Source organism: Pteropus medius, unplaced genomic scaffold, assembly GCF_902729225.1.
Source record: "Pteropus medius unplaced genomic scaffold, Ma_sr-lr_union100, whole genome shotgun sequence".
In the NCBI taxonomy this organism is placed as follows: domain Eukaryota; kingdom Metazoa; phylum Chordata; class Mammalia; order Chiroptera; family Pteropodidae; genus Pteropus; species Pteropus medius.
In genome coordinates, this window is record NW_024354500.1 from 1,433,605 (window position 1) to 1,500,824 (window position 67,220).

The 67,220-nt window shown below is 32.3% G+C and overlaps 1 non-coding gene and 1 pseudogene across 1 annotated transcript; one reads left to right on the forward strand and one right to left on the reverse strand.

The window, feature by feature from the left end:
• Positions 1–8,238: 8,238 nt before the first annotated feature.
• Positions 8,239–8,357, reverse strand: LOC120595300 (5S ribosomal RNA). Its single transcript, XR_005650786.1, has one exon. It is a non-coding gene; the product is annotated as a 5S ribosomal RNA (ribosomal RNA).
• Positions 8,358–39,979: 31,622 nt separating this feature from the next.
• Positions 39,980–40,098, forward strand: LOC120595225 (uncharacterized; annotated as a pseudogene).
• The last annotated feature ends 27,122 nt before the right edge of the window (positions 40,099–67,220 follow it).

Below are 67,220 nucleotides of genomic sequence, written 5' to 3' on the forward strand. Positions count from 1 at the left end.
TGTGTGTGTGTGTGTGTGTGTGTGTGTATGAGAGATATTATTTTCATAAGTTCACACACACACACACATGCACGCATGCACTCACGAATGCTTTTCTTCTCCATTTTTACATAGCTTTGTGTAAGAAACTCTCTGCTAATGAGATTTGAAGGATAGATGTCTTTAATATCCAAGCACTGACCTATCAAAGGGTCCCGGATCAATCTGGGTTAAGCCATTGGCCCTTGTTAAAAACATGGCCATGTTTATAATGAAAGAGAAAATGTAAAAAGAGAATAACCTGTTGTTATACTGCTCGGTTTTGATTCCCCATTGAGTAGCACAAAACAAGAGATTTACATAGAGGTTTTGGAAAATTTATTACTACAAATACACACGTTCAATGATGTCACCCACATTTGAAAGAGTACATCGTTAAAAAATATGAGCTAAGTGTCTACTTTTAAAACATTGGTGAAAAATAATGGCTAAAACTGCTACAAGAGGATGCGACACTAAAGTATAAAATGACTTTTTATATATGCTCTTTGTATCAATAATGAAAGGCAAAATTGAGAGCTAATGCTTTACAGAGCTCTATATGACTCCCTTACTTAAGGTGGAAGAGGGAAATTACATCTAGAGGGAATAGGAAATGGAGGAAAACATAACAAATACTAAATTAATTCTGGAAAATATGCTGCGATACCAAGAACTTGAAAATACTTAATAACTTGAGAGAAAAATATAAGCAGAGTATTGCCTTAATTATTTACTTATTTATGAACATGAAAAAGAGCAGGAAAAAATGTCCCTCTGTAGTGTCTGGAAGAGGTAGGAAACCAGTGGGTTAGAAAAATTAATTTTTTTAAACAAGACATTCTTGCCACCATCCCCACTCCAATCGGCACAACTATATATAGGTTTTATAAGAAATGCTATAGAATGTTAAGTAAATTATATTTCACAAGACACTATGATGTTTTTACATTAAAATAGTTTTTCCTTATACATCCTAATACAGTGTCTATACCCAGTACAGTTATTGCCTAAGGGTGACAGTGGCTGGTAAAATAGCCCTACACGTATATTTCCACAGAAGCCACACTCACTGAATGATTTTTCTTGGACACAAGGAACTGCAGAGCTATTTGATCCAGCTCAGTGGAGCTCTCCACTCCAACACGCACATCATTTTCATTTCTCCACTTAACTCCCGTATCATTCTCAGTTCTTCACTCCAATTCCTGCTACCATCCCTGGTATCTTTAGCCCATGTTTAACTCATTAAGAATCCAAACTCGTGACTCTTCTTTCAATTTCACTATATCTATGATCACAACAACTTGAGCAAACTCATAAGCATCATCTCACCCAAGGTCTGGAAATAGCTCTGTCTGAAGTAATAAATTCCAAAATCCCACTCTCTGATTTCAATTCTGTACCCTTATTACTTTTCCTCTCAATCATTTCAGCTCCACCTCATTTCTGGTTCCACACTACCATCCTTTTCTCCCAGTATATTAGCTTCCTCTTGGATTCACTATTCTCTATAACTGGCTGAGACCTCAAGATGCTCAGGTCGAACTGCTCCCACCCCTCCACCCCAGACCCTGCATCCAATTCAATCCAACACTTTTGCTGTTTGCACACCAGGGCTGCTCATGGGTTACATTGCCTTTACAAACATATTCCCTAACTTCGCCCCAGCCGAGGTGGCTTTGGCCCTCCTTTATCAGTCAGTAATCAACTATTCCTGTTCCAGAGCGCTCATTCAAAATACTCACTGTTTTGCTCAATAGCTTCCCCTAATGATGTCCCAGCATATTTTCAATTTTCAACAGGTCTTTGAAAAACAAAACAAATCTAAAAAAAAAAATCTTTAGCATTTGCTGATTTTCAAACTGCAAATAATACCACCATGGCCCATATCAAGGTATCAATGTGACATTACCAAACACAAAGTGGGGAAGTAACGTGTAGTAAGTAGCGCACCTTTTATGGTATTTCTACTAGATATAATACTGTATCTTTTCTCAGGATAATGGATCAAAATAACCTCAAGACCATAGATTATAATAAAATGTAATAAAATAATTAGGGGGTGATGAATGTTGAGTATTACCTTTGTTTTAATATAATTTAACTGTAAATTTATGTAATTTACATTTTATAACAATTGACTTGCAAAATTCCTGAAAACTTAGCAATTAGCTCTTGCTAGCCTATGCTAGCCAGTGCCAGCACATCACTGCTTCACCCACTGCAAACCTTCATTTCTCTTTGTCAATGATCCTGCCTCATACTTTACTGAGAAAACAGACTGTACGTGATTTCCTCAATGTCTTGCCCCTCTATTTACAAATTTCTTTGCGGTTCTACTTACTCTGACCTCATTTACAGCTGTCTCAGAAGTGTTCTTCTGTTCAAGATGGATTTTTTCACCTTAGTTATTATGATTTCCTCCCACTAACCCCAGAACTATGTGTCCTTGGCACTCCCTCTCTCTCGTATTTCCAAATGCTCCCTCTCTCTTAGCTGTATCTTTATAAAATATATTCAAGATCCCCATCAATGAAATTAAAAATCCTTTCATTCTGACCCTGTGTACCTGTAGCCATCTGCATTTTTTATACTTGCAAATTATTTTTATCAGAAATTCCATAAGAAAAACAGTTCTTATTAGCAGTTTCTATAGCCTCATCCTACTTTTTAGCTTTTTCTCCCCTGATATCTGATGGCATTACTATAGGGGAAAATAACATGAATCTCTTCCAAAATGCCAAACTTCAAAGATATTTTCCCAGTTCTCAGACTTTTTAAAAAAATATTCTTTCAGCATTTGACCGTGTTGTACCTTCCTTCTTAAAGTGTCTTTCACCTGACTGTTAACTTGGCCTTTGGGAATCTGCAAACATGTGAGAGAATGGGCAGGGGATCCTCTATGAGCATCTCTACAAGGACCATCTAATCAACCCGGCCTCCACACAGTTGGAAGGATGCTGACCAGGAACCCTAAATATTTGCTGCAATTGAGGCTAGGAGAGCCCTAGCCTTTACAGATGTAGGTAATAGAGAAGCTTCTTCCTATTACCTTGGGAGGGATGACCATGTATTCAAAACAACTGGCCCCTGTGTTTATCCTCACTTATGGGATTATTTCTGCTTGTTGCATTCCAGCAGTTGGACCTGAGACCCAAAAACTAGACAAAAGAAAATAATACCATCTGAGGGGATGCAGAAGAATGGGGAAGATTGTCAAAATACCTACAATAGGTGACTCCTATTGAAATAGAACTTCAGTGGAGGCAAAAACACAGCTTGAATAAAAAACAAAATCACTCAAGAAGATTCAAGTTTAATGTTTGTGTACACACACACACACACACACACACACACACACACTGGATAGTGCATGCTTCCAAGCATTGGTAATAGCTCATTAGCTCAGTTTTCTTCTTCTAAACCCAGAAGATATCTCAGAAGGAACAGGGATGGCGGTAGATTCTGTAACCAAATACAGAAACTGTGAGAAGCCCTGGGGGAGATAAAAGGCATTTAGGTTGTAACATCAGAGAAAGTCAGTAATTTAAAATAAAAAAGGATCACATAGCACAGGCTTGCATAAATGGCAAACACCAGAAAGATAACATTAAATGCTGGCAGAAACTAGACAGATAGGTAGTCCTGAGTGTTAGTGGGAGGGCGAATGCTGGTCTAGAGAGTACACTAGCAGGTTTAATGAAATCAAGTATTTACATACTAATGACTCATCATTTCTACTTCTGAGTATACCAGGGCCACGAGATAGAGTTGTCCAGCTTGTGTACTGTGAAATTCCAGGGGGTATCTTTCATATGGGTAATGAAAATGTATGCTACATATGAAATTACCTGAGTCTTATTGATGTATACAGTTGAAACAAATGTTAAGTTGTTAAACTTATAACTAATTAAAAGACAGAATGAATGTGAAAAACCTTTTGATGGAAATACTTACATAATTATCTGAAATAGATGGTTACATGCATTCCTAATAAAAGAGTAAAATACTAAAAATTCTTTATATTTAATCTATATTTTCAATAAAAGTCATCTATTATGGTTACAAATTTTTTGCAATGCATGGAGGCAAAAAAATAGTTTTTTTTTCAGACAGATATATCATACATAAAATCATATCCTTTTTTATCTTGTTTCTTAAATTATTTTGTTCTGACCTATCAATGAGGATTTTTTCCCCTGACCTCTCATAATTCAATATCTGGAATCCAGAAAAAATGGCTGTTTCCATCTGTTCCACTGAGAGTGATCAATATTTAGTTAAGTTCATGCATAATAATGAATATATATCTCCTAGAATGTGCTTTGTCAAATTTTGGTATATAATTTTGTCCAGGAGCAGGACCTTGACAGAAGGGTATCTGCATTTTCATTTTGTTTTACAAGGGATGTGGGAATGCTGACTTTCTACTTTTTTACTTTTTTCCCCATATTATTGCTTCGTAAAAGGAAGCATTCTGCCACAGTAAAATAGACATGTGTTTCAGAAAATTCTCCCTTAGGCCCAAACTCGGGCTAACTTCAATAAATGAAAGTGGCGCAGTTTATAGAATTGGTTTCTTACTAAGTACTTGAGTTGAATCAGCTTTATAGATGCCTTCAGAATTTTAAGAGAAGCAAAAGGAAAAGCATTCTTCCAGTATCAAGAAAACACTTTACCACAGATAATTGCCCCCATTTAATTTGCATTCCAATGCACACAAAACTGAAAAATAGCAATATTCAGGAGGCCAACTGGATAAAAGACTTCCTATCAAAGTAATAAAGTGATAGGTGAACAAGAGGGAGAGGAAGAAGGGCTGGGAGGAATGACCTAGTGGAGTTGATGTGTTGGTTGCAAATTCCCAGCTCCAAGTTATCAACGTTTCTTCCTGCCTTACTACCAAAGTCTCTTCTGTCAGGAAAAAAAAAAATTCCAGACAGCCTAAGAAATCAGCAGACAAAACTCATTATTGATGGCGTCAGGTGGTAGATCAATGCTGGAGGAAAATCAATGGTAAAAATATTTTTCAGTAGTGCATACAGTTGAAGAGCCTCAGCAGCATTTCTTGATGAAAACCACAAAAATCTGCAGCCACCCCTGAGAGTCGTTGCTTCATAGAAAGCAAGAACTTATCTGGTGCTCTAGAGATACAATTTGCCCCATATTATTTCCTGTGTTGTAGAGTGAATAACTGTTTCCTATGAAAAGAAAACAAAATGTGGAGAGACTATCGAAAGTAAAATGTAATTCTCATATAGTGTTTTGCTTAAAAGATATTCACTACATATGTAGCTCTTTAATAAGTTTAAAGGTTGAAAAATTTAAGAATTGAAAAGCATTCCAAAATTGAAGAGCATGCCAGTTTTTCATTTGAAGAGAGTATGTAAAAATAATTTTTATTGCATGGAAAGATAAAGTTCTAGAGAAAATTCCATGTCAAAGTCTGCTTATTTAAGAATGGGAGAATAATAGTGAAGCAATTTTGAAGAATCATCTTGATTTATAGTCTCTAGTATAAAAATGCCCTTACACTGTCTGATAATTTTCTTTCTCAATCATAGAGCAAAACAGAACATAGCACTTGTCTGCCCCAAATCTTGTGGCTCTTATAAAGAAATTATCAGACTAAGATTATTCCTGAGTGAAATGGATAGTTGGTGAAAAGGTATCACTAGAGTGAGGTTTATTCTATGGCTAATGAAATGTAACTTTAGGTTCTCATTTATTCAGGTGTCTTCCTCTAAAAGTCTCATATCTACATAATTGTGAAGTCATTTTCCTAAAGAGGGTCTCCTAAAATTGTGTAAGCTTTAGGAGCCACCCAGTTAAAGTCCACAGAGATGAACATGTCCCTTTGTAAATAGATGAATACCTATTATTCTGCCAGGATTTCATCCTCATCAGGAGAAAAAAAAAAACTATCTTCTTGAGATACACTATATGATTTTCATCGAGGAAAGGGAAAGCAGAATCCCATTTCAAGGGAAAACAGTATAGAATTCTTAACAAGACTTCATTTACCTTCTCAGAGAAAATGAAGTACTCTTTACTAAGTATTACTAGTTTAAGTAATTCATAAACTTCATAACGTCTTTGTTTTTATTTGTACTATACAGAGCCTGTTTTTACATATTAATTTAGAGTAAAACACTCAAAGTTGTCTTTAAGGCTGTAAAGAGCCAGGAAGCCTATGTCCATCCCAGAAATAATCTTCGATGAATAGGACTAGAAAAGGCAGTGGTAGAGACTTGGAGGAGGAATAGACGCTGTTGACGTCCAGGTTTTTGTGAAAAGATGGTAGCAAGGGCAGGGGAAACAAGGGCAGAATGGCTGAGAACCTTTGAGCTGGCATGTATACTTTCTCTAACACCTCACATTCAAGTCACCCCATCAGGAAATCCCATTGGCTCTTACTCTAAAATATTTCCAGACATTTTCTCTTATCACCCTTTCTACCATTGCCATCCTGCTCCACGGTATTATCCTTTCTTGCCTTATTATTTCAGCAGTCTCTTAACTATCCTCCCTAATTCCACCCTTTTAGCTCCCCACACCTCTGTTTATTCTTACATAGCAGTCAGAGTGATCCTTTTAAAATAAAATTTTTATCATGTCATTATCTGCTCAGATTAAAATCTAATCCTACAATTGGCCCAGAAAATCCTTTGTGGTCTTCATTCCCCACTTTACTCCTCTCATCTTTCTACCATACTTTTTGCTTTTTTCTCCCTTGATTACTCTGTTCCAGCAATATCGGTCTCCTTGGTGCACCCCTACTTTATCAGGCACACTTCCACTGCAGTACCTTTCCACTAGCTGTTCTCTACAGATATCCACATGGGTCATCTCCTCCTTCCTTCAGGTTTGGCTCATGTGTTATCTTTCAACCAACATCCTGTTTGGCCATTATATCTAAAATTGCAGTTTTTCCTTCAACATTGCCTATCTCTTTTCCCTGATTTATTTTTCACATTAACATTTATTATCATCCATATCGGTCTATTTTATTTCATTTCATTTCATCTCATAATTTATTTTATTTTATTATTTTATTTTATTTTTATCTCATCTGCTACTCCACACTAGGTTGTAAAGTCTATAAGGGCAAGGCATTTTGTCTTTTGCTTACTGCTCAATGTCCAGTGCCTAGAATGGCACCAATACTAAGTAACTGTTCAATAAATACTTGCTGAAGAAATAAGTAAGTTAATGAATGACTGAGCATTAAAGCAATACATGCAAGCTCTCTCAATTAGCATCATATTGTCTTCAGTACAATTTTAAACTCCTTGGCAAGGTATAAAAGTCCTTCATAATGTGTCTTCAATTTTTCCAGATTCACTGCTTACCATTCCCCCTCTATACTCTGCCAACTAGTCAGGAAAAACTATCTATCCATCATTTCCTTAACATGCCAGGCACTTTCATGCCTAATTCTCTTGCTCACGCTGTGCAGTCTACCTAGAAAGTCTCTTATTATCTTATCTTCACTTTATTTTTTCCTTAGCTAACCCCTGCTTATCTCTAGAGACCGAACTCCAATGCTTTTTCCCTCAGTGAAGTCATCTGTGACTCTCTTAGACAGAATTAATTAATCCCTGCACAGTGTTCCCAGAGTAGATTGTACATGTCTCTTTTAAAACAATCAAATTATATCACAGTTATTTATAACCCCGGCATGGAATATAGTGTCTGACACATAATAAATATTTGCTGAATAAATCAATATCTAAGAGTACCATCTTTCTAGGCCCAAGACATCAAGTTAATCCACAGTGTTTGCTACTGATCTCTTACCAACCTGGCTATCACCATACTATTGTGGTTATTAATATTTATTAATATCTATTAAGTGCTCACTAAATGCCTTACACTGTTTCAAACATTTACAAATACAATTTTACATAATCATCATGAGTGCTTTCTTTATAAGTTCCAGTCTTATTTGATGTTAGAGTTGAGGAAATTGAGTCATAAAATAGTTACTGAAGGTCTGCTTTCTGAAAACTTGCTCTTGGTCATGGAGCTGTAGCATCTCTCAGAGGAATGGCTTAACCAAAAAGCCAGTGCAAAGTATGAAACTATCCAAATATACATCTTCCTTTATTTATTTATTTTATTTATTTTTTAGGTGAGGCAACCCTTGGTTGACCTCATAATTTGCGAGAACCTTGTCAACTTACAATCCCTTATTTTTTTTTTTTTAATTTTTTATGCCTACAGCACCTGGCCTTCCTAGGTGGTCTCCCATCCAAGTACTAACCAGGCCTGACCCTGCTTAGCTTCCAAGATCAGACGGGATTGGGCTTGTTCAGGGTAGCATGGCTGTAGACTTCCAAATATACACCTTTCACTTTCTGAATGTCAGTAGTAAGGCGTATAAACCTTATTGGATTAAAATATTAAATTAAATAGTAATTCATTAAAAATATTTGAGTGCCTTCCAAAACAAGTATAAATTCAGGAAGATTTATGGAATTAACCAATGAAATACTAGATACTTTAATATATGTTAAAAGAGTGGAAAAAAATGTTACCTCTGAGTAGAAATTTTCATTAAAAAATTCTCCTCCTAGATGTGACTCCATAGTGTAGCGGTTAGCACGTCTGCTTTACACACAGAAGGTCCTGAGTTCGTGCCCCAGGTGGAGCCATGGACCATACCCTGGGTGAACCAGGCCCTGGGTGTGTGCCACAAACACATGGGAGGAGACACCCCATCTTTAGAGATTCAGTTCTTAAGGGGAGAGGGCAACATCTGTAGGTCAGGGATGGATGTGTGTGTGGGGAGGGCATGGAATTAAAGAGGAGGGGAAAAAGTTCTCCTCCTTCAAAAAAAGAATAAGTTCCAAAGAAAGAGTGAGGATTTTATCATTATAACCATCAAGACCTCTTTCTAGCCAAAACCACCTTAGCAGCCCTCATGGATCTCAAATAACTTTTTAAAGGACAGGGTTAAGAAAAATACAAAATGAAACCAGCACGTGAAACAGGGTGACATATATGAAAGACTACTCTTTTAACAGAGTTGTAGAGTGAAAGGTGAACATTATAACTTATATTTAATAGTTCAAACACACCCTTAGATTTTAATTTCATTTTAAGGGGTAATAAAACTAGATTTTAAAAGTTAGCTGGAAATTCCAATTTCCAGTCCATAATGTAACTTGGAACTCAACACTTTGCCCTAACAACAAGTAAAAAGCTAACCAAACTTAAAACTCAACAGCCCTTCTTAGAAGTGTCAGAGAAGTAAGGTCATAGAGCAATTGCTATTCACCTTTTGGAGATAAAGGTGAATAATGAGAATCACAGCTTACTATAGCAGAAACCCATGAGCAGAAACCTCTGCAGGGCATAGTGTTAAGATAGGCAAACCTAAACTTTAATTTACAAATTGCTACAGGCTCAGTGTGAACAACTCTGAAAGTTAAAAACTCGAGGGGACCTGGTCAAAAGGGAGACCACACATTTTGCAAATTTTACCTCCAGAAACTCTATCAGGTCCTCACAGGGAATATATCAGAGGAAAACCCCTCATGTTCTGGCAGGGATGAGGGAAAAGAAACCATTTTGAAATATGTCAGAGCATTATGTTCTTCTTAACAATAGTTTCTGCCTAAAAAAAAAAAAAGAAAAAGAAAAGAAAACTATTTTATGAGGCTTTAAACTATTGAGTCTTAGAAACAAACCTAGGGGAAGGGAAATGCCCAACTCTAGCTCATTTCAGCCATCATGTCCTACCTAAGAGTGCAGAGAGATTAAGAAGCCCTTTAGAGACAAAGGGTCACTCAAAGACTGAGGCCTAATCATAGGATCACAGAACACTTCCTCTCTCTCAACTTTACCAACACATTACTAAAGACATATTTATTGTAGTTCCTTTATATGATGTCCAGCTCTCGAGAAAAAAATTATAAGGCATATTAGAAGGCAAAAACATGATTTGAAAAGACAGAACAAGCATCTGAACCAGACTGGTATGGTGAAGATTAGACTGAAAATTTAAAACAACTATGATTAATATGTTAAGCGATCTAATGAATAAAGTAGACAGCATGCACTAACAGATGGGTCTGTGAGCAGAAAGATAGAAATTCTAAAAAGAATTAAAACTGATGCTAGAAATAAAAAAAACCATTGTAACAAGTGACAAATAAATTTGATGTGTTCATTTGTAGACTGGACATGGAGGAGAAAAAAATCTTGAGGATATCTCAATAGAAAATTTTAAAACTGAAAAGTAAAGAGAACAAAGACTAAAAAAGGAAGAGAATACCAAGGACTCTGGGACAACTATGAAAGGTGAAACATACACATATTGGAAATAACAAAAAGAGAAGAGCAAAAGAACAGAAGCAATATTTGAGGCAATAATGACTGAGAATTTCCTCAAAATTAATGTCAGACACCAAACCACAGAACCAGAAATCTAAGAGAATACCAAGCAGGATAAATTCTTAAGAAACTACATCTGGACATATCATAGTCAAATTTCAGAAAATTAAAGATTTTGAAAGAAGCCAGAGTATTAAGACATCTTATTTATGGAGGAACAAAGATAAGAATTACATCCTTTCTCCCCTCAGACACCTTATAAGCGATGATAGCAGAGTAAAATATTTAAAGTGCTGAGAGAAAAAAAAAAAAACACTAATCTAGAATTCTGTACCCTGAGAAATGATATAGGTCAGAAACAGATTTACATAGAAATAAGTGAAAGTCAAATTCAAACATTTATTTCTTAAGTTTTTAATTGACCTAAAGATAACGGTTTGTTCAAAATAAAAAATAGCAACAATATATTCAATGAAATATGCTTATATATATGTGTGTGTAAATATATGTTTATATATACATATACATGTATATTTATGTATAAGTCAAATAAATGACAACTATGACACAAAGGACAGCAGGAGAATTAGGAATAGTTTGTCATTATAAGGAACTCACACTATCCATGAAGTGACATAGTATAATTTAAAGTGGTTTGGGGTTAGTTGTAAATGTATATTTCAAACTCTAGGTGAACCACCACAAATAGTAAAAAAAAAAAGTATGATTGATTGGCTAAAAACAAGAGAAAATAGATTCGTATAAAAAGCTCAAAGCCAACAAAGGAAGACAAAGAAGGGAAGAAAAATAGAAGCAAAACGATAGGGCAACAAACAAAAACAGTAAAAAATAAGGTGGATATTAATCCAACTATATCAATAAACACTTTAAAGGTTAATTGTCTAAATATGCCCATTAAAAAATAAAGATTTTCAGAGTAGACCAAAATAATTAGATTCAACTATATGCTGTCTATAAAAAACCCATTTTAAATATAGGGGTAAATAGATGATAGATGAGATAGATAAATGATAGATGATGATAGATGATAGATAGATGATAGATAGATAGATAGATAGATAGATAGATGATAGAGGCAGACAGACAGAGAGAAAATGAATGGAGAAAGACACCAATTTTAACACTAATCAGAAGAAATGGGTGTAGTTGAATTAATTTCAGACAGAGCAGATTTCAGAGGAAGGAAAGTTCTGGAATAAAGAAGAACATTAAATAATGATAAAGGGGTCAATACTACAAGAAGTCATAATGATTTTAAACATGTACACGCCTAAGAAAAGAGCATTAAACATGTGAGGCAAAACATTTTGAACTAAATGAACAGGAAAATACAACCTATCAAAATTTGTAGGTTGTAGTGAAAATAGTGCTTAGAAATTCATAGGATTGAATGTATACATTAGAAAAAATATCTAAAATCAATAATCTAAGCTTCCAAGTTAGGTAACTAAAAAAAGGCAAATTAATTCCAAAATAAGCAGAATAAAAAATAATAATAATAATTAGAACAGAAATCAATGAAATTGAAAATAATAAATCAATAGAGAAAATCAACAAAACCAAAAGCAGTTTTTTTTGAAAAAATCAGTAAATTAAAAAGCCTCTAGCCAGGCTAACTAGGAAGAAAGAGATAAGACAAATTACTAATATCAGAAAGAAAATGGGCCATCACTACTTATCCTATGTACTTTAAAGGGATAATAAAAAATATTATGAACAACTCTATGTCCTCAAATTGGATAACCTAGATGAAATGGATCGATTCCCTGAAAAACGCAATCTGCCAAAATTTACACAAAATACCCCTCACAAATATTAGAATATTAAATCCAACAATGTAAAAAAAATATTATACATCAACCAAGTTGGATTTATCCCAGGCATGCAACCTTGAATCAGCATTTGAAAATAAATTAATGCAATCCATATCAACAGGCTAAAGAAGAAAAATCATATGATTATATAAACTTGCAGAAGCATTTGACAAAATGCAACATGTATTCACAATAAAAACTCTCAGAAAACTAGGTATCAGGGGATCTTCCTCAATGTGATAGAGTACATCTGTAAGAAACTTGCAACTAACAAAATACTTACTGGTGAAAAATTCTAAGCTTGTGCACAAGGATCAAGAACAAAACAAGGATATTCCCTCTCATCAACCCTTTTAAACATTATACTAGACTTCTTAGTTAAGGCAAGAAAAGGAAACAAAAGGTGTACATACTGGGAAGGCCAAAATAAAATCTTTGTTAGTAGATAACATAATCATTTACATAGAAAAATCTAAATCAATAATAAAAAAAAGAAATCCTCTTGAATCTAAAAAGTGATTATAGCAACATTGTAGGATACAAGATTAATATACAAAAATAATTTGTTTTCTTATATACCAACAGTGAACAAGTGGGATTTGAAATTGAAAACACAATACCATTTACATTAGCACCACCGAAAATGAAATGTTTAGGTATAAATCTAACTAAATACATACAAGTTTTTTGAAAACTACAAAACTGATTAAAGAAATCAAAATAACAAAATAATGGAGCAATATTCCCTGTTCATGGATAGGAAGACTCAATATTAGCATGATGTTTGTTCCTTCCAACTTGATTTATACATTCAAAATAATTCCAATCAAAATCCCTGCAAGTTATTTGGGAGATATTAACTGATTCTCAAATTTTTGGATTGGCAAAAATCCAAAATGGCCAAAACAATATTGAAAGAAAAGAACAAAGTCAGAAGACTGACACTAGCCACTTTTAAGACTTATTATAAACCATTTATCTTAGCACAGTAATTATGATAGTGTCTTATCAGTGAAAGACTAGACAAATAGGTTAATGGCACTCTATAGAGAACCTAGAAATAGACCCACATTAATACAGTCAACTTTACAAAGAAGCCAAGGCAATATAATTATGCAAAATAGTCTTTTCAACAGTGATGCTGGAATAACTAGAAATCTACAAGTAAATAAATGAATCAGGATATAGACCTTATATTCTTTACAAAAATTAACTCACATTGCACCATAGACCTAGATAATGCAAAACAATAAAACTCCCAGAAAATAACATAAGAAAAATGCTAAATGGCCTCAGGTATTGTGATGACTTTTTAGATGCAATACCAAAAGAATGATCTATGAAAGTAGCCATTGATAAGCTAGACTTCATTAAAATTAAAACTTCTACTTTTTAATAGACATTATCAAGGGAATGAGAAAACAAGCCATAGACTGGGAGAAAATGTTTGCACAAAAACATTTTTAATAAAGGTCTTTTATGGAAAATGTACAAAAGACTCTTAAAATTCAACAATAAGAAACAAACAACTTGATTAAAAACGGACCAAACACCAGAGCAGACATCGCAACAAAGAAGATATACAGATTGGAAATAGGTATATTAAAGGATATTCCACATCACATGTAGTTAAAACAACAATGACATACTACTACATACCTTTTAGAATGGCCAAAATCCAAAACACCAACAACAACAAATGCTGGCGAGTTTGTGAAGTAGCAGGAACTCTCATTCATTGCTGATGGGAATGCAAAATCATATTGTAACTGTGGAAGGCAATTTAGAAATTTCTTACAAAATGAAACATACTTTTATCATGAAATTCAGCAATTCTGCTCCTTTGTCTTTGTCCAAAGGAGTCCAAAACTTCTGTCCACACAACCTGCACATGTATATTTATAGCAGTTTTATTCATTATTGCCAAAACTTGGAGGCAACCAAGATGTCCTTCAGTAGGTGAATGTATAAATAAACTGTGGACCATCCAGACAGTAGAATATTGTTCAGTGCTAAAAAATAAATGAGCTATAGAGCCATGAAAAGAAATGGAGGAAACTTGAATACATATTAATGAGTAAAAGAAATCAATCTAAAAAGGCTACATACTTTATGAGTCCAACTATAGAACATTCTGGAAAAGATAAAACTTAGAGACAGTAAAAAGGTCAGTAGTTTCCAGTGGTTAGGGGTCAGGGAGGGATATAAATAGGTAGAGCAGAGAGGAATTTTATAGTGAAACTACTATATATTATTTTATAATGGTAAATACATGTCATTATACATTTTCCAAAACTTGTAGAAACATACAACATCAAGAGTAAATGCTGATGTAAACTATGGACTTGGGTAATAATGATGTGTCAATGTAGGTCCATTGATGATAACAAATGTACCACTCTGGTAGGAGATTTTGATAGCGAGGTAAGCTGTGCATATGTTGGGGGGAAGAGGTTATATGGAAAACCTCTGTACCTTCCCCTTCATTTTTCTCTGAAATTTACACTACTCTATATAAAGTCTATTTTTTTAAGTTACCTCTTCAGCACCAATTTCTATCTATAAAACTTACAGTTTTTACTTTATAATTAACTATCTGTTTTAAAAATTTTTTTAAATGGCAAGACTTTTTAAAGGTTGTCTTCCTATATCAATTAATTTATACTTCATTAAATGTTTTGATTAGGAATAAATCTCTTTTACAATAATTGTTTTTAGGTGTCACCCTCTTTGAACCAGAAATCTTTTTCTGTCTCCCTCTTTGAGTTTGACAAAAAACATTTAAAATAATTGGATTCTATAAGTAAAGAGAATAAGCTTTGCTTTTCTTCAATCTCTGCTAAAGTGCATTTTAAACAAATACTATTTATAGGATGATGAAAAACTTGTCTATCTTTCAAATTCTTAACTGTTAAAAAGATGAAGTTTCAGATCCCTTTAAACAGCACAAAAATGATGGGCAGCACCTCTCTAGGGTGTATGGATTTTGGATTATGTCATAAAAGATGACTTTTCTTTGATTGAGGTGAAAGGTGGAACTAACCTAGGAGATGAACTCATGGGTAATTCCATAGATAAACACTTTCAGAAGAACTGTAAATGTAATTTTCTGATGAAAACCTCAGCTTTTTTTTTTTAATCCTTCCAATCAAAAGTCATCTGAAAACTTCTGGAAATGAATCTGGAAGATTGAGAAGAATTGCAGGAGATTTAAGAGGAACATGGGTATTGGAAAAGATTTAGAATTAGTCTCTTGCCTGTCCTTATCAATTGGGTTTACAGAGTGCCTCAGAGAATATTTCCAATCCATAATAATGATCAGAAAGCTACTATTTAACAAGACTCATATCAGAGTATATGACTAAGCACGAAATGCTGTTTACATTCCTTTGTGGTAAAATTTGGATTCAAACACTCTTCTTTTTAAATATATACTTTTTGTTCTTCGATTACAGTTGGTAGACAATATATTCGTTTCAGGTGTAAAACATAGTAATTATACATTTATATAACTTACGAAGTGATCGCCATGATAAATTTAGGACCCATGTGATACTATACATAGTTATTACAATATTATGTTCCTTCTGCAGTACCTTACATCTCCATGACTATTTCATAACTACTTATTTGTACCTCTTAATCCTTTCCCATTTTTTATCCATCCCCATTCCATCTAGCAACAATCAAAATGTTCTCTGTACCTATTAGTTTGTTTCTGTTTTGTTTTTTGTTTGTTTGTTTTTCGGTTTTTTGTTTGTTTGTTTTTGTTTTGCTTATTTGGTTCTTTAGATTCCATATGTAAGTGAAATCCTATGGCATTTGTCTTCATCTGTCTGACTTAATCCACTCAGCACAATACCCTCTAGGTCCATCCATGTTTTTGCAGACGGCAAGATTTTATTCATTGTTATGGCTGAGTAATATTCCATTGTATATATTTACTACCCTTCTTTATCTATTCATCTATTGATGGATTCCTAGGTTGCCTCCATATCTTGGTTATTGTAAATAATACTGCAATGAACATATGGATTCATGTGTCCCTTCAAAGTAGTATTTTGGGTTTCTTCAAATAAATACTCAGAAGTAAGATACTGAGTCTTTCTTTGTCTCTTGTTATAGTCTTTGTTTTAAGTTCTATTTTGTCTAGTATAAGTATTGCTCTCCTAGCATTTTGATTATTTGTTTTCATTTTCATCAAATATCTTTTCCAATCTACCTACTTTCTGTCTGTGTTTGTCTTTAGATCTAAAGTCTCTTGTAGGCAGCATATGTAAGGGTCTTGTTTTCTTATCTATTCAGCTATCTTATAGTCTTTCTATTGCATTTAATCCATTTACATTTAAAGTAATTGTTGATAGGTATGTAGTTATTGTCACTTTATTATTCATATTTTCAATCTTCTTCTAAAGAAGTCCCCTTAATATTTATTGTAATACTGATTTGGTGGTGATGAACTGCTTTAGTTTTTTCTTCTCTGGGAATTTATCTGTTCCTTGATTCTAAATGATACCTTTGCTTGGTAGAGTAATTTTGGTTGTAGGTCCTTACTTTTCATCACTTTGAATATTTCATGCCAACCTCTTCTGGCCTGATAAGTTTCTGTTGAGAAATCAGCTGACACTCTTATGGGAGCTCCCTGTAGGTAACTAATTGTTTTCCTCTTGCTGCTTTTGAGATTTTCTCTTTGTCTTTAACCTTTGGCATTTTAATTATAATGTTTCTTGATGTGGTCCTCTTTGAGTTCATTTTATTTGATACTCTGCACTTCCTGAGCCTATATGTCTATTTCCTTCACCAGGTTAGGGAAGTTTTCTGTCATTATTTCTTCAAATAGGTTTTGCAATTCCTACCTCTCTGTCTTCTCCTTCTGGTATCCCTATAATGTGAATGTTGGAATGCTTGAATTTGTCCCAGAGGCCCCTTAAACTATCCTCATTTTTTTGGATTCTTTTTTGTTGTTGTTGCTGTTCTGACTGGGTGTTTTCTGCTGCCTTATCTTTTAAATCACTGATTTGATCCTCTGCTTCATCTAAGCTACTGTTGATTCTCTCTATTGTATTCTTTATTTCAGTAATTATATTTCAAACATTCTTCTTTAGTAAAAGTTGTGGTTACTATGTTTTAAAATTTCTATTGTGTGACAGATATATTTGTAGTAAATGATATATGATTTATTAATGTCGTAGGCATCTCCTCTCCCCAACTACTTCTACCACCACTAGCACCTAATTTTTTTCTTAAGTTAGATAAAATCATAAGTGAGTCACAGTCATTTGTGAAGGGAGTCCCTAGTGGCACAAATGTAGAAGTTATATTTCTTTCACTGTTTCTCATTCTATGTGCAGAAGGTAACTCCATATAACATAAGTTAACAAAATAAGTGAGAAGAGTTTCTCTGCAAATAATTATTCATTTTAAATACACATACACAATACAGCAAAACAACATCAAAATCAGTGTTTCATTACAGCACTTTTCTAGAGACCCTGAGTAATCCAATCCACTGCATTTTGAAGAAATCTTTGCTCTCAAACTAGAGAACTACTTATATAGGAGCACAAGAATTATACAGGATTAAAATTGGTCACCATGAGAATAAATAGATATCTACAAGAATTTCCTTTGACTCTAGGGCATCCCTAATGATCCCAAAGGCAGTTGATCAGATCACAAGATATCTAGTTCATTCTAAACATGTGCTGTTGTCTTTATGTAACATAATATCTTGCTTTTCAACAATATTTTTTAAATATTATGGTTTTCCACCCCAAAATGATTGTTTTCCCAGGTATGGCACACTTGGTTCACTTTTATTTACATTTACTAAAAGAGGTACTGCTAGAGTGGGCTTTCTTTTAGAAAGTCTTATCATTTCTGGTAACAATGAACTCATTGACATTTCTAATCTAATTATGATCTGAAATTATCTTTATGGCTGTGTCCTATGGCTGGTATTTCTCTCTTCTGATGATTTCTACAACTGCTAAATGTACTAATTAAAGTGGTTAGGAGATATATAAGGAATCATATAAATTAAACATCAAAATGTAAAATATTATGCTCTTAATAAATGAATACTTTAGGAAGAAATGCAATGTATATTTTGATAGTAACTTCACTAAGAAAACACATTTCAATATTATTTTTGTTTACATTAAGTGTCAGTCATTGAAATTCATTAATGATTATAAAATCATTTACCAGTCCAACCTGACTCCCAAGATTTTCACTGGGGAAAAGAAAAATTACCATCTGCAAGCTCCTATGATAGGGAAATTTCATTTGCAAAGCAACATGAGAAATGTTTATTTGGTGGGACTGATTAAAAGCATTATTAAATATTCATCAACTCCACTATTTCATTTTTTCTTCTTTTATTCTGTTAGCAACACTGACAGATAAGTTCCTATAGTCTAACACTTACATAACCAAATGTAAGCAGAAATATACCTAACCTCATAATCATCGAGAAAGTCATTCAAAAAGCTACAATGGAGACTAATAGCTTAAATTTCTTTGAAAATTCTTTATGTATAAGGTACTACAACAAAATGAACCTTATGTTTCATGGTCGAGTATTTTCTTTTTGTCTAAATATGAAATATTTATCACCTCACATATTAAATTTTGGATTATTTTATTTTTGTTGAAATTTTTCTATCAACTCCACAGCAGACGCTGAGATCATAGAGGTGTGACTAAGGAATTACATCTTCAGTTTCCTTCCAACAAGGTGACCACTCTGCAGAAAAACTCTAATTCTCAGAAACAGTGACTCATACCCTGATCAAGTGCATTAAAGGTCACCTAAGTAATGCCAGGAAAGGATGTGGCTCCTTGCCAAGGCTTCTCTTCCCAGCTTATAAGTGGAAATAATGTTCATGTTTCAAATGAATACATGCAGTTTTATTTACAAATTTTAATGTTTTAGCCACCAATAAGATTGATATCGCAAATAAAGTATTATGAACTAGTTCAGCAGCACTTGTATCACCAAGAGATTGAGACTGAAGACAAACAGTCACAGTACTGAAGTTAGATGGGCATCTGGTTTGACATAAGGCTAGAAGCCACAGGTTATTATATTACACAATAATCATATTCTAATACTTAGTATAACATTTCCCAAAGTGAATGACAAGAGTAAAAGATCATTATGAAGGCTCTACAATTTAACATGGCAACACTCTTGAAAAAAAAGAACATTGGTTTTTGTCATAATTCCATTAAACATACCCAATTTGAATGATTGATAAATGGCATTTTACTACTTTCTTGTCTTTAAATTTTAGCATCATGGTGGGATTGAACTTTTGAACCTGTGTCCATGTGCAGTTTTTTACTGATGAGTCCTGTTCCACATTTAAATGAGTGCCTATAATAGTGCTATAGAAGAGACAGAAATGTTGTTGACTTGGTGACTATTTCAACTGAAAGTACATCCTTGTTGGCAGCTGAATTCACCACCTGAGAACATGGTATTCAAGTTACAGGAAGGTTGCAAAGTAGAAAAAGACGAGCAGGAAAAATTGAAGGATGGTTGCCTTTAGAAGATCATAGATGTAACTGAAACTATCTAGATTCAGCTATTGTATAATGCCAGTATTCCTTGTCTCTTTCCTTTTATCACTGCTTCCTACATTTATATTGTTTCCACTTCTGTATTTTCTTCTAGCAAAATCCTTCTGTATGTCACAATTTGTTGTGGATCTGCAAAGAAACTAAAGTCATTGCCCCTTTGTATTTTGCTGTGAATGAAATCATTGGCCTAAATGCCTCTGTTCATTTCCTTTTCCACACACCACTGATTTCTTTGCCCTTTTCTTCTTTCAGCATATTTTTTTTAGAAAATTCTAATTCTCAAGTCTATTTCTATACCTGCAGCCAAGCTACACGTAGCAGGAGAAAGGTTCCACAACTACATAGACTACGTGTTTAAATTCAGTTTAAGTTCATAACAATGAACTTTAAGGGCTCCCATACAGCAGCCCTATATTTCACTTGTCCATTCACTAATCTACTTTCCTAGGTGACTCTTCTCAAACTTCCAACACTTCTTCCCCCATTTCTACTCTTAGGCAAAAACCATGCTTTCTGTTTCTCTGATAACATAGAAGCAGACAGAAGATAAATTTCTTGAGCTCCAGCTATCAACCTATCCAGCCACCATGATTAGTACTCATGTATTTACCTTTCTTCCTGTTAGAATAGGTAAACTCTTAGAGCTTCTAAGACTATCATCTCCACTTTTGCCTTAGACCTAAGGATTTATTTTCTGCTTGGGCACATTGCTCCAGGAATTTCCTCCTTTGATCTGTTCTCTCAATTTTTATTTTTCCCTTCAGCCATATAAACATGCTACTTATTTCTTTCATTAAAAAAAATAATTTAAAAAACCTTTCTTAGCTATGTACTCCCCTCCAATTCCTTTCTCCAAGTCATAGCAAAAATTCTCAAAAAAAAAAAAAGTCTATAATATTTTTCTAACTTTCCTTCTCCCATTTTTCTCGTAAGCTCATTCTAGTCATGCTTTTTCTGCCACCACTGTATCAATATGGTCTTGTAGATCATGGATGATGTCCACAGTAATAAATTTCAATTTCTAATTAGTTTAGCCATCAGAAGCATTTAACTTAGCAAGATTCTCCGTCATATTTAGGACACTGTTTAGACTTAGTTTCCTCCAGCCTCAATCCACTTTGCTAGTTCCTTTACCAACATCTAGATTTTGAAGTATACCTAAGCTAAATCCTTTATTCTTGCCTCTAGCCACATTAATTTCTTGGAAGTTTCATTCAGTCTCTTTGAAAATCTCATCCAGGCTTGAAATAACATCTACATGCAGGTAACTGCCATACTATATCTTTTGTTCAGACTTCTTTCATGAACTCCAGACTTTTATATCCAACTGTCTACAGAGCATCTCTATTTGGATGTCTATTAGGCATCTCTAATGAAAAATATCATAAACCAATTCCTAGTATTTCCCCTCAAATCTACTCTACTCACAACCTTCCCATATCAGTTTATGACAAATCCATTCTTCTCATTACTCAAGTCAGATACTGGAAGCCATTCTTAACTCTCTTCTTTCTTGCACACACCAAATCCAATCATCAGAAAATTCTGATTTTGCTTTCCCAGACCAGCATCATAACTGATTTAATTCTTTCCTGCTCCCTTACAGCCTGTTTCTGATACAGTATCCAAAGTGATTTTTTAAAAAACTGGTGTTAAATCTGTCACCGCCCTGCTCAAACTCTAATGATTTTACATCTGTTCCCTAGTAAGAGCCAGAAGCCTACAAGGTCCTATACGATCTAGTTCCTGTACCCTGATGACATCTCGTCCTCTTATGTTCTTTTTGCTCACTCTGTTCTAGCCCCACCATCACCCTGCTGTTCCTTGCATGGTAGTAATAACTCAGCCTTAGAATCTTGGTTCTGCTGTTCTTACCACCTGCAATGATCAGCCCCTTGGGTATTGCATGTCTGTTTTCTTACAAACTTCAAGTGTTTGTTCAAATGACTCTCACTCAACGAGCCCTACCCTGACTACCTTATTTAAAATCATCACTTGCCTTCCACCTTGCTCACCTATGCCCTCATTCCATGGCCCTGTTTTACTTATGCTCTTATTTCATAGAATATATTAACTAATATACTATTTTTAATTTAATTTTTATTTCTTATTACATGGTTAGTATTATTAGTATGTTAGAATATAATCTTCACAAAAGCAGTCATATCTTGTCTGTAGTAAGGCACCACTTAACAATGGGGATATGTTCTGAGAAATGTGTCATTAGGCAATTTCATCATTGTGTGAACATCATAGAGTGCACTACACAAACTTAGATGGTATAGCCTACTACACATCTAGGCCAAATGGTACATCACTGTTGTATATGTGGTCTGTCATTGACCAAAACATTGTTAGGCAGTGTATGACTGTCCTTTGTACTCTGTACCAAACTACTGTTTGGTAGTAGATACTTGATATATATTTGTTTAATGATGCATATTTATAACCTGAGAAAAATTATTTCCACATGAAATTCAGGAAAATAAAAGGAAAGAACTGGGGACAGAGAAAGACTAAAAATCTGTAAAATATTTTTCATAAGAGTTCAGAAAGGAATGGAAAAGAAAATAAGAGAAAGTAAAAAGGAAGGATAAAGTTGAAGTTGGGAAATAATTATAGGAGTGTTTAAAAGGATAAGTTGTTTTGCAATTTAGTACAGTAATTTTTAAATTGGATAAAATAATTTTAGGGTTTGAATGATTTTCTTGAAAATACTTTTTCCATATTAATATATATTAAAACAGTATACATTAATATAAAGTATATGTTAATATATGATAATTAGTACATAAGCATTGATTACAAATACTAATAGTAATCAATATGTTAATGTTACTTTGTACATAATACATTAAAATAGTACATATAGTATATATATTATATGCAAAACTGTCCTGTATTTTTCTCCACTAATGTTGTAGCTTGGATACAAATGATGCTGGCCAAGAAATTGGCTTGCAGTATTACCAACTCTATTTTAATTATCTCATAAAATATATATCAAATTTCCCATTTCCCCAATTTCTAGAAAATGACACTTCTTAAAGATCAAATTCCGTGATTTTTTTTCACTCATAATACATACAGAGATGCCTGCTTCCCTGGATGAGTTTGATTACTTTTTTGTGTGGGTGCCTACTTGACATTTTTATGGAAAAGAAGTACTTTCATTTCTGACTACAGACTGGACAGTCTACTGCTAGAGCTTTCCAAGACTTGGTAGCCATTATTAGTAATTTGTAGAAATTCACTGTCTATGACCCTAATGTATCTTCCCCACAATATTTAGAATTGCTCTACTCCCACTTGCTCAGATTCATTTCTGTGATCCCTATTTCCATTTTCTATTCAATTCATCAGTACTTTTGCTTCCCAACTCTTCCTGCTCCTTGCCAAGCTGATGACTTGCTTGGTTGTATTTTACACTAGTAAGTATTCAAGTTAATCAATAGTATCATTATTCTCCTGATTTCTTAGAGCCATTCATGACATTTTTTCTTTCTCTTGAGCCTTTTCCTTAATTAAACTTGTTACAAATTGAGTTGCATTGAGTTTCATTTTTTACTAAATCTTACTCGTACCACTCCTATTTATTCTGTTAATCCTCTGGTTCAAGTCATCTTGCCTCATATCTCAATTTTGAACATAATCTTCTAAGTAAGCCCATCCTTGATCATAGGTTCTTCCTTCTCTATAAAGTCATCAAAGCTAAAACCAGATTGTTCTTCCCACATGACTACAGTCATCAAGTCATATAATGTCAACATTTCAATGCCTTTACATAGCATGATACATTAACCTCAAATTCTCCAAACTAGCACAGATGGCTGTTCATAGTCAAAGCTTTTCTCCCTCTCTCTCAAATATACATGCATACGCCACAAGACACACACACACACACACACACACACACACTATATTATCCTTTATATTTGTACTATATATCCTTCACACATGTATTATACATATATATCACTGTATATGCATATATACATATATGTATTACATATATACATATATACATATGTATTACCATATATGAGTCTATGTATATGTAATACATATATGTATACACATATATACATATATGTATTACCATATATGTGAGTCTATGTGTGTGTGTATATATGAGAAATTGCATTAGATACTAAATGCATTGTATACATATATGTATATGTATATAATATGTATATGTATATAATGCAATAGAAATTGCATTAGATACTAAATGCATTGTATACATATATGTATACGTATACATATATGTATACAATGCATTTAGTATCTAATGCAATTTAGTATCATTTAGTAATGCATTTAGTATCTAATGCATTTAGTATCTAATGCATTGTATACATATATGTATACACATATATACATATATGTATTACCATATATGTGAGTCTATGTGTGTGTGTGTATATGAGAAATTGCATTAGATACTAAATGCATTGTGTACCAAATTATATATCAGATATGTTATGACCATTGAGGTTTATCTCAGGCACTAGGATTGTGAGTTTGTTTCAGCATTCAAAATTCAGACAATGTATTTCAATGACAATCAACGTCATTGAAAAAGAAAAAAAAGGAAAGAATCATCTCATTAGATGCAGAAATTAATTTAAAAAAATTTAACATCTATGATAAAAACTTAGCATTTTTAAAATAGAGAAGAATTTCTTAAATCTGATAAAATGTTTTTTATTAGAAACCTATAGCTAACCTACAGCAAATCATATTTGTAAGTTAAAGATGGAATTTTTTCCCCAAAGATCAGGAATAAGACAATGATGTCCATTAATACCACTTTTATTCAAAACTGTACTGGAATTCCTAGTTAATGCAATAAAAAAAGAAAGAAAAGTATTTAGATTCAAAAGGAACACACAAACTTTTTTTTTAACTCATAGGCACAATGATCATCCACATAGAAAAGCCTGTAGAATCTAGAAAAGAGCTGCTAGAACTAATAGGTGAGTTTATTATGAGTATAGTTTACAAGACAATTTATAAAAATTAGTAGAATTTCTATTTAATAGCAATGAATAACTGAAAATTGAAATAAGGAATACCATTTTACATAGTATCAGAAAACATTAAATACTTAGGGTTATATCTACAAAAATATGTTTAAGATTGATATTAAATTTTTCTAAACTTTTTTGAGAGATATCAAAGAAAGATTTTCATGAATTAGAAGATGTGATACTGAGATATAAATTATTCCAAAATTTATGAAGTTTTGATGCAATTCTGAATAAAATCCCCATTAGTTCTTTGTAGAAATTGACAAGTTGGTTCTAAAATGTTTATGAAAAATAAAAGATCTGGAATAATGAAAACAATTATGGGAGAAAATGTTAGCAGATGAACTTTACCTAAATTCAAGATTTACTGTAAATCTACGGTACTCAAGATCGTGTGGTACTGGAATGAAGACAGACTTGTGAATCCACAGACCAAAGAGAGAGTCCGAAAATAAATCTGTATGTAGTAGGCATCCTTGAACATGGCTTGATTTATTTTCCAGATGATTTATTTTCCAGATATTCACACCCTTAGTGAATCCTTTCCCTTTGAGTTGAGTTATACTTATTGCTTCACTTCTAATTAATAGAATACAACAGAAGTGATGAGATATCACTTCCAAGATTAGATTGTAAAAAGACTGTAGCTTCCATTCTAGGTGCTCTCTTGTAACTAGATTTTTACTCTGGAGGAAGAAAACTCTCTCAATGGAGTGGCCTACATAGCAAGACAATGATAATCTGGCCAATATTCAGTGAAGACCTAAGGTCTATAGCTATGTGAGCAAGCTTGGAAGCTCACTTGTTTGAGTCTTAACCAAAGCCTTGGCCAAGAGTTTGATTGCAGTCTTGTGAGAGATCTGAGGCACACTATTTTGCAAAGTTGCTCCTGGATCCCCAACCTACAGAAAATCTGAAATAATAAATGTTTAATGTTCGCAACCACTAAGTTCTGTGGTAATATGTTGCCTAACAATAGATAATAATAGAACGTGGTTAGTCAACTGATATTTGACAAAGGTGTCAAGATATTTTAATGGGGAAAAGTACATAATTTTTCTATAAGTCATGCTAGGGCAATTGTACACTTAAAAAAAAAAGCTTAGATCCCAACATCACACCATATGAAACAAAACTATAAAATGTATCCTGGACCTAAAACTCTAAAACATCTAATCTAAAAGAAAATATACCAAAAAAATTATCATTGCAACTTTGGGTTACAAGAATATTTCTTAAATAGAAGATAAAAGGCAAACGTGAAAACTGGATAAATTGGATATCATCAAAGTCAAAAATTTTGCTCTTTGAAAACTAGTTAAAAATAAAAAAGAAAGACACAGACTATGAGAAAATATTAGCAAAACACATCTGATAAAGGATTTATGTCCAGAAAATCTTCACAAACTCAATACTAAGGAGACCAATAATCAAATACTTCAAAAGAGTGAAAGATTTGAAAAGAAATTTCTATTCAGAGGTACAGATGGCAAATAGGTATATGGACAGATTCTCATCATTAGTCATTAAGGAAATATAAATTAAAATCACAATAAAATATGACTACACACATATAAGTGGCTAAACAAAAAACAACTTTGGCAACATCAAGTGCCGCCAAAGATAAGGAACAGTTACAACTCTCATACATTGTTGGTAGAAATGCGAATTATATAACCACCTGCAAAATAGTGGCTAACTATAAAATTTATCAATGCCATCTGGTTATTTATCCAAGAAAACGTGAAAACATATGTCCACAAAAAGACCTATATGTGATTGTTTATAGTTTATAATTATCAAAATATGGAAATAATGAAATGTCCTACAACAGGTGAATGGACAAAAAAAATTTGTGGTTCATCTTTAAAACAGAATACTACTCAACAACAAAAAGAAATGAATTATTGATACATGAACAACATGGATGAATTTCACAATTATGCTAAATGAAAACAGCTAGACATCATGGTATGAATAGGGCACAATCTTATTTATATAACATTTTAGAAAAAATAAAGAAATAAGAAGAGAAACTAGGTAAGTGGTTTCCTGGGGGCATTGACAATCATCTACAGAGAAGAATAGTTCTGCTTTTTTGTGGTGACAAAACATTCTATGTCTTCATTGTGGTAGTGGTTATGCAGCTATTTGTATTTATTCAAACTAATCTATCTAAACTAAAAATGACGAATCTTTATATAAAGTAACATTACAAACTTGACATAAAGCAAAAAAAAAAAAGAGTAAAATAAATAGATTGAAATAAACAATACAAAGATAAAATCAGAAAAAAATATCAAATTTGGATATTCCATTTAAATATGTGAATAGATAATGTTTTCAAGGATTACACATCAAACTTCTAAAAACGATTACTTAAATGCATAGAAGTGAGATTTGAAGAGGGTAGTTACAATAGAAATTTTTTTCCTGTATATTTCTATATCATATAATTTAGGTTTAAAGCTATCATGCATTTCTTATTAATCAAAAAAAGTAACATACATAACACAGTCCAGAAATTTAAGGAGATTATACCCCAAGGTGTGACAATAGACATTTCAACAAACAATTGGAATGCAATGTGATATATTCCTTGAAAGGAATGGATACAGAACTGCTGTGGAATCATAAAGGAAAGAAGAAATTACATTGCCTTGAATAACTGGAAAATATTACAGAGAAAGAAATACATTTTATGATTGAGTGTGAACTCATCAGTAGGTAAAGAAGTAGAAGATTATTCTAAAAAGAGATAATCACATACAACAAATGAACACAGACTTTCAACTTAGATAACATGTGCTCAAATCTTGGCTACTAACTAGCAGAATCATTTTGACAGATAATGAAACTTTCAAAGCAATATCTGTAAAATAGATATAATATGACCATCTTAGCCAACTTGAGGAATGATGGTATCATTAATATGATAGTGATTAAAGCAGAAAGATTGGGTTTGAGGGTGACAATAGTGAGCTTAGTTTCTATCATGTGGAATTGAAGATTTTGAAGATTAGAAGAGTTGAGGCTGGGAGATTGTGAACATAGAGGATATATTTAAATTCATTGCAGTGGATTTACTGGTCGGGAGACTATATCTACTGAGAAGAGGCCTAGTCCCATAGGTCTTGATGTTCAAGGATAGTTCATGGACAAGAACTACCGACATCTCCTGGGAGCTAGTTTGAAATGCAAATTCTTGGACCCCATCCCAGATCTTTTGAATCATAATTTGCATATTAACATATTCCCCAGGTGATCTGTATGAACAGTAAAATGATAAGCACTACTCTAGAGATCACCAAGTCCTGAGGGTTGATTTGAGAAAAAGGGGTCCGCATACAAGAGAGAAATATAAACTAAGCAAGAGACTTCTATTCCATGATATTTATAGGAAACATGGCACGAGGAACCATAAAAAATCCACTGAGGACATACTTTTCTATTTTAAAAGAAAAATAATGATGGTGCTAAATATTGTTCTTTTCTCCTAGTCCACTCTAATCATGTTTATTGTACTTCTGACATCTTCCATTATCCTTTCCACAGCTCATTATTTTAGGAGATATTGTGCTGCTCACTTCATATAGAACATGATATTGTTTCTGTAGCACTGGCAGCAACTTTGTGTTCATTCATAGACACATATTAAGAAGTGTATTATCATTAATTATGCACTAAAATGTTCTTGGCAACAGACTAAGTGACAAAACATTTGCTTTTGTCAGAGTTCTATTAGGTGAACCCAAGTTGAACCACGGAGAAATATGACACTTTTCTTTATTTTAATTTGTTTCACAAGGTCAGGATCATGACAGTGACTCTATTTTGCACATTATTTTCTCTCTCATTGTAATGATGTTAATGGAACTCTTTTAACTAAACTGTTTTTATCAGGTCTACAACCTATTTATTGCATATTAAGAAAAAAATTTCATGTTAATATTGCTTAATCTACTGAAGGTTCCATTGAATAATAAAAATATGCTTTTCTGAAGAACATTATTATTTATAAAAGTTCAAATGATGCTATATTTTTACTGTATGGCTAATTCAAGAAGAAATTGGAATAAAGAAAAGTATAATAATATGTCTATATAAGTTCCAATTACAGATCAAAGAAACACTTCTTTATTAACAAACAGCATACATCACAAGTTGTATTTGACTATATACCTGATTGGAAACTTAGAGATTACTTTTAAAGTCTGCATAAAAAGAACCTTATAAGGAAAATATTTTCAAAGGTAAATCCACTGCTACTTTTCATGCTAATGTAAATTACATTATAATTTTCTCGTTGATGATTAGCTCCAGATCATAAGTAATTTCAAACATCTTAGCATAGTTTCTCCTGGTAACATGGTAGACTCTCAGTAAATGGTACACTACACCTACCACATAGTTCCCTGGACAAAAATTCCTTGAATTAAGAAATGAATGAATAAAAAAAATGATATTGTTTGCTACCAACATTTTCGTAATTAAATTAAAATTCAGTTGCAGAAGGGTAGCATGAAAAGGTAGCATGATTGATTTTTAGCTCATTTTTTAGGGATAGGCTATATTAAAATTGGATAGAAAAGGCATTATCTATTCACTCTACATTTATTCAGTCTCTATAATGTGCCATTCTATGTTCCAAAGAAAAATATTTTGTGAGATTGGTATTCATTAATGATTTTGTTTGTTTTTTTTTGTTCTTTTGTTTTATTTTTAAGGTGTGTTGATTAAGTTTTAAAAAAGTGAAAATTAAGCAGAGTTCTTAGAGGCTATAATGGGGACAGAAACAATACTAAAATGATATTTCCTGATTCTGAGTATAGGATTTCTTTAAAACTTACAAAATACTACTTAATAAAATCTTGCTTTTGATTGGGTTGATATATAGCTCTATTCACTGGCATCTTACACGGCAATAATAAAATACTTTTTTCCTCACTTTTGCTCAACTACAGTGAATTTCTTGATCTTTGTTGTAGAGCCAGAATAGAAGACATTAGGTAAAGTACCTCTGGTATCATACAGGCTGAACAAACAACTATCCAAAATGCCAGGTATCATACACGCTCACACACGTGTGTGGGCATGCACACACACATGACATACACACATGTATAACCTACATTAGGTAGATATAGGGTAGGTTATAATGAATCTTCTCATGTTGTTTAACTTGATTTATTTATCTGATAGAACATTTCTTTTGCATAGTTATATGAGAGAAGCTGCCAGACTTTCCTTTAGAATAATTTCAACATGTTAACATGGAAACAATCACTAATAACTAAGCAATGCTGGAGGGATGAATTCTATTCGAGTAACAAATGGCTTAGATTTTCATACGTGTCAAATCTATCAACAAGTAAAGAAGGCTTCTATTATCAACATGGGTTTTGACTGCTGATTTATAAACGACTAAATAAAATGATAGGAAATTGAATTTGTTTGTGCCGATACCAGACTGGTCAAAGTCAAAACAGTGAGCTGTAAATTAGTTATAATTTGTGATACTACTTTCTTTATCTTGGATATATACCTCTATCTTCCAGTAGTCCCAGGGCATCTTATCTCCTATTTTAATATCTCCTATTTTGCAAGATTCTGTCTGGTGTGGTTCAGTGGAGGATTCCCTTCCTCAGCAGTACAAGGTACTACTAATCCTTTTCCCCTGCTCAATTTTGCCACCCACATCCCATCAACGAGTACTGTACCTAAATTTTACACTCATAGAATTAAACATTATTCTTATATGAATGTAAATATTAGTGTTATGCAAATATGCATTGTATAAATGCTTATTACAGCATTTATATTTTACAACATTTCCTTTATTATTTCCTTTGGATATTAGAACAGTATTTTTTCAGACTTTTCTGAATGCCCTTACCAAAATGCAGAGACTTTCAACATTTCCCAAACGATATTATGAGATTAGCATCTACAATAGCTATATAGGAATGTATTCACCATGTGTGAGTGGCGCACATAGAAAATAACCTATTATTTTAGCAATAATCTCATTATAATTTTACACTTGATGATCTTGATTGCCTATCAACAGCAAAAATATATTAGAATTTTTACATTTTTTTCTATATTCAGGCAAGTACAAGTCAAATACACACACAAAAAGGAGAGTTTTTTACAACTTTCTCAATTTTTCTACAGATTACATATCTATTTTGGCTGTTTAATTTAGTTACTTATAGCATTGAGTTGAGATTACAGATTCTAACTCATGTTAACCAGGTTGCCAGTTTTAGGGTTCTGGGCTAAGCTTTCCTTTTTTCTCCCTAGTTTAACGAAAATATAGTTGACAAATAAAATTATAATATGCTAAAAATATACAACATGATGATTTAATGTATATATTTATTGTGAAATGATTACCATGTTAATTAACACATTTATTACTTCTCATAGTTAATTTTGATTTTCATTTTTTGGTGAGAACACTTATAATGTATTCTCTGAGCAAATTTCAAGTATACAACACAAAATCGTTAACTATAGTCACCATGCTGTACATTAGTTTCTCTGAACCTCTTCATCTCATAACTTGAGCCAAGTTTTCCAGACCTATCATCACAAGCAATATATCACAATGAAGACACAGAATCTCATATGATGATCTTATAAATAAACCACAGCCTAGATCTGAATGTCTGAATGTCAACTACATCAAGTCTTTCTTCTTCATTAAAGATATGGACAAATGAAAGTATATTTTCTACACTGCAGATTAAGGATCACAGAAGAATTTCCTCTAATTACAGATGTTTTCAAGTTATAAGGCCATCATTACAAAATTGATTCTGAAAATAAAAGCATAATTATTGCAACATATCTTCTATGCTCCCACAATCCCTCTAAGCAGCATTTAGGTTCTGGTTCTAACACCTGTATGTAGAGAGCATGCATTCCTAAAGTTTTAACTCTGGTGTGTGTGTACGTCTGTGTGTGTGTGTGTGTACACACACACACACATCCACAGAGTATGAAGAACTGAAGAACTGCAGTGCATATTACTCCAAAGGACAACCTAGAAAGTGTGATTCACATATATTTAAAAGAATACATAGAGGATGAATATTATCTTTCTGTATTTCATATGTAACATCAGGAACATTGCTATTCACTCTCTAGTCTATACCATTTTTTCCAAGGAGTGTACTTTATCGAAAGAAAGCTAAGTGAAAGCAAAAGTTACAGAAATTATATTCTCAGAGGAGAATAAGCACTCCAGATTACTTGCCTTTCACAAAGTCTCTTTCCAAAGCACTAACGGTATATTTTAGGAAAATTTTGACTGCCATTATAGTCCATCTGCTCTTTAATAACTCTGTGAAATAGAAACTTTTTAACCTTCACTTGCATGTTTTACAAATAATTTCTGCATAATTTTTAATCTTTATTATATGTTTCTATTTGGAATTTTTACTTTGGCCTGATCATTTAAGGCACAATGCACAAGGCAAGAAATAGAAACTATATCCTTTTTTTTCTTTATGTAAGATGTAAAGCTTTCATAAAATGGTATCTCCTTGATGGTCTTTGGCCACATATCTCCCCTCGCTCCCAACAAGGCTAAGAAATTCTTTCAGAATTCTGTATACAGATAGGTAAATGATGCATTTTTTTATTTCCAGCAGTAGTAATTTTATTTTGATCTCATAGCTATCAAATCATTATCCATAAGGAAGCTCATAAGCAAGGTACAAGGAAGGCAATGTCTGTGATTTCAAGAAGGTCATAACCCAGAATTAAAAATAAATAAATAAATAACTATTACAATGAAGAACAGGGTATAGCCACAAAAGGAATAGTTATAATTTATGCCTGACTTACTTCAGCTGAATATAGTTTATTTATAAACTGCTTATGGCAAATTCTGTATGCCCCTGTTCTATGCATGTGCTGAACTGTCTTCTGGTAAATTATTTAAATTACACCTAGCGGTAATTCCTGAGGACTTTCATACTTCATTTTCTCTATTAATGTAACAGAGAAAAGCTGCTTTGCAAGGATTGCTCTAAATTCCCAGAGTGTGAGTTCCAGACTCTGTATGTGTTGCATTATGCCTGTCAAAAAACTTGTCTTCTCCTGAAATTTATTACTGAAGTTTCTCCACCCGAGCTACTCATTGAAGCCTTACAGAAAGCTCATACATGATTTAAGCAGCTAACAGTACTGAAAGAAATAGGTCAGGTTAAAAAAAAAATACGGAATTTAAGCTACCTTCACTTATTACTTATACAAGATTATGCATAATTTAGCACACTGCTGAATATGCAAGGATGGAATAATTGTTTACCAAAATATTTACTCTGAGTTGGTACCTGTGTTTTAGTGAGATAAGGTAACTTCTCAGCATTTGCTAATCACTTTTGAATTAAAAAACAATGAGTGAGTTTTTGATTGGGTTGATAACCGCACAACAGTATATGTAAACAGAGATCTTGTTTAACAACTTCATTCAAGTAAAATACATGCCACTGTTGTACAGACTAAGCAGTTTCATTAAAGTCATCCCACTTTAGAAAACATTTCATCTTTTTTTCCTTGACTACAGTCCTATTACATACACATACAATTGTTACAGAACACCTCTCTATAAAATGAGCTGGTTTCCCCTCCCCCACTAATTTAAGCGAATGTTGTGTAACATTTTTCTAAAGTTTGGAAGCAGACTAAAGGGATGAAGAACCACTATAATGAAGGAAAACCATCTTACTAAAATGCTTTAAAGTTCAAAATATGTTTCAGGGATGATATAAATTTACTAATTTGCATAGTTTGAATAAATTTTGTAGATAATATAATTTTTCATAATTTTGAAGAAATTGTTATATTTATCTCTTATATTGAACAAATGAAGGTAATGAATTATAAATTCTTTTAAATAATGAAAACTCATGAAAGAAAACATAAGTATATTAGTGTTAACACATGTAATTTAATCTTTAAAAAGAGCACCAAAGTAAACAGACTTAAAACTGGTATCCAAAAATATAGAAATAAATAGAATAAAAACTTAAAAGTAGATTCTATCGTACACTTATAATATCTTAGAATGAGAGTCACAATATAATGGAAAAATGAGGAATCGTTTAACTGAAAATGGGGATTCCATTTATAGACAGAAACCCAAATAAATTTTAATTTCATCACAAGTTAATATTTAAAATAAATACATTTAAATCGGAAAATGTAGAAATATATTGACTATATAAGCTCTCCCGAGGGATTGCAATTTTAAGCTTTGAACTGACAGAAGAATTAGAAAGCAAAAAATAGGTAGGTTTTACTATACAGAGGTTGAAACCCTGTTTTCAGAATATAAAGGAATATGGCTTATATAAAAAATATTTATAGCAACTATGGCCACAGGTTTTATGTTATATAAATCATTTATAAAAATGATAAGAAATATATTAGGATGCATTATAGATAAATATAGAAGTAAATTCAAAGGATGAATAACATGACAAGCAATTCACATAATAGAAATATAATTATACAAATAGAATATGTTTAACATTAAATGTTATCAGATAGATTACAATTTTAACAACAATTAAGTGACATTGATTTTCTGAAATGATTTTAAAATCATGAGTCACTCTAATAATGGTGAGGTGAAAGGAAAAGTTAATGGCAGAATTATCTATGGTGCTAAAAAATGTTAAAATATCCAAAGAGCAAATATAAATCATTACATTTGATATAGTGACATTAAATATGATAATTATGAAGTCTAATAGCAACATGGACTTTTTCACATAAAATACATTTTTTAAGCTTAATACAAAATTGTAACTATAAGATGGTACGTCTACATATGCATACAGATCAGTACTAGGGTTAGAGAGAGAAAACTAATGCAATTTTGGAAGGAATTATATCTTTATGATAACAATTTATCTTTTATTTCGTTTTAACTGATTGTATCACAATATTAATTATAACAATTATTTCCATATAATTCTACTATGACCCTGTGAGTAAAGAACTAAGAATGCCTTTTTGAGTGGTTTGAAGAAAACTACTTGCAATGGATTGGTGAGGCATTAGCCCATTTAACAAAATTATATTGCCCAATATATTTTCAATGGCAACAAAAAATAAGACAATTGCCCTAGAACAAATGTTTGGCAAGGGATATACATTATCAACACATTTCTATCATGTCCTATAAAATTAATATGGCTATACCCAATTAAATTTTTTCACATATGTTTAATAGGGCAATGCATAACCCTTCTGGTAGACAAATCACTAAATATTCTAAAGTATATCATTGTAAAAAATAAAAAAATAATTGATATTTAAATCCACTGGTATCTATTTTTCCAATAATTGTATTGACGTGAAAGAAAATAATCGTGAGTGTCTTAGTTCAAACAATACTGTACATTAGTTCCACTGATTAAATCAAACACCACAAAGTAAAAGATTCATTTTGGAGAATTGTAATAATAGGAACTGCCAAAATATGAACAAACAATTGTGTGTGAGTGTTAGTCTTGTAATTTTCAAGTAACAATAATTTCAAATGCTTGTTTCTGACCATAATTTAAGTAATAACTCTACACAAGGCCAAATGGTCATGAACTATATGAATCTCAATAAAATATTTCATTTTATTTTGTGCTCATCAAAAATATAGCTCAAAAATAAGTCTTATATTAATAAAAATTGAGTTATATTAAATAAGCATATGTATCTTATTGATTAAATTTATTATAAGCTATGTGTCATAATCAAGAATTTCCCTATTAATTTTAATATTTCTACACAAATACATAATATATTTCTGTGATAATTTTACTATACTAAATTACTATAAATTTTGTCCAATTCCTCAACTCCTTTTTTTATTTTCTTATTTAAATTATTCTCTCATAATTGCTTTTGCTCTTTATTCATACTTATACAAAATGGAACAGGGTAGAAATGAGAAGTATTAGCTACAGATATTAATTTAATGATAATATCTTATGTAGTGTTAGTAAATTAATGCACTTTTTTATAAATTCAATATTTAAAGAACACTTCACAAAAGTTTTTATTTATTTATTTATTTATTTATTTATTTATTTAATGGACATTATTAGAAACTAGTTTTGATGTCAGATTTTCCACCATGAACAAGTTACCTTACTGCAATGAATGCCCATTGTTATTTATGGGTTGTCATTAAAAAATTTTTTTTTTGCAAAATTTCTTTGAAGAGTTCCCTGTCTTTCTATTCCTTTCAGTCATTTGAAAACCAAAGTAAAATTGAAAAATTTACTGAAAAATTTTGAATTATATGAAATATCCTAAAACATTCCTAATTTTCATCAATTCATATTTCATTTCAACTTTACTGCCTCAGAGTTGCAGGTTTCCAAATTCGTGTCATCTTCATGGTCTAATTTATATTGTATATTAACATGATATTAAAAATCACAGTCCTACTCCCTGATTGGAAGGGTTCTCTGTTATTTAAAAGCCCCATAAATCAGGCAGAATAATCCTTTCATTCAGTAGCCTTTTCTGAATCAAAAGAATTTATTCTGAAAAAGAAATTAACAGAGGGTTCACTGTTCATTAAGACATTATTAACAATAATTTTGATAAAATGTCATTTTTTTTTACCAAACAAATTAGAGAAGTTCATAGTTACCCATGATATGAGTACTAGCAGAAGCAAGAACATCAGACTTAACGCTTAGGTTACTGGTGTCAAATATCTTGCCCCAAATCATGACTTCCATATTGGTATTTTATATAACCTAGGAAGCATGGTGTAATTTATTTTAGGTTTACAATCTCTCCAATGAATATTATACCACGTCTCACAATTGCTTACCACTTGAGAAGTAAGTAATTTAAATAATAAGGTCCCTCCCTACCAATTCATTTATCCTATGGTTCCATATTATAACCATATCTTTAGCTTCTATTTTCAATATCAGAAAAGAAACTTCAATTTTCACTTTGAGAAAACAAATTTGGATTTTTTTCAGACTTTATTTTTCCATCTTCTTTTTTATAAAGCACCTATTTGATAATTTTTACATAAAATCCCTGGATGCATTTGTTCATTGTTGTTTTATTTATTATTGAGAAACTATATGCTCTGCACTGTGCTAATCTCTAATGATACTATGTTCAAAATGAACACAATCTCTATCTACTCTACAGGAATTCACTATCTATTGAGGAGAGAACAAACAGGGCTCATCAGTGAGAATGCCCCAGCATGAGGGTAGGAATCGACTGTCCTTTAGAGAGGAATCTAAACTCTCAGTTTTAGGAAGCTAACAGCAGACTTGCTGAAGGAGGGTCCATCAGCTGGGATATGAAGAATAAGTAAGAGTTAGATAAATCAAGAGTTAAGGGTAGGGTAGGATGAGAAAAGGTGTTCCAGGCAGAGAGGCCCAGCCTGGTCAGGAAAAAGGATTTCTGAGATTAATTCTTTAGGTTAATACCCCATTGGAACAGTAACTAAATCCACATATATAGTTACATAAAATGCATAATGGACCCTCAATGTATGTCTTTCTCTTCATTCAAAATGATACAAAAACTATTAATCCCACTCCATATTTTCAGTTTTTCATTGAAGACTTAGATGCTTTAAAGATGCTAATACACAGTTGTTTGATGAACTGTATTATTTTTTACATCTATTGAAGGATGTCCAACTATCCTATAATTCTTCTTAGAGGTTATGTAGTTCATATTTATCTCATCCTCAACATCTAGAAGAGTGCTTTGGAAAGAGTGCACATTTAGCAAGTACACTGACTGATAATAAGTAAAAACAAATACCCTACTTAGAAGTGTCATTAAAAAATATTGGCAATAGTAGTTCTTTAGTATTTTATTGGTAATTAGATATTATCTCACTAATTCGATGTTTTCGATTATGAGATTTAAAAAACAATATGTCATTGAATATTAATATTCATATATAGGAGTATAGAGGTCTTTCTCAGGTAAAAATATTAAGGTATGAATGATAAGTTTTTAAATGAAATCATATGGTTTTTGTACTAATTGTTAATCACTAAGGCCCTTAAATGAATAAAGAAAACGCTGTATAACTTACAATATATTTTTCTTTCTAATACGTGTTTACTTTTTTATTAACTAAGTTTCTTTGAATTTTATCTGGCTAAAAAATAAATTTTCTTGTATTATTAAAATTTGTGTTGCAATTAATGGAAACTAAACTTTCATTAGCTTCACACACACAAAAAATGTGTGTGTCAGGGGAGGGTGGAGAGTATTGTCCTGTCTAAAAATTTCACACTCAGTATGAAAACTGAAACTGCTACAGAAAGCTCAGGGATTTAGACCTCAGAGGCCACTGGAATCAGGACTTTTAATACTTCTGAAACACTCTGTCTTCATTTATTTTGATTCTTTCTGCATGCTATTAATGTATCCTATCTTTGTAGGCCTCCACTTTCCATGTGGCCACTGACAGCTCCCAAGTTATACATTATGTACCTTTAGCCATCAGAGAGAGAAAGAGACTCTTTCTCAAGTCCCAAATTTCCAGAAAATGTACTATGATAAACCAGGCTTAGGTAAAGTGTTTACCTCTGGAACAACAATGCACATGGTAAGAGGTTACTATGATTGGATCAGCTTGAATCAGGGAGAGGGGTTTGGAGAGGGTACCTGGTATATAATTTAGGTGGTGCAATCTCTAGCTGAAGGTGAGCAAGCTGAGTAGCTAGTTATGAGCATAAATGATAATTTCATTTATCTTCCACTTACAGTAATAATAAAGATTATTCCTTTGTTGACCAATAAATTTCAACAAATGATTTCCATATTCCTTTTTTAACATATGAGGGAATTGTCTTATGTTGAATATATATTCTCTGTGTCACATTAATGCACCTGTAGTGAAACAGACATAGTTCAACATTTATTAGGATCCCTAATGTCTGCTCATTTTATATGTTAATGATTTTTTAAAAAATATATTTGAAGATGGTGTCCAGTAAAAGATAAAGTTGAAAACAATCTTAGACATCATTGGTGCTATATAAGGATAACCATACAAAAACACGTCGAGGTTGTCTTTAAACTAGTAAAACCTGTCATGATAGATGTCATTAGTCATCTGTGGGAGGGAATCGAGAGACTAATAATTCAGCCTCCCATGTAGGGGCTTTGTTAAAATGAGAAAAAGCTTTGGTTAGGCCAACCTGAGAATCCTGGACTGATCAACGTTTGTATTTTTCACTGTAAATTAATAAATCATCATTTGATGTTTAATGTAGCATTTTCTATGAATGTGATAAATGGGTATCCAGCTGTGTGAGACCCATGAACTCTTGGTGTGCTGTCCAAATCAAATTCCTGATCTTGAAAGGCTGAGGACCAGACCTTGGAATATGGCAAGTTTGCTGATGGATAGATAGTATGTTGGCAACTTCTGAGTAGTCAGTCTGCAGAACTCCCCTGCTATTATACACGGCCTTCAGAATACAAAAGATGCACTTAATTTTTTTTGGTAGCATTTCTATAAATATGAACATTAAGTGATTATTAAACATACATTTCCAGAGAAAATATCAGAGCTTCCCCCAACACATACACTTTTTCTTTGTAATTGATTTCTAAGGGAAAACATTTTCATCACTTTTTTTTAGGAGACCACAGTCTTCTTACCATGTCAGCATCAGACCCTTGATTATATTTCATTCTGGGCTTACTGTGCACAGTCTGTTGGCTGCAAACATATATTTCTGCCAAGTTAAGTTTGTATACGTGTCTGCTTTTCTATATAATGGAATGTTTATAGCACTGAAGGGTTTAAAATAGCATAACTTTGGAATAAAACTTGCAGATCTCCAAAGTGACTCTAAACAGGATCAAGCAAAGCTTATATAACCAAATAATCTTAATTTCATTTTGTCTTTTTTCTCCCTCTTTTAAACAAAGATATTCAGTACTAAGTTACAGAGAGCAGTACTGGCAGCAATTTCATTGTTATGTTATCAGCAATGAAAAAAGAAATAGGAATCAGTCACTGATCATTAAATCTTTTTATAATCCGCTAAAACATCACATAGCTGATTTCTTCAACCCCATTAAGCTCTTATATTTAGGTTAAGTTTCTGTTAATAAAACATATCTCTTGTCTACGGCCATGCCAATCTGAACAGGCCCAGTCCCGTCTGATCTCAGAAGTTAAGCAGGGTCAGGGCTGGTTAGTACTTGGATGGGAGACTACCTAGGAAGATCAGGTGCTGTAGACATAAAAAATAAAAAATAAGGGATCGTAAACTGATAAGGTCCTTGCAATCTGTGAGATCAACTAAGGATTGCCTTGCCTAAAAAAAATTTAAAAAACAACAACAAAAAAATGCATCTCTCAATCACAGAACAATTTAAAATAGTACCTCAACACTATACTAGATATTAAAATAATGTTTAGATTTTATATAAATATTATGGTAAGCTTTACCTTTAGTTATTTATTTCTTTGCATGGGACTGAATGCACTGGCAGGGCTCTCCAAGCAATGTAATTTGTTTTCAAATGAAAGCAAATAAGGTAACTACATACATTGAAAAGATAATAGTATTTATTTTCTATTATATCATTTAGATTACATATGCACCCTTAAAGGCTATAGTAATTGCCTACACACAATTGAAGTCTACAAGCTGCTGTTATCATGCCCCCTATTCCATTATTTTTCCATCTGAAATTATCTCTCAGTCTTTCTCTACCAACCAATAGTCATCCTTTTTTATCCTCAAAGGACCAGCTGAAACTTTACATGTTGTGGAAACCAAAATGACCGAGACCATATCTTTACCACAGTGTCTATATTGTTTATGAAACAGCTCTTTCTCACTCGTCTCATGCTTCTGTATACTGCTTTGCATTGTTCTCAGGTTTCTTCATGTATGTCATTTCTTTCCAAATAGGTTTCAAGTTTATTGTCCAAAGGTGCATCTGTATATTCTACTTCTCCCTTCCCCTGTGGCCCAACTGTATAATCCACAGCAACTTAGTAATTTGTCATTGTCATATGTAATAGTCCTTTACTAGAACTTTAACAAGTGAACTGAAGTTTTTTTAAGTGTTTTTTTTTTCTCAATCAATTTATAATTTTTCCTAGGATTATTTGCATTCCATTCTTTCTCAATCATAAAAGGAAGATAATATAAAGAATCAGATTATATGACATAAATTCTTTTTGAAACAAGATGGTATCATACGTAATACATAAATAAGTAATAAATAAAATGGAGGACCAATGTTTATTTGTATCCTGATCTTTGTTCCCCAGTTACAATATAAACATGTCACAGGTTATGAATAAATGTTTATTAATTAGATGAATAAAGTCAAATAGGTGTAAAGCTAAATAGGTGATTGGTAAGCTACAATGTATACTTAGGGAATATAAACTATAGTTGCTTAATTCAAAATGATGTTGTTTCCAGTTCTGCTTGCATTATATTTGTGGAGTCCTTAATTTTTATTTAAAAATATAAATCTTACATCATATACATAAATGGTAGAATCCTACTTTTATGTTTCTACCAAACTACTGAGTTTGTACACTTGGTTATGTTGATATTTTGCTGAAATGTAGGTTGTAGAAAGTTGTTTTAATGTTGTATTTAAATATGCTGCCAAAAAATAATTTTTAAAAAGATGCAAAGTGAGTAGTTATCAAGATTAATTTGACACTTGAGAAAGTTTTTATTTTTTAATGTAGAAAAAAATGTTAAATATATGACTATTACTAGTTTTGAATTCTATGAAAATTTTCAATTATTCCTGTTATTTCTGGTCCTATTTAATAAAAGAGCCAGAACTTACCAACTATCCTTCAGTAAAAACAAATGACATTTGAGGAAAGAGAGTTAGGGAAAAAAAAATGTATTTTAGGAAATATAAACAGTGTAAAGCAAGCCACGGGCATTGTGCTGTAGGTCCCAATATTCTAGGCAGTAAGACTTTTCTCAGAAATTTACTTTCCACACTATCTATTAAAATATATTTGCAAATTGTCCTATTGTAATGATCTAATGATCCCTATGCGTTTCTGCATTCATTTACACACAACCTGCACAGTGATATACCTAGAACCAGTGGGGAACGGACATCTGCTCTTCTTGGATATGCAGTTCACCTCATCCAATCAATCCTTAAGCACCTTGGGAAAATAAGATGTCATCTCTTCAAGCTACTTGATGATAAAGTAGATCCTCGCTTAATGTCATTGGTAGGTTCTTGGAAACTGCGACTTTCAGCAAAAAAACCTTATAAGGAAACCAATTTTACCACAGGCTAATTGATACAAACAAGAGTTAAGTTCCTGCAGCATATTTCTAGTCATGAAAACATCATCAAACTTCTAAATAAAGACTCCAAACTCTTCTAATATCCAACATTGAAATAAATCTGAGTTATCATACATTTAAGAAAGATGAGTGAAAACAAGTAAGATAATTATTTTCCAACCTGCTTATTCCAGTTCAGGGTCCAGGGTGGCTGGAGCCTCTCCCATCAGCTCAGGGCACCAGGCTAAAACCCACCCTGGACAGGTCACATTTCCATTGTAGGGTCCCTCATACACACCCCCACGCTCACTAAGATGGGGCAGTGTAAACACACCAACTCACCTAACATATACATCTTTGAGATGTGGAAAGAAACCAGATTACCTGGAGAAAACCCACACAGACAGTGGCCCCTCCAAGACCTGATTTTTTTTTTTCTCATCAACATTATAATGAAACAATGTTGAAAAAAATGTTGAACGACATTTTTTAAAACAACATTATTTAAAGATTTGCTGTATATAGCTCTCCTTTGTAACTTTTTCATATTTGTTTTTTCTTTGTTACCATTTCTTCTGTTCCAAGCAACTTTTCATTATTATATAACCTAAGAAGGACCAATTGAATTATGAATATTAAGTGAGAAAACTGACAAAGATCAGTATTGTGCTTACCAACACAAGCTCCCACCAGTAGCCTACTCTAGGTGAAATTAATGATTAGCTTTCCAGCCATTACGAGAGGGCAGGAGAGTGATTGGGAGGGAGCCCAAGAGGGTTCTAGGTAGGGAGGAACAGTGAGATTGGAATCAAGTAGCATGTCTGTGTGAGCATTTCTAACAAATTGTCTCAATTAACTAGAACAAGACCTATATCTTCAAGCCTCTAATTTGTAGTGATTTGTTTTCTCATTCTAAATGAATATTTACTTTTCGTGTAATTTTGTAAGCATAATTTTGTAAACTTTTTTGTTTAAAAGGGTGAGGATGCCCCCTCTCAGAAGCTGTATATACATCAGATCCACAGTACCTGAATCTGTACCTTTCTTCTGTGTTGGCTGATGTTTCTTGTGATGATCCACTGTCATGCAGTGGTCTTCTTTAGTATTTGAATGAAAAGCTTATTCATACTAGCAGCAATAACAAATACAAATATTTAATTTTAAAGTGTTCAATGCATTTCACATATATTACGTGATGGGTCCTCACAATAAAATGTAGATAAGGGGGATATTGATATCACCTTTCTATTATAGATGAAAAAACTTAAATTTACACATATTAATTGATTCATACAGACGCCTTCTACTGAGCTCAAGTTGAGAACAGGTAAAGAGGTGCCTAGTGCTATTTTGACATAACATTCTATTTCTAAAAATGCATGATTTATTCTGAGAGAAACAAGTGAGAATTAATTTCAAGGAAACCCAGGTTCTGCATCATATTTACCAACAAACTACATTAAATTCATGCCAAAAGAAGACTAGTGGACTAAATAACAAGAAAACTGAAAAAGCGAACATTAAACATATCTGGCTTATTTGGAATTTTTAAAAAATGTAGCCTGGATTTAATTTTTAAGATTTGAGGTTACTTTTAAAAATTTAACTAAATGACAATCATTTGGGTATATATTATTTTTAAATAATTTAAAAATATTTTATAGGATGATTGCTTTTATTTTTGAAATAAGCTACATAGCTGCATAGTCCCATAGAGAAACAGCAGCAATACCACACAAGGTGGTTAAACAGCTTATGAATTAAGCTCCATATAAGCAAATTTCTTTGTAAGTAATTTATATTGTATGGTAAACTTGTATCCAACTAGAACAGCAAATTAAAACATTAATCACATCTGTAAAATTTAGGGCCTTGTGCGTACAGAAAAAATATTAGGGGAATATATTTTCTTGTATTGCTGAAATAAATATCCCACATATGGAAGCCAGTCTAATCCTTCTCATTATAGTGTGGATGAAGATGAACATTAAGTCTATACAACATTTCTTCCTGAATTAGTCGATAGCTCATTTTAGTAGGTAGCACATATTTCCGAACCTGAAATGCCCATGTTCAGTCAGATTTGCAGTTCCCTTTTCCCTTGCTGCTCAGGCTTTCCATCACTGTTAGGTAACCACTGTGATTATTCTGTATCACATACTGATGAGATGGCAAAACAGTTACAAGCTTTCTTCCCTGCATTAAGCAGGTTGTAAGCCATGGAAAACGAACTTGCCCTGAAATTATCAAGCATTCCAGTACTCTGTAGCTGCACCAGTGCAGGCAGCCTGCCAAAAGGCATCCAAGACACCAGGCCCTATTCTCAAACACATTTTAATCCAGCTGTTCCTCACAAAACATCCAGCATGCTTTGATTTACTGCTCTACTTAATTAGAATGTAGAGTAAGGGAGACCATCTTATGCACAAGATAAGCATTCTGAACGATATTTTAAAGTTATAAAATATGGTGGGTTTTTTGTTTGTGTGCTTTTTATTCTCATAACCAGATATTGAAATATGTGTGCTGCATTTCTGGCATTAGCCAACTGAAACTAAAAATGAAGGGTATGTAAAGAAAGCAAAAACAGACATATTTCTAATTGGCATTGTACATTAGATCAAGGCTGTGCCCACTTTAAGCTCAATACTCAATGAAAATACCAGTAGGGGATCTCTGTTGAGCCTACTGTAGAAAAAAAGAAAATAAAATGTTTTAAAATTCTGGATTTCAAATAAGAATTTTAGGGATCTAAATGGGATTCTGAGGAAGTTTTATGTTAAGAAAGTGACTATGCTATGATTTAGCCTTTACTCTGAAGATACAGCATTACTGAGACACTAGTCCAGAAAGGATCAAACAGAGCCTCTACCTGCCCTTGCACCCAGGATACATGAAGTTTTTCTAATATGAGAAATTTTGAAACCCAGATTTAATTGTGTGGAAGACAGTTTTAAGCATAAGCACAATAATTCCTCACATCTCTTATAGGTAGAAAAAAATGAGGATAAGCATGGTGAAATACTGAAAAATTTGGTAATACTGCATGCTTTGGGCTCTATGATAAATTAATCCCATTACTTTGCAAATTTAAGTTAGAACTTTTTCATGTTATTCTGTATCTAGTTATTGAGAAGAGACATTATTTCCTTAAAAGTTCCAATATTGTTCTCCTAGAATAGATAATATATTATGTAGAACTTATACTTTATCAAAACATATTATATAATCATGTTCAAATGATCAATTGAATTTAAGGTTTTGTTGAATCAACAGAAAACATTAGGTATTCAATGAGTTTCTAATCCATATGCTTTCTCCAATTTCACAATTTTTTAAAATGTAAACCATACCAAGAGCTATGAGAAAAAAAATTTTCCCGAAAAGAGATACCATCTTTAGAATTCTAATATATTGGGCTTTTAAAATATTATAAAGCTAATTTTTATAATACAAGAATTAAACAGTATACAGAATGTAGCTAATTTATATTGTATATTAACATGATATTAAATTCATTTATTACTTTTTCATGGACATATTTCATGACCAAGACAGAAATGTTATCTTTTAAGTAGCAACAATTTGAAGATCTGTTTTCACCAGAAGGTACACAGTCACTTCAGCTTATGTTTTAGCATTTTATATTTATACATTTATAGAAAATCACATGGAATGTTTTTCTTCCAAATTTTCCTATTCCAAAATCTATTTCTATTATTCCTGGATTTCTTAATCAATGTTACCACATAGGTTCCCTATTATATTATGTAATCTAAAAGTTTTGCTTATAAAGCAAAGCAATACGTGTTATGGGTAACACTGCGCCATAAATTAAGGCATATTGGCAAAAATGGAAATTAAGGATGAGGAGGAAGAAGAAAAAAAGAAGGAAAAAATAATTTAGAAACTGAAAAAATTAGCTTCAAACTAGGAAAGTGGTTAGAAGAGTAGAATCTACAGAACACTAATTCTGTGAGATGCTTAATGAGGAAAAAAAAAAAATTAGGTTCTGAGGTCATATACTTTGGATAACACTACATATCACAACCTCTTTTGAAGTTTCACAAGGATAAATATTCCAATACATATTAAAGACTCTGCCAATTTCCACAAGAAAAAAAAAAAAAGTGTAATTTTGTTAACTACTATGTTTGGCGTGAAGATGCGCCACTCAGTTCCCGCATAAGAAAGCCATGCTCCCAGCTGCAGGACTTGCATCCAGCAGACAGCCCCAACCTTCTGCTAAGGGGTAACACCCATCTGTTGTTGGGGCCAGAAGTCCCACCATTCCCATCCAATTCACAACATCTTGAGACGCAATCCTCGCTTACCAGCATCGTTCCAGATTTGTTGATGATGCTTTATCCCAACATGCATGGCCATTCCACTTCCTCTTCTACCCAGTCTTACTTGCTCCTCTTCCCTTCACAAGTTTTGATCTCTCAAACTCTGTCATGGTGTCTGATTCTACCTAACCTTAAACAACTACCATCTAAGAACTTAATTGGACCACATGATACATTCCTCTGCACCTGCTTTTAGGGAAAGTTGAAATAAGGATTTGGAGGAAAAGCCCCTTTACCAAGTCTAATGGACAAGCTGAACTGAATCCAATTTGAAAATAATTTGACCTTTTGCCTCTGAATCTCTGAGTCCTCCAACAAAGGAATCAATTAACTTTTCTGGATTTCTCCCTCAGTCTTTATAATTTTACTGCAAGGGTCACCTGGAATTTTTTCTCTTGAATTAAATTAGAATTGTCACTTTGTGGCATGTTTAAGTCCTAACATGATAACGCAAATTGATTTCAATAATTTAAATGTTTGCAGTTACTTTTAGGATCAGATAGTTTACTCTTTCAGTGAAGGAATGAGCTCTTACACACAGCACATACATTTTCAAAGTGTACACATAACATATATATCCTTGGTACCCAGGAAAGAATTTGAACATTGACCAAAAATACTATTAAAATATAAAATGTTCATCTCCGCTAAAACCACTTTGTATCCTTGCATCCCTAACTGATCAGTAATTAGAATCAGATTTTAGGGCTCTTAAGTTCACTACAGTACAAAGCAATTTCCTGCTTTGATGATTAATTCTTGCTTCTAACTTCATATTTCAGTTTAAAATGTTTTTTATTTCAATTCTTACATATATATAACATCCAAGCATTCGTACTTCACAGAGATAAATTATTATCATCAAATGTGAATCATCAAACATTGACCTAAAGTTGAAACATTTTAATAGATGTGAAAAGAGTCCAAAAGATAAATCCTCGTTAGAACAAATTAAAACTCTTACATTCTGCCACTTTTCTATACGAACATATGAAGATAAGAAATTCTTCATTTTCCTTATTTTGAAATTTAGATAGGCCATGTTATGACAAGACAAAGACAACAAGTCATAAATACACATTAAGTACATATTTAGAGGATTTAAGATGTGATTGCACTTAGGGTTTGCAATCAGGTTAGTTTTAATGGTCATTGTTTTAAGAATATGTTTTGGAATTTTCATTTCTGAGGTTTATTTGTAGTTATACATGAGATGATTTTCTGAAATGTCTACTGAAATACTTTATTAATCTATTTTGGCAAATAAAATGAACACTGTTATCATTGCTAGGTAATAATAGACATGTTCTATCTCCAAGCTGTATACACATTAATTTAGCATGAACATATTATGCAGAACATGTATTTAGAGCCTGAAGCCAAAAAGTAAACAAAGAAATTAAAATAATGAACAAGAAAGACTATAAAAAAAAAAAAAAAAACCCAAAAGAACAAAAAACATTAGCTTCAACCATGGTACCAGGGTAGAGGGGTAAGGAGGTGAAAAATTGCCCTTTTCTCCAATATCAGTAGAACTTCAATTTCATTTCATTTTTGGAGAAGGGTGGAGTCTCAAAATTTCTAACACATTTGTCATGAGGGCAAAATGGATGTTAAATGGTTTTCCTCAAGCTTACAGAATACAGTTCTCTGCTGTTAGGTGTACCAGTAATTCAATTGCAAGTAAGCTAATGAAGAAATTAAATCACTTGCCTTTTTCTTGTCTCTTTCTTAAAGAGGTTGCATTTTGTGCTGACAGTGCATAGCTGATAAAATAGCAATTTTTGAAAAGCTTGCTCATTTAGCTACTCTCAGAACCCCTGCTGACATCACTGACATTTTCTCCAAATATGCAAATATTATAAGTCACTTTCTAAGATGCATGCATATATTTCCAAAAATGTTATTATTTTATGATCAACTAGGCATAAATGCAGAGGCAGACTAGTTTGCTGGCTTTGTAATGCCACACTCATGAAATGACTTTTTTTTTTAAATGAGATTTCATAGGAATCTGTCACAGCCTTGTAGATCTTTAAAGGTGAGTTATTCCTTTTATATAGAGTGGGGGTTATTTTAAGGCCTTCCCATTATATAAACATAAAAATAGGAGTAAAAGCCCATAAGCTCAGTAACTTAAATATTTGGGTGACAATGGCAATATTATTGTTAAACTCAACACACAACTTTTGAAATACAGTGCACATGCAATAGGCACGAATACTATCTTATTTAAATGTCTGTATTAAGCACAACCACTCTCTGCTAAAAATGGGGAAAAAACAAACAAGTCATATTCATCAAAGTAATTGTGTAGGTACTTTCAGTACCAAAATGCCTAGAATGAAGGATTGAACTGCTAACGGCAGCAGTGACAGCCATGAATCATGGTAGGCTACTCCGGGGCCTTTACCACCATAAAACAAAAGATGTAGATGAAAAATGCTGCAATTAAGTGATTTGATTTCTGCCCCCTTTTTCCTACTGCATTCGTGCATGGCTGCACAGCAAAGATTGATGGGAAAAATTACTCTACGTGATCTCTGACAGAGCCTTGGAACAATTCTATAAGGGGGAAACATACAAATCAAACCAGCTTTCTTGTATTCAAACAAAATAATACATATAAAGCAAATACTTTAGCCTATATCCAAAGCACCAAAATTTGCATGCACACATAAATTGTTGAGAAATGCTCTGCTATCAAAACCAAACTCATGGATTTTCCAGCTAGTTGGGTTATACTGATATTTGTTTAAATAAATATTCAATCAGTACTGCCGAGTAGCATCCTCAATATGTCTGTGCACAGAGAAAAAAATTACAGATACAAATTTGTGGAGGTAAAACATTCTTATTTTTTATATCGATAAATTATTAATGAAAATGCACACAAGATAAAATAATAGAAAATTTCACTGACTATTCAACTCCCCTGTCATTATAATCATTTAGAAGGACATTTTAAATGGGTATTCACAACTCAGTTGGGGTCTTATATACAAAAGAATCACACTTGAATGCAAGAGAATACTTTATTGTTGTTAGTATGTATGTTTAAAAGATGCTAAATTTGCAACATCCACTGAATAAAATAAACAATACTGCTAATATGAAGAAAGGATAATTTCTATTATCAGAGGCTAAAGTGAAATCATGGGGATTTCATTTCCTGAAGAGAGGTCACTCAATCTCAGTCTGCTGTAAGAAATGTACAGTTAATTTAACTTAAATTTCTACAACAGAATTGTCCCCTGTATTGAAGGGGAGGAAACTGGTGTATGCTTCATTTTGTTATATGTATCGAGGCTGTATTTAAAGGCTGCTAGTATAATGATGTCAAAATGAGTAAATTCTTACATTCTATCTCTAAATCTTTACATATCTTCTTTCAAATATTGCAATGATTTAAATAAGGAGTTACATGCAAAATTAGCAAGACAGTAAATATCAGTGCTGCTATCAGTTTCTGCCTAGTCAGGATCCTTTACAAATATATTTTACTGAAACTAGTATTTAACTATAGCTATTCAAAAGTTACCATAAAAAATGTGTAGCCATTTCTTATGCACCTAATGGTTGTGGTTCTTTTATTATCTATCAAAACAGTAAGTCTAAGGGTCCCAGGGCCAGTATTCATTGGTGGATTCTCTTTTTTTTAATAATGAGAAATCTGTGAAATATTACCCTGGTTTGACGAAATATCACAGGCTTGGAGATCAGGAGACCTGGGTTCACTACTAATTAATATTAGGTCAAATCATATTTAATCCCTGTTTTTATAGGTTGAAAACAGTTGACTATCACAATTACAAATGGTTCAACCTATATTAGCTTGGTATAGGATAAACACTCAGCTTCTATATCCTCATGTATAAAGTAGGCAAAATGATCATTTCTAATTTTTAAAGTAGGTACTTAATATGCTTTAGTCAAATTTACATTTTATCTTCATCTGATTGGTAAATAATTCTTATACTTTACCAATAATCACTAAATGTCAACAAGTATCAATTCACCAACAGTCTTAAGATATAGTTAAGATATACATTAAGTATCTTAAATATTTATTTTGTAATTAATTAAGGTAAATCAAACTCTAGAATAAATTCATTCGGTGGAAGTTCCTCAAGGATTCTTTTAATACTTCTTTTTGTATACGAGCTTTTTAGTGTTATTTATTGGGGCACTTGAAAATTTTTTTATTTTATTTTTAGTAGATTATCTCTTTCAGTATAAAAACAAGGAATATAAGTAGGAAAATATCATTCCTGAAGACCAAATGGAAATTTAAACATAATAATAGTAAATGTTCTGAATCTGAACTCAAAATTTGGTTCTGAGCTTCTTGGAAGAGTGAATAAAAAAGAAAAATGTTAATGTCTTCTTTATGTTTCAACTTTTATATTTAGATTCTTTAGGTCGGAGGTATATCCTCTAATTCTTTGGATATTTTGAAGTAGTCACTTCCTCTTAATCACCATTTTTCTTCTACACTGAGACTTTTTCAAGCAACTAAATAAGTCAGTGTACAAAGCTATATTCTACAAAGAACTTCTTCTATCACATTGCTCAATATTTTATATTTTGGGATGTATGTGAAACTCTTGCAATATAACCATAGATTGAAGAGAGGGTCAATATAATTTTTAATACTTAACTCCCCAATAGCAGTACGATTAAGTTATTTTGCAGAAGTGAGAAAACCATGGTGCTATCCTAAGAATTTTACGCTGGTTCAGTGTCAATGATAGTATCTACTAAAATTTAAAAATGTAATGTAATAAAATAACTACTTTTCTATTGTTTTATGTTTTTCAATAAGGTATACCAAGTGTTGACAAGGATGTGGAAGAATTCGAAATTCCAATACATATGCTGGTAAGAATGTAAAATGTTACAATCTCTTTGGAAAACAGCTCAGCAGTTTCTTAAAAAGTTAGATATACATATCACATAATTCTGAAATTAACTGTTTTTAAACTGACTTTATTAAAAGACTATCTTTAGCAAGCCTTAGGCTAAGAGAGAAGAATACTCCTTATTTAGCATAATCTCTTTTAATGCTTACCTCACTATTCTTTTAACAATACAAGCTTTAAATAATACCATCTATATGCCATTGACATCCTCCTTTATGGCCTTTCCAGTGACTCCAAATTTGTATCTCCAGTGCTTACTTGATTAGTCCCTCAAAAGCAGTTCTCATCTAGGTTACCCCATCTCAGGAAAAAGTCTTACTATCCACCCTGATGCTTGATCTCAAATTCTAGGAATCACACTTGATGCCTTCTCTTCCCTCACTACTCCCCATTTGGCCCCCATATCCAATCCATCAAGAATATCTGTCATCTTTACCTCCAAAATGTGTCTAGAATCTGTTCAGGTCTCTCCACTTCCATTAATACTTCTCTAATACAAATCTCCATGATCTCTCATTATATTGCTATAATATATTTCTTTATATGTTTATATTTTCATATCCATTCAAAAGCCTAAACCTCTATACTCCATTATTCCTATAGCAGCCAAAAACTCCAATGGCTTTCCTTTGCACTTTTAATAAAATCCAAATTCCTTACCATAACCTACATCATCAAATTTCTGATTCTCTCATACACAGCTCAAATTTCTCACTACTCTAGACACACCTTCTTTATGTTCTTCACTCTAAGCTCATGTTCACATTTGAGCCTTTGCATCAGATTTAGTGCCCCCAGATATTTTTTATGTCAGATTCCTTTTTTTTATGTCAGTCATCAGCTCAAATATCATCTCTCTAGTGAATTTTCCCTGAACGCTAAATCAAAATTAGCACTCACTCCTCCATCATCTCATAAACCATTGTCTCCACAGCATCTTATTAATTTATTTTGTGTATTATCTTTTCCATTTCCTCTAGGACTTTGTCAATGTTGCCAAAATATTGAAATCTTGTCACTATTCTTTATTCTACAGCCCTAAGATCCAGAAAAGTCCTTGGCAAGTAGGAGACAATCAATTAATCTTTAATGACTGAATATTTTTGTAAGATACATTTATATGGAATCTAAAGGTAATTTTCCCCCCAAAATATCACATTTTATGTATTTCTTTTTGCACTTTTTCTTTATTTATGAGAAAAATATTCAAAAGATGTGGTTAAGTAAAAACAAAAGGAAAAAAAATACTAAATTTGAAAGCAAAATCTTATAGAATAATAGTTCTTATACCTTTCATTTTAACTAATTGTAAAGTTAGAGAACTGTCACTTGATATGGCAATCATTCTGAGGAAGAACACTAAAGCATAAAGCAGGCACTCATACTACAGTCTTCTGTCTCCATTAATCAAGTTTATAACAACCATGTGTAGCACCACTAGATACTGGAATTTTTAGTGCCTAGAAAATCTTGACTTTATACCAGGTGCCCACTAACTGGGGGTGGCATGGGATGTTACATTACTGCCCTGTAATCCATAAGGGATTAAATAAAAGCTCTTTGGTCAGCTCCCACAGCTCCTGAAACAAGTGCTCCCTTTGATTAGTCTTGGAGCTTTGAGTGTCATAGGATTTCATCAAAGAGAGAAAAATGGCAGAACCCTACCAAAAAATAACTTTTCATTTCCATGGGTGATAATTTTTAGTGCTGACACTCTCCTGGAAAGTCGATCTCTTCCTTTCAAAATGGTGGTTAATGTAGCATTCAAAAGAAAATAAAATGGTCCTATCTCGCAGAAGATATGAAAAATGAAATTAGCACAATCAATGAACCTAAGTGACATGTTGGCCATGGTGGAGTCTTTAAGTAAAAAAAAGCTTCCTTAAAGTACAACCAGCAACAGAGCACACAAGCTGGAGTGAGGAGGTGAGAAACACAGACCAGGGCCATGTAGTGACCACAGGAAAAGTAAGAGCAAAATGGACACAAAGAGAGCCCAGAGACAGTGGCCTTAATGAGAGGCAGTGGTGGGAAAATAATGGAGGACAGCCCATTTAGTGTGGCATTTCTAGAGAGAAATTGTGTAGGGAAAAGTGGAAGGAGATAAAAGGGCTAGCAGTGGAAGCAGCAAAGACCTTAAATTGTTAAAAATGGAACACTGAAAAAAAGGCAATCTATAATTTTTCCCCCACCCCATGAGAAAATGGGCTAAAAGAGTTCTATTGAGAATACCAAATATAATTCATTGTATGGGAGTTTAAAAGAAGAAATTAGAACCTATGCTACACACTGTTATATTTAACTTAATTGATTCATAAATATGGTCATTAGTTTATATATGGTGTAAAATCTGTTTATCCATTACATAAACCCATTTTTAAATTTAAGTCTTAATTTATAAACCTTATCAGATAATTGGCTATTTCCAATATAGGAGAGCTTTGAATACCAATCAAGTGCCATAAAGAAAGGGCAGACCATTCCTGATTTGATCTGCTATAACCCAACTTAGCTGACAGAGTGGATAAAAGAGAATAAATTGGAATATTGAAAAGGCATGATTATGAAAGAACAAAATGAAAAGTACAGAAGTATAAAATGAAGTAGACAATGTTTCTTGTCTTTAATATAGGACCAATAATGAGTATCTTACAGGACGTACCAACAAGAGTAGAGAAAAGTGAATAGGTTCTTCTCAGGAGCAGAAAGTAACCTAGTCTTACTGGTCTCCCAGTAATGTTCTTTCTCTCCTGCATTTCTGAGTGCTTATAGAGGAAAGAAAAAATTAATCTATTCAGCCATAATAAAAGAATATTAAAAGAAAAGACATTTCAACCATTGATATAATATCTAAACATACAAAATCATAAATAGCTTGTTATGCCTTTTCCCATATTTTATGAAACGATATTCTCAAAGAATAATCTGTGAGAATACCTTTGATTCCTTAGCAAATCTGTTCTGACCTTATCTTTCAGAGAAAAGTCTTTTAAAAGCAAGGACTGAAAATACATCAATTAAATCTACCCTTATCTATCTATTTATCAATCTAACATCTATCTAAAAAAAAGAAAAAAAAGCCTAATTCTTGTAGAAATCAGATAGTTCCAAAAAACAAGGGGGTAAGATAGAATTTATTTATATTTGGAGAACATGAATATTAATTTCAGAATCATAAATCAAGAGATTATCTTAATTTTTACAATTGTCTACTAAAAGCTCCAAATTGCCTCAATTCATTTTCTTTTTTATGTCATAAACTCACATCAACATACAGTCGATGACATAAAAACATATTCAATATTCACTCAGCAAAGATTTATTAGAAGTTTTCTTTATAAAGGATATGCTGGGACCTCTGCTTAGAGCCATCATTCTTTTGGAGAGCAAGAAAAAAATTTCGATCGCACTCTATATCCTGTAAACTGAAATATAACGTTTATATTCCCAATATGGATATAAAGTCCCCAAGACAAAATTAGAGTTTTGATCTTAGATTATCCCATGAAACTACTCAAGCTTTACTTTTTTAATGCATTCTGGTATCTAAAATTTAAAGTTTTTGGTAACTTTAAATAGACAATGCAAAAAAATGTTATTCATTAGTTTCTCTTAGTATTATTTGATCTATGATATTCAGAGTTCTACTTAATGATTTTTTACTTAAGTGTAGAGACTCAGGGATTTCATACCATGAAACTTCTTTTACTAAAAATAAAACTGTGGCTATATTCACTATAATTTGATAGGTCACGTGATGCAATTACTGTTTTTAAGTTTGCATGTCTTAAAATTCGATGTTGTAAATGACTTCAGGGAAATGATATTTTAGCTTCTAAAATTCATTTTTAAAACTTACTATATAATATCAGGATCAGCCAAAATTTTTTAGCCATATAGTTTAAATATATAATAAAATGTATAATATTATTTTATCTCAAACATTTACAGGTCGTAAGTTATATATTAACCAATCTTGTATAAGTAAATGCATAGTGCTAAAATTTGACTTTTTAAAACTAAATATATATTAAGAGATTATATAATACTGGGATTGATATTTTAAGATTTTTAGAGTAGGAATATATATAAATGAAACTTTATAACTTAATTTTTCCAACTTCTCAAATATACTTTTATAAATTAAACAAATGTCCTTTATTAAAAAAATCATTAATTCTTTTTATTATCAGTTTTATAGGTACATTTAACTATAACCTTGGTTCACTCAGAAAAAGTCAAAAGTTTACAGTTATTTTTAGCAAAAAATATTAACTTACTTGAAAACAATTTTTCCTCCTTTCTAAATAAACAGAAAGAACTGAACACCCATCTACAAAATAATATTTTTAAAGTAATAATTATCTTTGTCTTCCTTCGAATAGTGCATAATCACAATGACTAAATTCATTGCTTCCAGGAAAATACATGTTATAAAATTATAGGTATATAATTTGCACAACTGAAATTATGAGTGATAGGTTAGCATTATTAATGATTTACACATACCTTGGACAAGAAATATTAACAACATTAATAGCTACCATTTATTATGTGCCTACTAAGTCCCGGGCCTTATCTTAGGCCTTTTACATATATTATTATTAATAGTCACTACTACCCTGCAAAGTATAGGTTATTTTTTCATTTTTACATCTGGTGCAACTGTGTTTCAGTTCTGGTAAGCACTTGCCTGAGGCCGAACAAGTGGAAGAGCTGGAATTCAAACTCAAATCTCTGTCATTTCTGTCTAGGATCTTTGACTTTACTCATCAATGATAAATTATGTGCAAATATGCTTCTTAATTTTTCAAAATTCTTTATCGATTAAAATGTTTTCAAAAAGAACATCTGACAACAAACCAGCCACAGGCTTCAATCAGGTAGAGACATTTGGGGACTAGATTGGCATTAACACCACCAAATTTTGAATTCTAAAACGTCACTGTTTGTAGTATAATCATGTTATCTGAGACAGAAGTCATTTCAATTTCATTTTTAAACATCTGCTTAAGACTGTTTTTGAAAAACAAAGGGTAGATATATTGTGATAACTGTTGTGTAATATCCCCCCTAATGAAAAGTTATGCTTAATAAAAATATACTAATTATTGAATGCTTACTGTGAGTGGCTAAATACTTCAAATGCAGTATTTAACTTTTACAACAACCCTGTGAGGAATACTATTTTCCTGACTTTACAGGTAAATAAACGGGAGCACATAGGTATTAACCAGTTTACCCATAGCCAAGACGCTAATGAGTAGAAGAGCTAAGTTTAGACTCTAAATTTGCCCACGTCAAAGTCCAACGCTCACCATTATACTATCTTGCCCTACACGCAGTGGTCTTTAGAAGTGGATTTCATTAAAATTTCCACACAAGGACTGGGGCTGAGCCTGTGATCATATATGAGTGGGCTGAGCCCACAGGAAAAAAGGCAATGGCTGCAGCTGTGTCTTGGCTTCTTGCCCCATCTAAACTCTGAAAATTCATTTCTTTACATCACAAGTGAACTGTGTGTATTATGTAATCTCTAAGATCCACTAAAGCAATTAAGATTATTAAGATCCTATTAATGCATTTAATTTCTGTAACTGAACAGTGCTACTAAAAATATCACTGAAGTTTTGCTGTGGTTTTGCTATTATTTCTATTCCTCACCAGTAGCATTATAGAAGTTTTAAGTGTGACCAGAGTGGAGTCATGCAGAATGGACTTCTGTTGCACCTCTGCTAAAGCATGTGTGACCTTGGGGAATTAGCCCAACTTGTCTATGCTTCAGTTTGTTAATCCATAACATGAAGAAAATACTAACACCTATCCCAAAAAATTGTGTGAGAAAAAAATAAATGTAAAAGTGTTTGGCACAGAATAAACTCAAGAAAAGTTAACATTATTTTTATTGTTATTATTATATTAGAAAATGGAGAAACTATGTTATACAATTTATGTCAAATCACTTTAAAAAATCACACAAAAAATAATTAGGGAAAAATGTTCACTGCTAGTATTTACCCCTTTACCTGGTATTAAACATCTTTAACTTTCATTTTTTATGTGAATTTTGTTCTCTTTTTTTTTTCTTCAGTGTTTTTAGATGGCAAAGCTGACAGGATCAGCATCAGATTTAGATAGAATGATAATATGCAAAAGCACACAGAATTCTCACATGTATAGATGCTGTCTAGTTATTTTAAGACATTTTGTGGAAACTACTAAAGTGGTGGGGATGGGACAATGATGCATCAACTGAATTAATCACTATCATCACTCTTCTAAAGAAAAAACAAAGCAACTTCAGCATACTCAATCATCATGAACACGAAGAGAATGGAGTTGCATAAAACCAAGGCTGGGTACTGCCTGGTTCTCTGGTAGGTGATGTGTTAAAAATTTGCAGCCATTGACAGAACACTTGGTCCATAGTTTTCAAACTCTGAAGTTCCTATTTATAAATACCACGGAGAGGCATTTTGGTTTACTTGCTAGTCTGCTTTCTATCTGTGTTTGTTTGTTTCCTTACAAATAGAAAATTCAACTGTTTTATAGAACTGTGGAAAACCCTGCAACCAAATGTTTGAGACTATTTATGAAGAATTTTATATGATGGCAAGAGTCAAAATGACACAGATAATAAGCGTCAAAGACACACAGTAAAGAAAGGCCGCTCTCTTTTTTCAAATGCGGGCAATTCGAAGATGTGCGGATGTCTAAATCTCACCAAAACTCAAACATAAATATAGGAGTAATTCTATGGTTTTTGGCTTTTTGTCCTCTTCCATAGATATAATTGCTTGCCACTGATCCAGATGCATTTCTGCCCTTGTACTGTTAATTCAAGGATAACCCAGATACCAAGAATATCTTTTAGAAGGGCTATGAAGAATAAAGAATAGCCCCTATACTGACTTACTTCAGCAAGAACATATAAGGTAAAAGGATTAGTTAATCTCAAGGGTTTATATATTCTCCTAACCATTTAATTAACCACAGTCTGATATTTTGCCATGTGATTTATTTAAAAATATAGAAAAGTTAAATGATGATTATATTATTGAAGGAAGGAAATATATAGTAACCAATATAGTTAGGCTATTTATAAATAGATTAGGAATAAATGGCTGATACTGTGGATAATTAAAATTTACATTATTTTACTCTCTATATATAGTGTGTGTATATATACATATACTATATGTATACACATACCATATATATATTTTTATATATATATAGTAATATGGTATATATGTTCACTGCTAGTATTTACCCTTTTACCTGGTATTGAACATCTACTTAAACATTCCATTTTTACATGCATTTTGTTCTCTTTTTTTTCAATGTTTTTAGATGGCATGGCTGGTATATTAGATGATATATATTAGATGGTAATATACCACATTACCTTATGAAATATTTTTCTTCTCATAGAATACTTTGCACATTTTATCCTGTAGATCAGTGTTGGGCTAGCCACTACAGACTACAAACAAACATAATACTGCGAAGATGGGATACGCTGAAACAGCAGCTATTAGTAATTTCTCACATACGTGTGTGCAAGGAGAAAAGAAAAATGGCTTAGTGCATCCTAGTTCATTCATAGAGCTTTGAGAATTAATCACACTTATATTGCTCAATACTAACAGTAAGTATTAGGAAACAAATGTCAGGTTATAAATATAAGAAATGTGCCTATTATTTTATCTTTGCTGTCACCTAGATTTATAATATGTATACATTTAAATTACGTACAGATTTCACATTCATGTATAATATAGATCTATATTATATATGCAAATATTATATATATACATATAATAAAAGCTGCTTTAGTACATAGGAATGAGGAAAAATAAAGGCAAAGAAGCCTCTTCTAAATAAAATCATCATTGAAATATACTGCATATGTTCTATTGGGAGACTGTAATTCAAATGATAGATATCAGAGATAGGAACAGTCTTCTGTTTATACCATGTGAAACAGCAGAGAGATGATCACTTAGCTTTTGTTTTGGTTCCAATTCATTTTTTTTTCAAGAAGTGTAATTAAAAACTGCATTAATGCCACCAATTATGGCCTCCAAGGGACCAGAAACCCCATGTTACTCCGTGATGGAACACAACTGAGCTGCAAACATCCATTTACCATTATAATACTCATTAATCCTGCCAAAAACAACTCATTACGGGACTTCAAGGAAATCATCTCATAGGCAAACACAGCTCAGAATCTGTCATTGCATTCCTCACAGCAAAGTTGCAGAGGTGGAAACTGTTCAATGTCACTAATTTATGATGCTAAAAACTATGATTTTGCTTTTCATCAAGCTAAGAACTTTATGTAAAAGAACTGGGCTGAACTCTCACCCTTTAAGCAAAGTCTTAATAAGGAAGTGGTTTGACTCAAAATCTCAGTAATAAGCCTGAAAAATTTCACTATCAACTCATTGGACACCAGCACTATTAGTAAATTTTCTCCCAAAGTAGTAACACAAATCCCACCATATCCATTGTCATTTTTCTGACTGGATATAAAATGAAATATAAACCCTCTCTCATTCTTTAGTCAATTGAATATATTCAAATATGTTGGCTCTTTTTTGTATCCTCAGCTAAATCTCTCGGCTACTTGTTAGATTTGATGTCAATGTTCTGGGAAAAGTAGCCCTAAAATATCATCCAGCAAACAAAACTTTGAGTTTTCAATTATCACTTTATAATTATTGCAAAGATGAATGATTAGAGAAGATACTCATTTAAAATACATGAATGATCTTATGTTTCAAGACTAAAACCAAACTATTTTCTTTCTCTTAAATACCACATTTCTCTGATATTTCAGGAATCTCTGCTTGAGCAGAAATTATCTAAATAAGATATTTTAAAAGATGTTCTAAAATAAGCTTAGATAAATACTAAGCTAACTTTAAAATATTTGGTTACGTTAATCTCTTTTAATAGGATTTGAAGTAAGAGAAAAAAATTTGTATGAAAAATTTCCCACGAAGACTATATATTTCTCTCATAAAATTGCTTGAAAAAAATGAAGAGCAAGTGATAATATAAAGTATCTGAAATCTAATAATTGGCTATCTTTAATCAAGATTGCTCTTTCAGAGTTTAAACTAAATTTTTTTCATGTATTTTAAAAAATAGCTCATTCCACAAAATTCTAATGAAATGAGTAGCAAAATTATCTAAATTAATGGAATCAGTAGCAAAATTAGGCCTAAGTGACTTTCTTCTACAAATTCTGGAAGTTGATACTTGGAGTAAAAATTGAAGAGAAACATACAATTTACAAGTGATAAAAACACAGGATTTAAATTTATCGTTTCCTTTTAGTTTTCAGGTTTGGGATTTAAATCTTGAGAATAAGTACAAAGTGAATGCTGCATGTTATCACAGAAATCAGGAGTTATTTGCTCAATTGTCAACCTTATAGATTATAAAAGTTTCCTTCTAGACCCTAAGCTCTGTGAGAACTGTCTTGTGCACCACTGAATTATCAGCTCTTAGCATCACGTGGAAAATAGTAATTAAATGTTTAGTGAATGAACAAATCATTGAATTTAACCAGGATAATATTCTGTGAACATGCAAATATCAATGTTGTATCACTCATGTAACTCTTATTTTATCTTTTATCTCAAAAAGGTGGATTGGCTTTATAGTCTAAGTTCTGAACTCCTTTCCTTGAGGTGAGTGCGTTATGAGCAAGATGTGAAAGTTTTCAAAAACTAAGGAAAAACTCTACATTCTACTTCTTTGTTGATGCAAGAAAGCTACCTACTAAGAGAACTAGGAATAAGACAACTAGAAAAGACATGATTGTCGTGGACTAACAGTCTTTTCCCTGGCTTTTTGGGCCTTGATTTACTTACCGCATCTAGGGTCCTGGATTAGTCTGGAAGGGTTAAATCTTTAAAGGCTGGAAAATTTGCCCAGAGCTGAAGATGATCAGAAGAGCACTGAGGGCTGAGCTAAAATCATCAAGGTGCCTGTGATGTTAGAAGAGCACTTCTAACCTTTAGCTCATTGCCCTATTAGGGCAAATAAAAGAAAGCAAGAGAAGGAAATCTTGGCTTAAAATACAACTCACTCATTCCCCAGTCTATCTCTGGCCCTTGATAAGATTTTTTCATGATCCCACTATAGACTTGGACATCGGGACCTAAAGTGAATTAAATGACTTTTAAAAAAATATGAAATTTCTTGTATTCTAGATTTTTGGACTAAAATCTGTGCCCATAGGGAATGAATGCCAAAAATCCCATATTCCTATTTCTCCTTGCTGGGAGAGTTCAGTATGGATCTTAGTTTATCAGACTAAGAGTTGAACAGGTTGGAAATGGGAGTAAAGGCTGGCTGGTACCTCCATCTCCTTTCTCAAACTACTAGCAAATAAGTAGATGTTTCTTGATGACTTCCTTGCCTCCAGGAAGGCATCAAGTTAGATGGGAGCACATATTTCTTGTTTTGTTTTCAAATCGTGCATTGGGATGAGTAGAGAATCTTCATTACAGTGCTAGTTACTTAATAGGTACTGAATTTTAAATAAATGTTATGTGAGGTAAAAATTGGAAGATTTTTAGGGAAATTGATATTTTTAGGTTGTAAAAAATGAAATGGCTTTAAATCTAATATGCGGATATAAGCGGGTCATGTTTGCATGTGCACCATATTCACAATTTAGCACTTCTCCTTCCAGAAGCTACAGAGGCTTTTTCTCAATTTTCTGTGCAATAAATTTTAAAATAATCTTAATTTACCAATGTTTAAATGTCCTTTTTACCTTTTAATTTGTTATTTATGGGAGAAAACTTACTTCATTATCTCTGAATATGTATATTCAATTCTAAATTAATGTAGAGAATATCAATCATAATAAATAAAAATAATTCTTAATCTGCTGTATTTTACATGTTTTAAAAAGACTGATGTGTAGAAAGAAATTCATTTACGATGTGTAAGTAACTATTCTTTGGGAATTGAATAACAAGTACATGTGACAGTGTTCAAAGATTCAAGCACAGTGTGTTTCCTAGGGTACAGAATAAAGGACTCCCGAATCCTTCTGAGATATGGAATCTACAGTGTCAAAAATGCCAGCTCATCTCTGGATGTCCCAGACCAATGTAGAACACTATGTCACTTTGGGAAATTTAAAAAACGATGTGTTTTGTCATTAGGAAAATAAAATGTCACCCTCAAGGTGTTACAAGAGTATGAAAACATTTGCATTTATTAATACAGCTTAATGTGTGTTTTCCGTTAAGAGTTTTAGGAATGACAAATAACTTCAATTGTATAAATATCATACACAGTAAATGCCCCATCAGCACACAGACTGACACAGACGCATACACAGATGAGAGTGAAAATGTACCAAGAAAAAAGAAAGAAAAGTTTACCACATCTTTAAACAGCAAGAGTAAAAAGTTTTGCTTGAGAACTTGCTTCCTAAAGTTCTGGAGAGACTAGTCACACTCATGGTCTACTGTTAAAGTAAAATTCATATAGTAAAATACACATATGTTTCAGTAATTGTTTAAGGTTATTTCATTGATGATCATTACTTCTGGAATCAGGTTAAAACTATGTACACTTTAATTTTAGGAAATAATTGCTAAGCAATTGCTGCCATTAAATTTTCTAATTCAGGTAATTGCCTCTCACTCCACCCCTTCCACATTCCTCCTGCCCATCCCCACTGTAGGCTTCATTCTCATCATTAAAGCAATCTAAAAGAGATCAACAACCATGAATGTCGCTGAAAAAATGTAATAAAAAATAAGGTGGAAAGCAATGATAAAATATTCGTCGAATTATTCTGTTTAAATATTAAGTCTTTCGATAATGGTGTGCTGAGTCTACCTGGATTGACATATGGGATATACTCTTTAAGATTTTATGGCATGTGTACCCAGGACTTGTTCTGATTTGACTTCATTTTAGTTGTTTTTGACCTCTTTTCTAATTTCACACACACACGCACACACACATCACTGTAAAACCAAGCTCATGTTTCCAGATGCTAGTTTCTCCTCTATCTTGAGACAAACAACTGTAAAAAAAAACATGATTATAATGTACATGTCCCTGACTGACAGATATATATTTCAATAATATATTTTGAACACCTGTGGCATATTATTTCTAATGATATTAACTAGCTGATTTTCAGTCTTCAATGATTTAATGCAGCAAAGGCGATAGCCTATTGCCTGATATTCCTTTAATTGTTTTTACTCAACTATTAGCCTTATAATATGACAATCCCTAACTCATTTCATAAGTCAGGTGGTATAGGTTACTTAGAAAATTTAGACCCCCCAAAATATAAATTGTTAAGAATTGTGGAAGAGAGGCTATAAAATTTCAAGTTATTTGACTACAAAGGTTTACCTTATTAGAAAAAAATCGAAGGTTATCACATGCTCCTTCTGAAATGTTTCAGAACATCAGACGAAGTCATTATCAGTTAAGGTAATCCTGTAACATTGGCACTGTCTCTGAGAAAATTAAAGGCATAATGTCAAAATCTAAAAGTAAAACCTACCCTGGACATAGAATAGCTTTAGCTTAACAGGTTCTATGATGTAAAATACATGAGGTATATCACAAGATGATGTCCAAACAACCTAAGGTAATGAATATGTCATGAAAATCATTGATGTTTTCCAAATTCTGGAGATTTTAAATATTTAAAATCTCTATCAATCTAACTCAATGCTCTATCAAAAACTAATAATTTTAAATTATCTTCAAAATTTGTGAAATGAACGTTCATATTAAATGACTCACCTCCCTGAATCTTTTGTGCTTCCTTTGGTACCATGTATCAGGTACAAAGTAGGGAATCATCAGAGAGATGAATGAGTTCTCCATCCCTAAGCAGATAAAGCACTAGAAGCTGCTATAAACAGCTTCAAGAATTCCCTGAAAAGAACTTCAGGAAAAGGAGACACTGGCTGAGCAATGGCAAAAAGCGGCAGTTGGTAGCAGTGCAAGGAGCTCCTAAAACTGAAAAAGACTCTAGAGGACTTGGAAGGATCCTGTGGTTACAAATTGATGAGGTATTATAGGATTTCATTTACCCTTGGAATCACAGAACTGGGCTATACATATTATTGTGAAAGCAGCAATTTCTTCTTTCATCTTCCACAGGTAGTTATAACTTTCATGTAAAAGAACTAGATCTTTATTCAATGATGTTGAGTTTAATTTTTTTTCCAAAATTAAATATTATTTCTAACATGGACCAATCCATTCAGATATGGACACAAAACAAAGCCAACCATATCACTCATGAGGCTTTTCGTAGAGTCTTAATGTTACTTCACAGACTCAAAGGCTTTGCTTGGTCTGTTTTATGAGTAAAAGCTAATCGTTTCTCTCCAGTGCTCTCTAATTGTTCCCACTAAACAGAATACAGCAAGAAGTTGAATTTTAATAATGTGTCAAGGTGTCTTAAGAATTAAGAATAATATATTTGGTTAGCACTACTTCTATGATGAAAAGAGACTGAGAAAATTAAGATTGAATATAATAGCTGAATGTACGAAAATATCATTTCTAATGATCTTTTTGAGTTGTGGGCTTTAGAACAAAAAAATTATTGACTGCCTAAACTTTCTAATGCAGGATCCTTATGTTCCAAAGCAATAAGAAGTCTAATAGCTTTAAAGATCTCAAAAAGGCATTTTGCCCATGATATGTTGTAGCACAGTGAAGTAACAAAAATATAGATCTACCCATCTAAATGAATGAAACATATAGAGTGAAGTTGTAGTATCTGATGCCAGATATTGATTAGTGAGAACATAATGAATTGTATGATCTATAAGACCATAATCTTGCTATTAATCTGCCTTTCAGGTCATAATCACATAAACTTCAAAACGCTAAGCCAAATAGCAAGAGTTCTTCAATTGGATTCAAATTACTGAAAATATATACAAATTAATGTTTGCAATTATCCTATGAAAACTGAACTTTATTAAATACCTGGCATCAGACTGACTATAAGAAGAAAGAAATACCATTTTCTTGTATTGATCAACATTGTGCAAATAAAAACATTGGCATGTTTGGATTTTAAAAGGTCCATCTACATTTGTTATCTTCCCCATAAGCACAGATTTTAAAAATAAACTTTAATATTGATAATGTTCCCATTATGTTGCTCCCAAAGGGTAACTTTCATTTACTGCACTGGAAGATTCCAAATACTAATAAGTTATTAATTTATATAAGTATCCTATACAACAAAAGTGAAATTGTACTTTATCATTAATTTATAGTAGCTAGTGAATTGGAAACATTAGTTCTTTCTATTTCATAGGTCTTCTGGTCTGATGCTGTGCTTTTAGCAGGATATCCCCCAAATCATGAAAGAATTATTAGAGGAAATACTACAGGACTATATATTTTGTTTCAAAGTTTGTGAAGGTATAGCTCATTGCGACTTTATTATATCAAATGTTAATGATATTGTAATATAATTTTTCTTTTTATCCTTTTCATACTCTTGTTCTATCCTGCTCTTCTGTACCATTTTGGGGTTAAGAAGTAAAACAATCAAAACAAACATCAATATTCTATGAAAAAAAATTAACCCCTTTATTGTGATCACATTTTTCCTTTAAAAGTTTAAATTTTAATTTTTTTAAATTTTTTTATACTTCGTTTCATGACTTGCTTTCAGAACAAATAATTTAATGGCTGTTTGATTGTTTTATTATTTATAAGCTGTATTGCCTTAATTTTTTTCAATTGGAATACAGATTTACTTACAGGTAATTTAGTAATATTTACTTTTTTGTCACAAAAGTGGCATTTCCACTGTCTCCTATGACAATCAGTTATTGGAACCAATAATATTCACTGTGGAAATTCTCCATTAAACATTTTTTTTCTTTACCTTAGGACTTTTCTCCCCCCTCATTCCGTGACGATATAAACAATTCGTCATAATAAGAAAACTCCATACGTTTGAAGATCAACAAGATTTCAAACCGCTGATTTTTAACTTTACACCATTTTTAGTCCCTTTACATGGCTCCTAGGCTAATTCTATTTTTACCTGACATACTATGGAGCTTAAGATTAGAAAAAAATCTTTTTCAACGAGTCTAACACATAACTGACTAAAATGAGATTATCGTTTCCAGATTTCTGACAATGAATTCCTCATTTTATATTTATTATAGATTAACATGAGAATAATGAATGTTTCTATTTGTATTTTCTTTACAGTAATGTATTATAAAATTAATTATGGTAACATATTTCATAGCATATAAACTCATGCTTAGAATATTGTTGATGGCTAAAATTTTCTCTTGCAAATTTAGAGACAGGAAATTCAAGTCAAGTTTATAAGATATAAGAGGAAATATGTTAATGATCTTTATATTAGAAAAATAAAATGACATAATGGTTTTTAATGATGAGTAATAAGGAAAAGTAAATATTATCTAAAATTAGTCATAGATCTTTTTAACTGAAATACCTAAAAGAAGTTAGAAAGAAGATAATCAAATACTTCATACTTCATTTATTGATAGATAAAACTATAATTTTGACATGTCATTTATCACCAGAGAAAGAAACATACACTTCCCAAGAGCAGGAATTTTGTCTAATCTGTTTGCTGATATGTTCCTTAACACCTAGGACACTATTTGATATTTTGGACTCACTCAACAAATACGTGTTGAATAAAAAGAAAGTATATTTTTCTAATGAAACATTTTCTGTCTCTCACACTCTCTTTGCTCTTTCAGCTCCTGTA